General features: G+C 44.5%; 1 protein-coding gene across 1 annotated transcript; it reads right to left on the bottom strand.

Moving 5' to 3' along the window:
* Window positions 1-4,784: 4,784 nt before the first annotated feature.
* LOC148520013 (uncharacterized) lies at window positions 4,785-41,682 on the bottom strand. Its single transcript, XM_088475784.1, has 17 exons — window positions 41,513-41,682; window positions 36,857-37,035; window positions 34,720-34,925; window positions 32,648-32,785; window positions 30,254-30,437; window positions 28,925-29,015; window positions 26,882-26,980; window positions 26,615-26,705; window positions 25,370-25,570; window positions 16,482-16,617; window positions 14,003-14,093; window positions 11,148-11,242; window positions 9,696-9,850; window positions 8,657-8,840; window positions 6,853-6,965; window positions 5,600-5,693; window positions 4,785-5,175 (listed from the first exon to the last, which is right to left on the bottom strand). Exons 1-17 carry the CDS (start codon window positions 41,613-41,615, stop codon window positions 5,092-5,094), a joined length of 2,244 nt encoding a protein of 747 aa, XP_088331910.1. The 5' UTR covers window positions 41,616-41,682; the 3' UTR covers window positions 4,785-5,091.
* Between the last annotated feature and the right edge of the window lie 23,380 nt (window positions 41,683-65,062).

The raw sequence follows: 65,062 nt of genomic DNA, 5'->3' as shown, positions 1-65,062 counted from the left end.
TGACACATTTAATATTATAGGGATATCTACATGTATCAATTGTCTTGTTAATTATTATTCCATTTATTATTATTATTATTATTATTATTATTATTAATTTAATTTTAAGATTTTTAACTATTTTGCCATTTTGGTGCGCTACAACTGTATGGTTAACGTTATCTATGTGCAGGATTAGGAACTTGATCAACTCCTGTCTTGCACTAATTGCTATACTGTTAATGTGATTCAATATATATGTTATATCCTATGCATTGGTGGAATAAATTGCCTATTTTCTAGAATATACTTGTACACATCTATTTGCTATCGTCTATGTCCCAACATTATTATCAGAGCGCAGTGTTTTTATGTTTCTTCTTAGAAAATAGACCCCACAGCCTGTAAAAGGACAGGAGCTTATTGGTTGGTAGTTTATCTCCATTCACTTTATCTTTTCCCAAGGCTTAGTACATAGATCCCAAAAGTACCAACCAATCAGTTCCTGTCACTCTATAGCAGGGGTCTTCAACCTTTTACACAGTGTGGGCCACATTAAAAAATTCAACGAAGCCCAAGGGCCACTAAGGTATACGCCACACAGTAGCACAATCTTGATTTACCCAATTCACATTACACCACATAGTCCTGACCCTTATTCATGTATGACACACAGCAGTGCCCCTTTTATACAATGCCCACATTTGTGCCCCTTATACACAATGCCCACAGTAGTAGTGCCCCTTATACAATACCCACAGCAGTAATGCCCCTTACACATAATGCCCACAGCAGTAGTGCCTCTAATGCAATGCCCACTGTATTGGTGCTCCTTATGCAATGCCCCCAGCAGTGGTGCCCCTTATGCCGTGCCCTCAGTAGTGATAGTGCCCCATGTGCAGTGCCCCAATAGTGGTAGTGCCCCAGATATCGTACCCCAAGTAGTGGTAGTGCAGTGCCCCTTATGCAGTGCCCACAGTGGTAATGCCTCTTATTTAGTGCCCCAAGTAGTGGTAGAACCCCTTATTCAATGCTCCCAGTAGTGCTGCTCATTATGCAGTGCCCACAGTGGTAATGCCTCTTATGTAGTGCCACCGGTAGTGGCAGTACCCCTTATTCAGTGCCCCCAATAGTGCTGCCCCTTATGTAGAGCCCACAGTGGTAATGCCCCTTATGCAGTGTCCCCAGTAGTGGTAGTGCCCCTTATGTAGTGCCCCCAGGAGTGGTGCCCCTTATGCAGTGCCCCCTATGCAATGCCCCCATTAGTGGCTCCCCAGTATTAGTGCCCCCAGTAGCAATGCCCCCTGTACTAGTGTCCCTAATAGAAATACCCCTAGTAGTAGTGCCCCTAATAGTAATGCCCCCTAGTATTAGTGCCCCTAATAGTAATGCCCCCTAGTAGTAGTGCCCCAGTACTAGTGCCCCTAATAGAAATGCCCCCTAGTAGTAATGCCCCTAGTAGTAGTGCCCCTAATAGTAATGCCCCCTAGTAGTAGTGCCCCCAGTAGTGAAGCCGCTTACAAAAAAAATACTACTACTTACCTCAAACCCCGCTCCCACGTCTGCTGCATCCGGTCCGCCCGGCTGCTCTTCTGTCTGAACTATGGGAGAGACATCATGACGTCTCTCACATAGTGCACTGCACACACAGCGGGAGCCGGAGCTCAGGGTGAGCTACAGCCTCCGGCTGGCGGTGTGGTGCAGGTATGGAGCCGGTTGCCCTCTGGTAACAAAATCTCAGTGGGCGCTCAGCAAATGGAGCCTGTTGGCTGGCCACAGGGAACAGCTCCCCCAGTCGGTGGGCCACCCAACAGAGCTCCGCGGGACACGGGTTGAAGGCCCCTGCTCTATAGGCTGTGTTTGAAAAATGGCAGGAGCTGATTGGTTGGTACTTTATATTTCTCCATTTTATTTCTCTCCAAGTCTTAGTACATAGACCCCTTTATCTCTCTCCACTTTCTCTCTCTACAAAGCATTAACACATGTCCCCCTTGGAGAGAGATAACATGAAGTAATTGCCCAGAGCAACCAATCAGTACCTAACTGTATTTAGAAGCCTGTGCCACTGTAGATAAATGACAGAAGGTGATTGGTTGCTCTGCATCTCTCTCTCTCTCTCTCTTCCCCTGCCCCCCCTCCCCCCCTCCCTAGTGTTCTTATAACCTGGTCTAAAAGAAGCCGTGAATTTAAATTGTCAACAAAAACAGCCGAGCTGGCCTGTCCGGTAGTCAACATTTTGGCAGTGTCTAAATCAGTGAATTTCAACCTTTTTCAACCCGAGGCACACTACGCAAAATTGTAAAATTGCCAAGGCACACCATCTGGCGATGCGGGTGCGCAACCTATGAAAAAACACACTACATTGAATCCCACATAGAAAAACACACATTGCATTCCACATAAAAAAACACACTACATTGACATTCACAGGAATAAAACACACATACATTGGCCCCAGAGAAATAAAACACACATACATTGGCTTCCACAGTAATAAAACCCACATACATTGGCTTCCACAGTAGTAAAATCCACATACATTGGACCCCAGAGAAAAAAATAACATTGGCTGGCCCCCACAGAAACAAAAAAAACAACACATTGTTCCCCTCTGGAAAATCAATCACATTGACAGGCCACAAATAATAAATATAAACCACATTCAGCCAACAAAATAAAAAAAAATTGGCTGCCCGCACAGAAAAATATCAACCACATTGATAACCACATACCTACTTGTCAGTGCAGAGCTGTCAGCAGCGTGAGAATGTGCGGGCATGTGGGCGGACATGCAGACGGGAGAGCAGTCTGGCTGTCTTGCGGAGCGAGCATGACAGGCTGGCTGGCAACGCGGCGTGCGTGACCTGTGATATCACGCTGCCACATCTAGGCAGGTCACGGCCCGGGCGCACCTGAGTCTCCCAGAGGAGCTCAGCAGCAGCGCTGTCCAGTCCGCAGAACTGTAATGTGACCGGCGGATCTGACCACTGCTCCTGAGTACCCCGAGGCAAACCTCACAACCAGCCGCGGCACAGAGGTTTAAAAATGCTGGTCTTAATACTGCAGATGTTTGGTGATCTGCATACTACATAGAAATGAGTGCACCATCAAGCCAGCTACCACATTGTTCTAATGTCCAGTTGACAGCCAACAACTCTGTTAGCCACATAATAAGTCATCTCAGCAAATGCAAAGTTTCTAGAAAAGTATGTACATGGGTGCAGGGTTTTGATTATAAAATGATTAGAATAATACAAAGAAGATATTTATAACCTATATTATTCTGATCATTTTTATAGGAAAACTCACAAAAATTGCAGCACTCCCTGGAAATACTGGGAGAGACGAGAGATGAGGCAGTAAGAGCTCAGCCTCACCTCTGATAGCTCAGACACTGCCTGGAGCTGGGGGCTAGGCCACAACGCAGCCTTATAAAACAGAGAAAAAGAGCTAATGGAGGCATGCCTCACTGTGTGTGCCTTGAGCTCTGATGGACACCTGACGAACAAGTGACCAGTCCAGGAAGTACTCAGGCATCGGAGCTCAGCTGCAGCACTGAGGAGGAAAGGAAATTATAATATGCAGACAGAGGAAACACAAAGGAGATAAAGGTGAGGAGGGTCCGCTGCTAGGGGGAGATCTGTGGGTGTGTGGAGGAAATCTTTTGTACTAGGGGGGAATCTTCTGTGCTAGTGGGAGATATGTTTGAGGGGGGGGGTCTGTGCTACAGGGCATCTGTTTGGGGGGGGGATCTGCGCAAGTGGGGCAGGTTCATATATGTGTTGTGTGTAAATCTGGCTCTGATACTAGCCAGTGCCTCCCCATCCATTGACCTCAACACACTGCTCTGATAAACCTTACCTACGAGGCAGCATCCTCAATAATGAAAGGCAGGCTAGAATCTGAATGTTGAAGTAAAAAATGTATTACAGGTTGCGTCTCCCATATCCAGAATAATATGTCCCTCACAGAGCTGTAACTAGACTTTTTGGTGCCCTGTGCCAGAAAGAGCATTGGCGCCCCCTCATTTTTTAAAGGGACATAATGCACCCAAAAAAGGGCCATGGCTTCACAGGGAAGAGATAGGAGAGGCCAGGACATGCTGGGAATGAAATAAGAGGAAGCTACAAGCAAGAATTATAATAAACAGAAATTTGACAGGCCCAAACAGCGCCCCCTGACCTGTGGTGCCCTGTGCGATGGCACCGGCCACACTACCCTAGCTGCGGCCCTGGTCCCTCACCCGTCACACCCAGCTGTACTCTCCAGGGAACATAAGTGAGGTGGGGTTGATACAGAATATTTGCTTATTAAAATAAAACAGGACCTGTGTGAGCAGTTATAAATAGGCTTGCCATAATATGCCGTTAATCTGGTACACATATGAATTACACAGGTTCTCTGGCTGGCTAAATTCAAGCCTGGATTTCATCTGGTTTTAATCAGCCACAGAACCTGTGTAATTCATAGGTGTCTCGGATTAAAGGGATATTATGGCAAGCCTAGTTATATGGCCTTTTTAATTATAGAAATACTATGCATGTTTTTGTTTTTATGTATAATTTCTATTTTATTTTTAATATGGCATTTTGTTTTATGACTTACCTGAGAGTTTTCTTATTTCAATGTATGCATTATAAATTACAGTATATGAAACTAGATTATAGTAATGGTAGATGAAATAGTAATGAAAACACATTGATGTACAATGCTATACCAACACACATTCCTTTTATTAACATAAACATGTACACAAATAAAAATACTATACTTAAAAAAAGCAAAGTTTAGATTTATAATCCAGTGAAATGATTTTCTCAGAAAAGCTGAGATATTATTATTCTTTCATAATTGTAACCTCAAAAATGCATGTTGGTCAGTCCAGTTTGAGTCCATCCAGATGCGGCTCTTTAATGTTCTTCCAGGGTTCCTAGGCTTGTGATAATTGCATTGTTCCTATTGTATTTATGATTTGGTGCAATCCAGAGTAAAAGTGAATTCCAATCTTTATATGACCACTATTCTAACAGTAGAACTCCATTTCTTTTTACAGTGAACTACAAGATAGTTTATCTATAAGATATTATTATGGATTTATCATTTCCTTTATGGTTAATTTTTAGAATTGTGCTGGTTGTTTGTCTTGTAGTATGCCTTCCATATTCTCACTGTTCTGTCCCATGAAACTGATATATACTGCAAAGACAGAGGAATTAGTTAATACAGTTTATACTTGCTCACGTGCAGTGCTTACTTGCAGATACAACTGGATAAAGCCAGATCAGATGTACTAACAGGTTGAGTCTCCCATATCCAAAATGCTTGGGACCAGGGGTTTTCTGGATAACGGAATATTCTGTATTTTGGAATATTTGCATATCATAATGAAATATCTTGGGAATGGGACCCAAATCTAAACACAGAATGCATTTATGAGTTATATACACCTTATACACATATAATTTTATACAATATTTTAATACTTTGTGCCTTAGACAAAGTTTGTGTACATTGAACCATCAAAGATCAAAGGTTTCATTATCTCAGTCATGCCAAAATTATTCCGGATTTCGGAATATTGGATATGGGAGACTCAACCTGTATCACATTATCACTGTACCTGCTTCATCTCTGGAATATGGATAAGGGACCGGATCAGGTCTGTATGTCCCACGTTACACTGAACCTGAAGTAGAGAATCTGGATCATAAACCCTGGGAATTTACCAAATCAACACATATTAGTTAAAAAATAACATTGGCACTTGGCACAAGAAAAAAATAATAGATAGATAGATAGCTAGATAGATAGATATGCAGCATTTCCAGGAAACAGGTGAAATCATTGTCTAGTATTTAGATATCAAATAATTCCTATTTTTAATCCAAATTTGTAAACAAAAAAAGGTCATTACCATTGGTGACATTACCATTGGGCTTGTTGTAACTATCATTATGCAGCTCTGCAGCAATACATAATGATATCACCTGCAGCCAATGTTTTGTGTAAGGAGGAAGTGATACTGTATGTGCATACATGGCTAACATCCACACATGTGCATGTGATTTATCCCAGTGGAGATCCAGTAAACCCCATCTGGTTTGTTGGCCCTAATTGCCAGGTATGATATCCTGAGATAACATTAGTTTGCACCAAAAAGCTGCTTTTCACTGCCCTGAGAATTGACTCCATAGCGGAAAATGAGGTATCACAGGGGAAGTCAGTGTTTTCTCCATGGTTAACCTTTTAGTAACTTGTAGGAAGCCAGGGCAGAGTCTTTTCCTAGTGTTTTTGCTGAAGGTTTGGCTTTTCTCCTCTCTATGAACAAACCCCACAATGCTGTATGCCATGGGGCATATTTAATAATAAAATATAAATTGCGCACCATTAAATATCATTCCCAATAGCTGAATATCCCAACAACATGAAAGGATAATATGGTATTTACCAAGCGTCTCTTGCTGGGAGTCGGACACAGGCTCTGACAAGGGCCTGTCCCACCAAAGAGTTAGAAGATGCTATTCCTTTACTTCCGGGTACAGACCCAGCGAGACTAATGCACATGTGCGACCATCAGGCTGCCAATGTGCCAGCTGGCGGGGAGGGATCCAAACAAATATTGCAATACAGGATTCCATAGGCTACTATAGAATAACACCATCTGACGATAGCATTGGCTACTGGGCCAAGATCTAAAATGGCATGCCATTGGCTGCAAATTTAGTTGACCAAATATCATTTGTTCAGCATTGTCATAATAATTGTCCATAAAAATAAAGCTATGGCTTTGTAAACTTTTGAAATGTACTGTAGCTGTGTCGGCCTGTGACATACTAGGCATTCCTTACATTGGAAATCAAATGCCTCAATTACCTGACTGTGTCGTATACTCCTGCAGCAATGCAACCATTTATCTGGTCAATGCAAACACAAGTGGTCACTCCCTTAGTGTGCAGGATCTTCTCACACTGGGATCCATCCTCACTCTGCAGTCATAGGAAGAGATATTGTTTGTACATGTTTTAGAACAGAATGAAGCAGAGATCATGGAAATGATCATGGGTATGCAACGATGACAATGGGATTAATAATTAGTAATACAGTGTATGTGCTACGGGCTAAATTCATTAAATGGGGGGTCAATACATTATATCAGCCCTTTCTCATCCTGATTAGTGGCCAGGAGTGTTACCTCTAATGAGTTACTATGTACTAAGGAACATTAAATGTGCCATTACTTTAAGTCTAATACCACTATAAGCCTCTCTATAGTGGTCTGTGATACAATATATTGCTCGATATTGTCCAGTACCATAATATATACTGGACTGTAACATCATGTGCTGTCTTGTTTGGTTCATTGGAAAAATATATTGCTATATGATTTTATATGCATTAAGGGTAATTAATAGCAAACGGTGAGTACCTTATGGGTTATGGTTATGCAGATGTTTTATATATGAAATATTTGTTTTATCATTCTTCTTGGCTAGCAGCTGAATTATTGACGTAGGGTCTGATTTAGAGATGTACGCTATTCTGAAGTTTTCGCAGTTGAGCGATAATCGGTAATCTGCGCAGGCGTCTGAGTCGCATGGTGCTCAATATTACTGTAGTCGTTCACAACATCTATTTACTCAGAGTGTGATTGACAGTCAGGGAGCGTTTGCGGGAGATAACAGGAAGTAGCAGCAAAGAACGTAGGCGTATCGCGATTGTTACGGGGGCGTGTCACATTCTGCAATCCTGTATGCAAGAAAAATGTATTCGGCTTCTCAGCTCATATGGCCATTCTGCACTACTATACAGTTACTCAGAAGAACGATTATCGAATTATCCACGACCAATGCTGCGTCTTTGTACACATATACTTGGATTTGCAAAGCCGCAGGTGGGTGTTTCGGTACATTCTTTGGTGTCCATGAAATTTGCATATTTTTGCACATCAACGGGATTGCAGCTGCAATGCCATCAGCGTAGATCTCTGAATCAGGCCCATAATGTATTTTGCAGTGGATTTTTTCTCATTTCATTTTAGTAAAGTGATGTAACAGGATGGCAACTTACCACCAGTAGCAGATTGTTATGTCTGAGCAGTGTCTGTGTATCAAAGAGTTGTAAGGTTGATGGATGTTGAGCACTGACATTCAGTGGTGTAATTACAGTATTACCTTCGCAAAATATAAAGTGAGTTTGTGACGAGGTGATACAATAATTAAGTTGGGGATGTGTTTTTGCGAATGGGCGTGACTGTGTATAATATTTATCTTGTGGTGAGTGGTTTGCGGTTTCTAATACCCTAATGTGAGGACTTGCTTTGTCTTCTAATGAAGATGTAGACTCAGTTCTTCAGAGGACAGGAAAGAATGATTTCAGTTGATGATGAGACATTATAGATAGTATGTGGAGTGCAGCAAATAGCTTAAGTATTGGCCAAGGTCAGTGGTAGATTAATCCATCCCTCAATTCCTCTCCTCTTAATCCATAAAAAATGTTCATATATGTAACAAAATACTTTGAAATGGAACACAGATCCTATTGACAATTACCTATTATATTTAATATGACTATACTTTCTCACAAGCTTATTGGAACCTTTCTGTGCACTTTATTAGTAAATTGCTCATCATAAAATGGCAACCTTACGGTCAGGGTTTTTATCTGTTTGGTCAGTTACCCAGATACGAATGGTTCCATCTTCAGAGCCTGTGATCCACTTGTCCATCAGATGATGCCACACCACAGAAGTGACCTCCGCTTCATGTCCCTTTAGAATATTTACAAGGGTCATCTCAGAACTGACTGCTGCAAAATGGCGGATGTAAATGTTTCCATCACTGGAAGAGTAGGCAAACTCTTTCCTATAAACAACACAGTTTATAAAGTCATTAGAAGGGTTTATCCACCTTCCTTTCAAAAAGAAAACTCGCCATGTCCCTAATTAAAATTATGTACTGTACACGCCCTAGCAAATGCCTCTACCATTCCTAATATCCTCACAGCCAAGTGAGGAGGTGGTCAGGCATAAGATAGCAGAAAGACTGGCCATGTTTTTAAAGTACATAAACATCTCTATATTGCTAACAATATCAGCAGATTGTCCCAGTATCACTGTGTATGTGGCTCCAAAATATAAATGATGTCTAACTATGATCCAATCACATGTAATTGTATGATTTACTAGAATGTCCAAACATCTGGTCATTAGATACCCACAGTCATCCTGAGTGTGATCTTCTACCAACTGCATTATCAGATCCCCATTTCTATCTGGCCCAAAATACCCATATGACTGTTGTTCAGTTTGGCTTCCCACCAGTGGCATCACATGGGGGGTGTGGGCTGCACTGGGTAACACCATCTGAGCTGCTCTGCTAGTTTGGTGTTACCCCCTCGGATGGTATCACCGAGCAGCACTGCAGCGGTGATGGCTGACGCATGCCCAGCAGCTCCCAGAGTGTGACGAGAATGGGGGCTTGACATGCAGTCACCTCCCAAAACTACACACATCAGGAGGTGTGGCCTCACGGGCATGAAGCCATGCCCCCTTTGGCGTGCACGAGCAGTTATTAAGTGCTGCTCTGGGTGTCAGCACCCATAGTGACGCCACTTCTTCCCACATCTATGAATACATTGGAATCAGGAGGCCCAGGATCTAGACCGGCCAATGTGCACCCAGTATAAGCAGTAGTAATCCATCAAATAAATGAACCTACCTCTTTGGACAGTAACACATGTCCATTACAACTCCATCACAGGCTGTTTCTCTTTGATCACTCCATTGATCCACTTCAGGTCTGGAAAACGTCTCAATGAGGGAACATGTTTGTAAGTCCCATACACACAGTCTGCGGTCCCAACCACTGCTCAGCTACTGGAAATAGGGAACATACACTATCTGCTCACAATGACAATCCCTCACTATAAAAATATGCATTTGTTTCTCTAACATGGCAGTTCGCAACCTGAGGTACAAGTATCCCCAGTGGTACTTGCTGTGCAGTTCAGTGATATGCAAAACATGTCAGTAATGGCTGGGATGTGGGGGCAAAGAGCCTCCTACATGCGGGAACAGTAGGTCGGTTACTGCACCTAGCTAGTATAGGAGCCAACGCTATAGCCACCTCTTCCTCCCCGTTTTAAACGCTCAGCCCTTGGCCACCTCTTCTACTTGTTGAAAACCTTAATCATTTCCTTGTCAGCAATTACATAATTATCTGTCCCTCACTTAGAAGGCCCTCAGCCCCCAAATTACATTTACAGGATATATTAGCCAGGTGTCCTACTGTACATATGTCATCATTTTACCAGTTTCAAGTTGGTTCAAAATAATAAAGTTGGGAGAAAATCTAATAATTAAAGTTATAGAGCGCACAGATTTGGTAACCCTGCAATTGTTAAACAATAGCTTTTCAAATTAATAAAAATACATGTGAACTATAGCTTTATGGTCACTTTAATATTTTTCTTAAATTGTGATATGCAATAAATGTATGTGTACAGTATTACTTTTATATACACAGTAGCTGTGCCTAAATATTTTATGTAACTGCAATTATATTCATTACAAATATTTTCCTTTGCAAATTTAGGTGGTACAAATAAACAAATAAAATAGGGGGGGGGGGGGGGGTACAAATAAACAAAGGTGCTACCAGAGGGTACCTATGTGAAAAAAGGTTGGGAAACACTGTTGTAAGAAATACAGATTGCACTGCACGTCACTACTGACAGCTGACAAACCTACTACCTTGATGTGATCCAACTGCTTATCCTGGTCAGTTATAACAGTTAAGTGAATTACTCATTCAGGGTCACACCATGAGTCTCCTGTAATACCGTTCCTCCCCCATATCCCCATATCCTTTTAAGTCAGTAGTGTTGTAGATTGGAGGGTGGACAAACAAGAGGTTTATGGGTACAGGGAGGAATGATAGAAGGCTATATTACATAGGGGATACTGTATGTATCAAACCTTCAAAAGAGGACCTTCTAAAGAAACCCAGTGGTACATATCTTCTTGTTGCAATACGTGGCGACAAGAAATTATAATTATTGGGTCTAAATCCCGATAATTAATAAATAGGCCTCTAATTCTTGTAAGGAAAATGGTAAGGTGTTGTGGACACATAATTATTATCACTGATAGCTATGTAGAGTATACCCACCAAATATACTGTAGAGAAGCCACTTTCCTTTCCAACCACGGCCAGAGCAGTGACAGCTTTAAAATGACCAGCCAATACCTTCTTACAGGTGAAACCTGACCCGTGAAATAGGAAACACAATATGAAACAGTAGTATAAAAAAACACACAACAGAAAAGTATTGTTAAAACACCACAAGGGATGTTTTATGAAAGTCGAATGAATAAAACTGGAGTAATTAAAGAGTAATTGCAGAATTTTAAATACAAGATGATGCTCTTTTCCGATAATTTTATCTTTTATTGCAATTTTTCTTAATTTCACTTTTGTTTTGAAAGTGAAAATGTATTTTCAAATCTATTTCACTTTATTTTTCCATATAATATTAATAACATACAACCAAAATAACTTAAATGGCTACAGTTGCAGTGGTGCTCAAAAACAGGCTTTATAATAAGTGTACTTACACAGAATGGCATCAGTCAGGTCTATAATAAATAATATTGATCCCTGCTTCTACAGTATATTCAAATAATTTGACATCAGTGTTCTGATCAGCTTTAGTTTAGAGCTTACAAGTGCACAGAAAGCGCCTGATTCAGATGTGTACGTAAATGCGAGGCGTATCTGTCATGTTTTCGCACAGTGCTTACTCCAGAGCCAGCATACGCAAGTTCAGTGAGGCGTTTCAACGGAATAGCGGGTTTTGTAGATCTATGTGTACACATAATACGCCTGTGTTCCTATTTGCACCTATGAAAGGGCTGGTGCACGTGTGCACTGATAACGGTTATTAAACCAAGAATATAGGGGTGGTCTGTAGAGGTTCTTACAACTCTGCACACAGATAAATATATGCTTTAAGTCAGGGGCGTATTAAGAGAGGAGGGATTCGTGTGCATTCCCCTTCCGGGGCCCCCTCCTCTCTCCCCGGCGGCCGGCAGCAGACTGACGCAGCTGACTGGCGACCACAGCATCAGTAGACTCTGGGCATTAGTCTGTGCCCAGAGTCTACTGCGCATGCGCAGGTCGCCGGGAAAATGGCACAGCCGCCATTTTTTCTCTGCAGTTTCCTCACTGCACATGGGCAAAACACTGGCAAAATGGGCGTAGCGGCCATTTTCCAACGTTTTGTGCAGGGCTGAGACACCCAACGCGGGACCTCGGAAAGGTAAGTATTAGATATTATAGGTGCATGGTGTATGGTGTGGGCCCCCGCTGGATCCAGGGCCCCCTCTGTACCGCACACCTTGCGCCCAGTATAGATACGTCCCTGCTTTAAGTTACCTGCACATAATACAAGAGAAATTACGACTTTGCAAAGTGTCCGAGTGTACAAGTCATACTTACCTACTCTCCCGAAAGTTTGCGGTAGGCTCCTGTATTTTTGGGTAGCCCCCCGCACACATGGAAGAGTGTCCAGATCTCCAGCATCCCACCCACTCCCTAGGAAGTGGGCAGGATGGGGAGATAATTGCCGGGAATCGTGGCTCCGTATGGAGGGGGTGGGGCTAAATGATTTTAAAAATGCATAATTTAGCCCCTCCTCGCGGTCTCTCGAATAGCGGCAGTTGACTGTGACGGGGGCGGGACCTAATGACATAGGAGCCTGGACCTACCCCCGAAATGGCCAACTGTGTCCCCTCTCTGGGCTTCTCCTTGAGAGAAGATATAAAAAGTCAGCAAGTATGGTACAAGATTCACATTTACAGTTACGGTTGTCATATCAAAAATGTCAAACTTGAGATACATAATCTATATGCTGCCAGGCTGCACTACAAATAGTTTACATTTATTTTGCATGATTTCATTTGTATGGATAACATGATACATGCTAGCTAAGCACAGTGTATAATTGCCAGCAGAGCCGTAACTAGACTTTTTGGTGCCCTGTGCCAGAAAGAGCATTGGCGCCCCCCTCATTTTTCAAAGGGTCATAATGCACCCAAAACAGGGCCATGGCTTCATGGGGAAGGGCCAGGGAAGAGATAGGAGAGGCCAGGAGATGCTGGGGATTAAATAAGAGGAAGCTACAAGTGAGAATGATAATAAACAGCAACTTGACAGGCCCAAACAGCGCCCCCTGACCTGTGGTGCCCTGTGCGATGGCACCGGCCTCACTACCCTAGCTATGGCCCTGATTGCCAGTACTAATCCTGCCATGCATATACGTGTTTTATATGTGTGATGTTTCAAATGGCTAACCTGCAAACCTAAAGCTATTCTATTATATTAAATGTATGGATGTCAGCCTGACCTATTCATTTAGGAAATATGTGTTTACTGACAAACGTAATACTGAAAAGTTTTCCAGAATGGGCCTGTGCTGAATTCATGAAAAAAGTCTTGTTTATAACTGTGTGTTAATTGAGCCCAGATTAATTGGAAGACCAAATGTTATTGCGTTTGAGAGAAAAATAACGCTTGCCTGGAATATTTATATGTGAACACTAAACCGCATTTTAATGTAATTTCATGCATCGGGACCATTTTTTCTGACATTGTGATATTGGGCTAATTATTCAATATTAAAATGAAATGAGATACTGCAGCGTATATAGCCATCATTAGGCTCTTGGCTTGATGGAGATCAATATTTGACAGGACAAGTCTGTTGCAGAGAGTACGTTTAGAATTCAATATTAGTTATCTTTAGCTATTTTTTATTAAATTTAGTCGCACAATTTCTTAATCGACTTTATAAGTTAAAAAGTTAACATTCAATAGGCTAAAAAAGTGCAACAAATCATATATAATTTAATTAGTGTTCCTACAAAGTTGATTTCTGATTGGTTGATTTAGGTTACATTATATTATTGCTTATTATAGCATGGATTTAAAAGAGGCCCCAGTGTTTGGCATCATGCTGCTCTCACCTGCTAGATGCTTGTATAGTGTCCCATTTGTGTTTTGTGCCTTTAGTAGACTCTCTGCCACTGAAGTGCCAGGAAACAAAATGTCATATTGCTGCGTACATAAAAGATAAAACATTAGTGTACAGTAAAAGCAAAACTTCAAATAAACAAGGAAATTGGAAAACATATTGGGGCATATTCATCAAACGATAAATGGCTCGGTAACCATGCGGAAATGCTAGGTTACGCATATTTAAGTTACCGGGCCATCATTCATCAGGGGTCTGTTCAGATTCAGCTTTAGTTACAGGCATACAAGCAATCCACACATACAAATATAGCAACATAACAGAGAATGAGAAATATCTTTGAACAATAACAGATTTGTATACAGGAAAACATCTGTTCTAAGAGCTTGGGTACAGTTTATCATCTAACATAAAATACTGGTGAGTCTCCCTGAAATAGTAGCAATCTACCTGACTCCCTGGAGAGTCCAGCAATCTCCCTGATTGCACCTTACCCCCACTATGTAGCTGTTATATATAAAATAGGCCAGAGATGTATATACAATCAAATGGGATAATTAGTATCATTTCCCTGCATTGGTTATAAGGCACAGTGATCCCTATGGCTACATGCATTTTCATATAAGGTTTCTTGGGCCACCTATATGGAACCACTTAGTAAAACGCAATACATGAGCAAGCCCTGAAAAGTATCAGTGTGTCTTCATCAACAAATAGATCTTACTAACTGCTTTTAGGCGTGTTTATATTTGGCTGTAGGTCAGGTTTATGACACGCCTCTCAGATGTAGCAGTACACGCCCACTTTACTGCCGCACTCATAGGTGTTGCTTTCACAATCTCCCTGAAATGTTTTTTCAAAAGTAGGCAAGTGTGCTGTAGTGGGGTGAGGCAACTCTGGGATCACTGGGGGAGATGTGTTAAGTAGTGAAAAGAGTGGAGAAGTGGACCAGTGGAGAAGTTGCCCATAGCATCCAATCAGCTTCCACCTATTATTTTATAGAATTTACATGATAAATGCTTCCACGAATCTGATTGGTTGTTTTGGGCATTTTCTCCACTGGTCAACGTCTCCACTTTTTTCACTGCATGATACATATCCCCCACTGTCCCCGATCTTGTAATGAGATAATGAGAGACACTAAAAGAGGAATTTAATTAGGTGCAGGGTTTGCTGCACAGGGAATAGCTCTGGGTTTCACAATCAAATCTATTCAATCAATTCGCATTTTCCCTGCACGTTTTGGTGCTAACCCAAAAATTCTGAGCAAAGTACTGTAATCTATGGGTTTCCCCGCGCAGTCATATGCAGAGGCTGCATTTAATGCAGATTTGTCCTCGCAGCTGCTGAGGCTGAGGGTGTGTGGAAAAATCCAGCCTCTGGGGTCTAGTGTGCAGGGTTCCCGCAGCTAATTGAATAGGGCAGTGTGTTAATGGGGGGGTTACCTCATTATATTAAAGTCTCACATGACAAAAAAAAAGTCTTTCTCTAATGGATAAGTCAACCTTCTGGCTGGCAGTCTCCTAAACACACAATATTTTCTATGTTTAGCAACAATAACTGCCCCTGCAGCATATTCCACCCTCCGGAGTCCCACTGACTGACTGCATATCCTCCCTGCACACATACTGCGGTCACATCACAAATACTCTACTGTCCCTTTCCCCACTGATACTAACCTGCTCATTCTTTAGAGCACCACATGTGCCATATCTCCCAACATTTTACTTGCAGTAGTTATTTAACCATTGAGAAAGGGGCTTCCTATGGTTTACTCCTGACTTACAACGCATCCCAGCTAAACCAATCCTATTGCGGTTTTGATCGTCAATCGGCGGATCAGATCGGCGTTGGGGGATCGGGGAATTGTGGCACTGATGTATGAACTCGAGTAATGTTACAAGCCCAGAGCAATACCTGGCAGTCTGATGAGATAATATGAGGACAGGTTCTGTATGGTGTTGAACGATCAAACATTTCACAAGTATCCAGAGTAAATATCATACAAAGGACCTCACACTCTGGGGCTGATGCAGAGTTGGATGTACATCTGTTTGTGAACCGAATCCTGTCTTAATTCGCACTGCTCATGCTCCGAAAATGAGCACTGATTCAGAGTTGGGAATAGAGTAAGATAGAGCAAGTAACTCAGCATCTTGTCCCTCCGCCCCCTGCTCCACAATGCCATTAATCTCGGCATTGTGAAAAAGAGCAGAGCCATGATGATGCGATCGCGCTGTAACGTCCCCATGCTCCACCCCCAATCATGTGTCAGCTGGCGGGTCTCGCCCCCCTTTGACCGCGCCATGCCCCCCGCTGTGTAAACCCGAAAGGGAGCTAAATGTTGGCAAGCCTGGAGTACTTACGTAGGCAGAGGTGTGTGTGTGTGTGTTTTATGTGCCTCAGGTTTATTTCTACACATAGGAAAAAATTATTTTCCGAACACATGTAAATTTTGTGATAAATTATACCTCCATAAAATGCTTATCATCAGAGGTGGCACTATCATAAGGAAATAGACCTGAGACGTCATCAAACTCCCACAGGTAGATGTCCCCGCTCTCTGCCGCCATGACCAGGAGATCCAAATCATCTGTGAACAGAGACCTGCACAGATATTAATAAACCGCGGTTCAGCCATCAGGTATGCAGTAGCGCACGCAGGGGGGGTTTCTGAGTACCCAGAACCCCAACCCCCCGACAGACTGGAGTGCAGGCTCCATGTTCTTAAGCTCTGCCCCCTCATGGCAATATGGCGCGATTTAATTAGAATTAAGTCATTTGGTCCCGCTCCCTCCCAAGTGAACAGCGAATCGCAGCATTTTGCAGTGAGGGGGAGGGCCTAATTACATGGTTCCAGACTGTTAGGTCCTGTACCGATCAGATCTGCTGCAAGGTAAGTTTGTCTGTAACGTATATGTGACTTATGTGTGTGTATATATGTGTGTGTGTGCGTGTAAGGTATGTGTGACATATGTATGTTTGTGTATATATATGTGTGTATGTCTATATGCGTATGCATGTATGTGTATACTATTCTATTGAATATTACATGTGATTAATTTAGAAACATACAATAGTAAGTATAAAGTGCAACAAAATAATTGCCAATAAAATATGCAGATGGACTTCTTAAATAAAATCTAATTTTAATCTAAATACAATTAAGCCTAATATATACAAAATACAGTTTATTCCAGTAACTCTTGTCTCAAAACAGGATACATGCATTATTTCCTGGTGTGCTATTGTCTTCCTCATACATCTACATTAGGGATGGGCAATAAACAGCCCCTATATTCTGGGTTTGCACAGGATCTCTTTTTTGTAAAAGCTGAGGGCCTGATTCAGCTTTGGGAATAGAGTGAGAATTAGCACTTAACTGTGTACCTGGACAAACCATATTGCAATGCAAGGGGTGTAAATGCATAAAAAAATTTTGCATGTGGGGTAAATGCTGCTTTTCTATGTAGCCCACATGTACTGTGCAGCTTTATTATTACTCTACAATTTAGATGTCAGTTTGGACACCTCCCTCCCAAATCTAAATCTCTCTGCACATTTTAAATCTGCCCCACGTGCAGTGCAGCATGGTTTCACCAAGATGATTAGTTGAGTGGGGATGCAATCGGGAAGCCGGCTAACATTATACCGACAGCCGGCTTCCCGACTGTCATATCCCGGCGAGGGTGAAATGACCGGCGTCTAGATGTAGACGCCGCTCATTTCACCGACGCCGGGAGACCGGCGCCCGGCATCCCGATCAAAGGGATGCCGGGTGCCGCAAGCGGACAGCCACGTGAAGGGAGGGGGTTTAGGGCTCCCGGGGGGGACTTAGGGTTAGGAACCCCACCCGGGAGGTTAGGGTTAGGCTAGGGGGAGGGAGGGTTAGGGTTAGGCACCCCCGGGGGTAGGTTAGGGTTAGGCACCCCCCCGGGGGACTTAGGTTTAGGCAGCAGGGAAGGGGAGGGTTAGGTTTAGGCACTTAGAGGGGGGATTAGGGTTAGGCACTTGGGGGGGAGGTTAGGGTTAGGCACCCCTAAGGGAGGGTTAGGGTTAGGGAGGTAGGTTAGTTCATACTTACCTGGGGATGATCGGGATTTCCAGCGCTGTCGGGCTGCCGCTGCCGGGATCTGTTCCATTGTCGGCCTGACGCTGCCGGGAATCGAACTGCCGGCCAGGCGGCCGGCGATATTACGTACCGATTCCGTTGAGTGAGATATCTCACTCTATTTCCAACGCTGAATCGGGCCCTGAGTTTCTTGAGCACGGTCTGAAGAAAACTCTTTAGCCTTAAGGATTATGAGTTTAAAACCAGCTTAAATAAACTCTGGTGCTGAAAAAAAAAAAGTTCTGCCAATCTGACAATATTTCCAATGGTTTTCTTGCCTCAATTTTAACTGTAAGTTCATTACTAAATGTAAACTGACATAGCGCCTGATCTATAACTGTTTGCACATCTCATTAGTCATTATAATAGTGTTTACTCAAAGGGTCTTATTTATCAATCTTTTTTTTTTACTACAAAATGTGAAAAGGCTCTTTGAAAACATCCAGCTGAATACTTCCATACACTTTACTCATTTAGGGGCCTATTCATCATCCCCAATGGGCCCCTTACACATGCGGAAACGATAGATTCCACATATTTTAAGTAACGGGCCTATTTATTATTTGGGGCCCAATAAGGCTGCCTAATGTTCAGCAAACTCCGAAAACGTAATGTTTTTGGAGTTTGCCTGCAGGATCCAACGCCATCTTCAGATGGCAATGGTTCCCAGAGCCCCACTCCTTTCTATGGGAAGGAGGTCCGAGATTGCAAAGAGCAACCCAAAAGGATCCCTCCGCCACCTGCTCACTGTGAGACCGACGGCCATGCACATGCATGACCCAGGTTACGCATGCGTGGAAGGCCGGCACATCTCCCATAATTAACACTGCTACTTTAGCAGTGTTAGGGATCGAGGAGACAGCTGCTCTTCAGAGCAGTTGTCCCTGCACCTGAACAATACTGAATTGCTCAGGTAATTAAAAATACACCACTGTGCGTTGGATATTTAATCATAGAGGGCCGGATGAATAGGCCCCTTAAAATTATTGGAATATCTCATCACGTAAAATTAAATTCTATTTTTACAATCTTAATTGGGTGCATTGCTAAAACCAAGCAATACAGCCCTGGCCGGTGCTACATTTTCGGCCACAGCGGAACTGAGAAGTTATGCAAATGCTGCAGGTGGCATCTTCTGCAATGAGACTCCCACCTCCGGCTTCTCAAGGGAACATCAGACATCTGAGTAACGCTAAGATTACTCAGAATGTTCACCTCTAAGCTGCCGAGGACAGTGAATCTGTGTTGGAAGATCGGCTTCGGTACATCTCAAAAACTGCAGTGGCATGCCCGGTTTACTAAGGGGCTCCACTTCCCTGACCCCAAACGGCTCCAGTGTGTCAATCATACTGCAAGAAAGACCAGAGTGTGACCGGAGCCGTAATACCATCGCAGGACATGTGCACTGCAGCTCCGGCACATGCGCACATAATATAAATTAGTCAATTGCGACAAAAGTAGCATCCACCTCGGAATCTGCCCCAATGTTACAATGTTGTTTTTTTTTTTTGATGGACATCTGCACTTTTTCTAGTTCTAGTAATGACCCCTTATGACAAAAGATAGCAGAAGATTTCAACAATGTACAGCAGTAAAAAATGGTTAATATAAGTCTGACATATTAGCATTTCTCAGTATTTTATCACTTGAAACGGTCATTGCGTTAACCCTATCTGTGTCTTAGGGGCTGTGAGCATACGGGGTTCTCTCAATCACCCAGACACCGAGCAGATGAAACCAACGTGATGGTTTATTTTTCCACAGCACACAGAAATAGATAATATGTCAGGACAAGCAGTAAATCCAGTGAACGGGCAATAAACAGGTAGCAGTCCAGACAGAGGCAGTCCCAGTAGAGTATAATGTCCCAGAACAATTCCACAAAATAGCTAGAGACCCTCAGTCCCCACAGTAGAAACTATCACTGATCACACAGCAGTGAATAGTGTATGTCCACTCAATCGCTTCCAGGACCCCACACGTAGAAACTATCAGAGATCACACAGCAGTGATAGTCCCTGGGTACAATCAAGCATTTCCAGGACCCCATACAGTAGAAGCTAATCACAGAACACACAGCAATGAATAGCGTATAGGTCCTTGCAGAATTTCCAAAGTATAAATCCACAGAACTGGTGATGCGTTCCACTAGTACCATGGCAGAGCGAGGCCTCTTAGCCAAAGTCAGCGACTAACATGTGGAGTTGCCTTCGGTGACATGTTTTAAAATCTTCCAATTTCCCACGATATTGTGACCACCCAGGGGGGGGTTGCACCATCTCCTGATTGGTGTGGGTCCCTTATGCTGTCACTTTCTCCTACCTCCTCCGGATATTACTTCCCTGACGAACACCTGCTGGGATGGTTCCGTTCGGGCTACCAGATTCACGTGAGACACAAAACAGGCAAATGGAAGGAGGAGTAAATCCTGAGCGTCCCCTGGGGAGGTGGGAAGTAACTTAGAGGGTCTTTTGTTCTGGGAGGTGTCACCTTGCTCTAGTGGTTACAAATAACACAGACATATGGACCAGGCTAACATCAAGGCTTATCCAGTATTAAACATTACAATTACTTACATTATTACAGTACATAATATACATGCTAATGGCAATGTGTGTCCTGAGAATGATCACACATACACTAGGAGACGGATGGGGGACACAAAAGGACTAAAAAGTAAATTGATCCTCTGCAATGACTGAGATGCTGCCAGTAAATTTGTAACACACATCCCATGTCCTCACATTCCTCTCCCACTTTTTAGGCCTTGTTCCCCAGGGGGGGGGGATCCAGAACCACTACTGATTGGGCGAGGTGGGGTGCAGGGTAAAGCATCTTGTGGGTGAGTGTGCCACCAGTGTCCCACAGAGTAATGTAACATAAGAGCCAGGATGTAAGAAGCAGCCTAGTTAGACAATCCGCAAGTACAAAATTACAATATAACATGTCCCCTTTTTCCACCAGAGGATTTAGCAATTCTCCAAAGTCAGACGTTTGGTGTTCCCCCTTCACATTATCACACCCCTTTCCCCAAATCATACTAATCGGGCATCCTAACACCCTCACTTCTGGAACACAGGGGCAGTGGGTACCTTCCCCCTCACCACCTTGTACAAGTAACGGTTGCCCAGGGGAAGGCAAATATTGGGGCTCTGTACATGGCACTTCTGTGGCAGTGTCCATTCCTTCCTCCCCCAAACACCAAGTGGGGGGCTGACAACTTTCAGTGCAACATGTGGGCTCCTCACGGCTCGGGCCCCAGGATGAACCTTGTATATGGAACAATGCAGTTAGTGGCTGCAGGGGAGCCCCCAGGACAGGCTGGTCCTGTCCCAGCCCTCCCCCCTCAAAAGCCAGTCTCACCTGGAACTTCTTCTGGACTGTCCTCCTCCTTGGTAAATCCCTCTACTAGCCGGGTTGGCTGGATAACTGGTTGGGTACCACACCAGGTTTTAACCGCTGAACACTCCAAAATTATCTCCACAAATGCCTCATGTTCTGTGAGATGCAGGGGGCCGGGTTGTGCAGTGCCTTCTCCCTGGGGTGGTAGAAGGGGTTGCAAGCGCTGTCTCCTGACATCCACCTGGTCTGTATTTGCTGGAATCTTACTAAGGGCAGGCAAATCCCCTGGCACATAGTTACAGTCCACACCACTGTCCGAGTTATTACAGGGTGATAACAAATCCTCTTCTGATTTATGATCTGATGTTAGGTTAACAGTCTTTGCTACCCATGTTCCATTTAAATCACAGGGTACGTACCAACATTTTGCCTGCAATTCCTCAGTTTCCAAATAGGGGATCGGGTACAATCCTTCATATCCTTCAGGGGGAGTTAGGATAGCAGGACATACACAGGGCATTTTCTCCTCAGCCTCCCCCGATGAAATAAAAGAGTCTGCCATTGCCAGTTCATCATGATGGGCCTCTCCCAGCTGAGTATGCTGAACCGCCTGGACCACGATGCCATCTGCGACTGGTATACTTGTGGTTGGGAAGTGAGACAATACTCCCCCAACCTTGGTGATCTCCTCTCGGACACTGTCCTCATAGATCCCCTGGCAGCTGGTTAATAGGTCTCCATCTTCCACCTCAGCAAAAGGGAAGGTGTAGTGCGACTCCTCCTGGGGTGCCTGTATTATGGGCACTGCTTCCTTCACTTGGGCGCTAGCCTCTCCCAGTATAGTACACTGGGCAGCTGTGTCCTTTGGGAGTGGGAGAAGCTGTTGCAGGCGGTGCCTCTCTGCATCCACCCTGCAACACTGGTCCCGCCAGCCTGGGGTATCCAGGAGACCACGATCTGAGGCCTCTTCCTCTGCCACAACAAAGCACGACTCCAGACACTCCAGCTGTTCCCCCACACTCATCGGTGGGCTGTGATCGAGTATAAATGTCCGATAATCAGTGAACGCTTTGGTGGGGTCCCCCTCGTCCTGGAGTATACACTGAAGGATTTCCCTGCGCGTGCCGAATTGGCCAGGGATGCCCCGCAGCTGGCATTCTGCTACCAACTCCTCCATGCTCATTTCGTCCATAGGGCTTAGGGGCCCCCCTGACAATGACCCCGCTCCACTGGTAACAGTTAATTTTGGGGCAACCCCCTCGGTTGTCTGGCCGGGTTGCAGTAGTTCTATTTCGGATCTTTCCTCTGGGTCTGTCCAGGAGGACCACTTATCCTGGACCTGCCCTTCTGTCTTTGTACAGTGGCTTCCTTGTATCATTTGGGCCATTGTAGCCTTCACTTCCTCCGTGAATTCTTCAAACTCTGGTTCATCCAGCATCTTCCATGTGACTGCTTCACTTCTGCAGTGCATGAAAGCATCTCCCAGATAACACAATTTGTCTGTTAAGCTGGATACTCTCCACCCGCTAATCATCCTCCGAGCATCATTCCAGTATGCCCATATGTACTGCATCCTTATAATAAATAAAATATCCGGCTTCCTAGCCTGCCGACATACCGACGTACCTCCATCCACGAGCTTCACTGCCCTGGGAGACTTGAGGCACTGACTTTCTTTCCTTAGCACCATTTTACCTTTTACAGGACTGACGACCACTCAGTTGGCCTGATCCTCTCTTCTCTATTGTGAGTGACTTCACGCTTTCACTGCTCCTTGATTGATGTCTGAATGATCCCACTGTCGCTGCCGCCAAATGTGAGGATACGGGGTTCTCTCAATCACCCAGACACCGAGCAGATGAAACCAACGTGATGGTTTATTTTTTCACAGCACACAGAAATAGATATGTCAGGACAAGCAGTAAATCCAGTGAACGGGCAATAAACAGGTAGCAGTCCAGACAGAGGCAGTCCCAGTAGAGTATAATGTCCCAGCACAATTCCACAAAATAGCTAGAGACCCTCAGTCCCCACAGTAGAAACTATCACTGATCACACAGCAGTGATAGTCCCTGGGTACAATCAAGCATTTCCAGGACCCCATACAGTAGAAGCTAATCACAGAACACACAGCAATGAATAGCGTATAGGTCCTTGCAGAATTTCCAAAGTATAAATCCACAGAACTGGTGATGCGTCCCACTAGTACCATGGCAGAGCGAGGCCTCTTAGCCAAAGTCAGCGACTAACATGTGGAGTTGCCTTCGGTGACATGTTTTAAAATCTTCCAATTTCCCACGATATTGTGACCACCCAGGGGGGGTTGCACCATCTCCTGATTGGTGTGGGTCCCTTATGCTGTCACTTTCTCCTACCTCCTCCGGATATTACTTCCCTGACGAACACCTCCTGGGATGGTTCCGTTCGGGCTACCAGATTCACGTGAGACACAAAACAGGCAAATGGAAGGAGGAGTAAATCCTGAGCGTCCCCTGGGGAGGTGGGAAGTAACTTAGAGGGTCTTTTGTTCTGGGAGGTGTCACCTTGCTCTAGTGGTTACAAATAACACAGACATATGGACCAGGCTAACATCAAGGCTTATCCAGTATTAAACATTACAATTACTTACATTATTACAGTACATAATATACATGCTAATGGCAATGTGTGTCCTGAGAATGATCACACATACACTAGGAGACGGATGGGGGACACAAAAGGACTAAAAAGTAAATTGATCCTCTGCAATGACTGAGATGCTGCCAGTAAATTTGTAACACACATCCCATGTCCTCACAGGGGCATATCCAATTGGCCACGAGGTTTTGCTTGCAAAAAATGTGTGCTCCTGTTACCCACGGTCAGAGCCGGCCCTAGCTAATTTGGTGCCCTAGGCAAAATTTTTACTGGTGCCCCCTACACCTCCTGCGGCCATCTTGTCCTCCTGTAGCCAGAATGAGCTTCTGTACAGCAGCTCATTCCGACCTGGCTAAGCACTGCGCTGCCGATTGGATCAGAGCTCCGATCGCGGCAGTACCAGGGGGGAAACGGCAGACAGTGGGGGCCGCGCTGGGTGGAGGGGTGTCAGCGGCTGAGCCGTGGGATGCCCCTGAGCATTCCAGTCACCCTAGGCATTTGCTTATAATGCCTATGCCAAGGGACAGGCTCTGCCCATGGTATCCAATTGAAAAAAATTGGTTGCAGGGTTTTCAGTGGGCACAATCCCGCAGGAGGGGAGTTTTTTTTTTTACTTAGTCGGCAGCCCGCGGACGGCTGACGACTAGTGTAGTGTAGTTGTAGTGTGTGCGGGCAGCAGAGTAAGGTTAGGGTTAGTGTAGTGTAGTATGTGCCGGCAGCGGGAGCAGGGTTAGGGGTAGAGTAGTGTAGTGTAGTGTCCAGGGAACGGGTGCAGAGTAAGGTTAGGGTTAGTGTAGTGTAGTTGTAGTGTGTGCGGGCAGCAGAGTAAGGTTAGGGTTAGTGTAGTGTAGTTGTAGTGTGTGCGGGCAGCAGAGTAAGGTTAGGGTTAGTGTAGTGTAGTGTAGTATGTGCCGGCAGCGGGAGCAGGGTTAGGGGTAGAGTAGTGTAGTGTAGTGTGCAGGGAACGGGTGCAGAGTAAAGACGTGTAGAATGTGCTAAATTAGTCATTAGGGGGTTGTCCAAAGGGTTCCAGTGCAGTTGCAGACAATTTTTCCTTAAAATAAGGATTTTAAGAAAAATTGGACGTGCTCTGGAGGCGCTCAAAAAAACTTGAGCGCGCAATTAAAAATCAAAACCCTGCACCCAATTGAATAACAAAAATCTTACACCTGTGAGAAAAACCCTGCAGGTGGTAGAGTTTTGGAAAACACGCACCTAAAACTGTAATTGGCATCTGGCATCATAAGACAACAGAGATCTTACTCTTACTTTGTATAGCCACAGCATTTTGTCCGGATGCTACTTGTTCTCTGATTATTGAGTATTATGCCCTTTCTCAAGATCCCAGCAGTTCTAGGTCTTTGAAGCCTTGATTGGGGTCTCTTACTCTGGTCCCTCATTTGTTTCTGCTGCAGGCAGCGCAACCCTCTCCTCTCTGGTCTGGTGTCATCCATGTTGTATGATTCCTTGCTTTAAATAGACAGTTTCAATGTTAGACTCAAATCATATACAAAATATAATGTTTTCAGGGACTATAAGTGCTCCATTTATTATACAGTATATCATCTAAAATATAAATCACACATAGATATATTAAACATTTATGTAACAACATTCTTTGCTACTGTAAATAATTTTATGAGCGTTTATTGTTTATCCAATATTTATAGCATTTTTATATATATTTTTACAATTTACTGGAAGCCCAAGTTAGTATTGCTTATCTGTACCAATGATATTTTCTTTGTAATTTGCTATGCTAAATTATTTTCTTATTGCTGCAATAACCAGTGATAGAATAGTTATTGCCACATAATTGTTAAATAGTGTGATAAACTATCTACACATGTCATGTAATGGGGAACGTGGACCAAGTTGCAGCCTGTAAGAGCTAACCAACTTCCTCTGTTGGTCGAAATGTAACAAAAATATTTAGTGCTACTGGCGCATACTTGTAGAGGATCGGAGAAGTATAGAGAAGTAAAATAGGGAGATGAATAAATAGAAAAAAGATGGAGTCCACTGTATGTAGTACAATGTGTTTAATGACAATGTAAAATTGATAATATAAAAGAAAAGGCAACACTAGTCTTTACACAAGATAATGTGTAAAATCTACACCAAAAGAATCACATGTAGTACTTAAGATGCAAATCGCTACATTTATTTATTTATTTTATTTATTAACAGTTTCTTATATAGCGCAGCATATTCCGTTGCGCTTTACAATTGGAAACATTGATAGAACAAAACAGGGTAATAACAGACAGACATAGAGGTAAGAGGGCCCTGCTTGCAAGCTTACAATCTATAGGGAAATAGGCATTGATACACAAGGATAGGTGCTATATATTGCAATTTGGTCCGGCCAGAATGCTACATCCAACATTTGCATCTTAAGTACTACATGTGATTCTTTCGGTGTAGATTTTACACATTATAAGTGAAAATCAGTATATATATATATATATAAAAAAATATATATTTTCACTGAACATTTCCACAGAATTATACCTGTAAGTAAAGGTGGACAAATCATTTCTTTTCCACTTGTCCAAAATGCCACTGCTGTCACCAGTGAAAAGTAAGAGCAATTTCTTTGCAGCTGAAAAATAATTTATAAACAATGTATAAAAATAAAGTGGAACGACCTATGGCACAAATACTGATGTAGAACTATAAATCATAGCATAAGCATACTTTTAATTGTATGCAGCCACGGAGCCACAGGATGTCTACACCTGATTCAAATAGTCTGGATTGGAACTGATGCCCACTTACTGTATGAGAGACACTCCACGGGGTGCTTAGTGTGCAATACAGTAACGCAAGCCATCTTCTGATACTTCCACACAATCGCCTGATTGCTCTTTGTGGATCCTTAAAATAGCAAAAATAGTTTATAATCTCCAGCGTTCTTCTTCTATACTTACTTATTTATTTTTGTTTATTTGTCGAGGTAAATGATAAGACCTTCTGTCATCTTTTTGAGCTCAAACATGTCTAATGGGACCCAAAGATCTGCAATGTATTGCCCCAATTCCTTGTTCCGCTGATGCTGGGAATCAGGGAAATTCAACATGTTGGAAATCCTCGATTCACTGTTCCTGATCATAAAATGATTGGGATCGTCGAGTTGGAGATTTTTTAGCATGCTGTTTTTCCCTGATCCACCGATGGATCAATTTCGTCTGACTACAGTTTTTGATCGCCAATTGGTGGATCGGATCAGCATCAGCAGAAAGGGGAATTGGGCCGTAGATGTATGGCCTACATAAGCCTACTGTCACTAGCACTACAACAGATACGCTATGGCACACAGATAGGCCTATTATTAGATGTGCATCTATACTGATTCCTATATCATGTGTTCTTCATTCAGTGATTTGTGCATTGACCATTGCAGTGATATTCAGCTTTGCATTTATCCACCAATACAATAGGCTCAACTTTACCACTTTGTCTACTTAAGTAGCAATGTTGCTGCCGGGGATGTGCTGTTCCAGTATGGCACATTATGGCCATTGCATTGAAGTCTGTTGTCTCCCTAATGGGTAAATCGGTGTATGCACTCTCGCATTACGTGCATGGAAAAAATATTTGACAGTTGTGCGTATTTTGCAGTTCGCCTGCCCCCTATCTGTATGCTCTGTTTGATACTAGTCATCATTATCATCTGTACACACTTGCACCAGCCTATACTAGGTGCAAAGATATGCCTAGAACTAGGCTTATTTATGCTTACGTCCATCTCTACTATGGCCGGCAGTTGGACCAAAACACATACAATGAACGTTAGCTACATGAGAACAACCCATTACAGCCCAGTTACCTCTCTTCACTCATATATGCAACTGAAAAGTGTTTGACTCTGCATTGTCCATAGCTGCATGCACACAGTACAGGATCATGCCAAGTACCAAAACACGCAAGATACACTCTGCAAACATACATATGTTCAACTCAGCATCAACCTCATAACACTTACATGTTATGCGTGCACATGGATAACTACCATATAAACTGACACCCCAAACATATATTTGTATATATACATATCCCTTGCAATCATTAATAATACAGTATAAAGAGAAGATTTGCAAATTGATGTTTTCTGATGGAAAAAAGGTTCTAGTCTATTTACTTGTGAGTTGGAGACCTGTTTTCTCCTGTTTAATAATATTGAAGTATGAGCTATCACATCTCCTTTTTCCTGCAGTATCATTTTATATGTAGCACTAGGCAGTTCCAAAAAAGCTTTTGAATCCAAAGTTCTATAGAAAAACTGATCCAAATAAAGAAAACTTCAACCATAATTAAAACCTTGAATGAAGTGACATATATATTCCCAGTCTGGTGGGTCATGCCATACCTCTAATAATGGTACAAGCAGTACCGGAGAGGCTTCTTCTGAAACTGCTAGCATCAGTGCCATGGTCTGTCACCTGTAAGCTTCCCAAACTACTAGAGGTGTTGTTGAAGCCCCTCTAACTAGCTTCCTATTCATCTAAATGGGAAGTTCAATGGCGAGGGAGCTTAACAACACCCTTAGCTGTTTGGGGAGCTTAGAGGAGCATGACACAGCGAAGGAACATTGACACTGCTGGTAGGACTGTATGAATAGCCTGTCTTGAGTTCTTCTTAGGAGGATATGAGGCATCACGAAACATGCCAGGGCACAGAGGCACATACATGTAAATTATATTTTCTACTTATCTAATTTTTCTTTAATTTGTGCTGTTAGTTGGGGAATGTGAATATCTCCCAAATGAATAAAAGTGAATGTAATGCACTTGTGTCAGTCCTGGTTATTTACTAGCTCACCGATCACGTGACTTGTGTCAGGGAGACATATCAGTTGTTTTATTTGGGGACTGTCCTCTTGGCTTTGGAAAGTATCAACAAAGTCAGAAATCTGTGAGAAAAAACACATTGATACATAATGAAGTAATTAACTAACATTAAATTAATTAATTGAATTACTAACATTTACTTATAAAGAGCCAGCTTTACAGCCATACAAACAGACAAACATTAACTTAAATATTATGAAAGCTGATACTTACCTACAACTTAATACCAAGCATATAAATCAGGGGTCAGGGAACTTTTTTATCTTTTACCCCAAAATATATTTAGATACGCCGACGTTACCCCCTTGATTTGAAAGGAAGTAAATCATATAGTAGTGCCCCCATATAATGCCCCTGTAGTAGTGCCCCGATATAGTGCCCCTGTAGTAGTGCCCCCATATAATGCCCCTGTAGTGCCGCTTGTACAAAAAAAACACTTACCTTAATCCCCGATCCTGCATCCGCCGCGGTCCTGTCCGCCCGGCTGCTCCTCGGAACTTTGGGAGAGACGTCATGACGTTGCAGGACAGCCGGGCATGCATATGAATCATTCTATATTATAGAATGATTCATATGCATGCCCGGCTGTCCGTCCATTACCCCCAGGAATTTCATTTTTACCCCATGTGGGGTAATTTACCCCTGCTCCCTGACCACTGATATAAATTAAAATGTTTTAAAAATAAATATAATAACTGTGTATTTTGAATATATTAAAAACTTCAAACAATTTGAATATGTTCCAGTGCTTCTTAAAAGTTATTTTATCTTAGCTAAAATACCTCTCTTCCACCCACTAGATCTCACCCTTGTCTTGGTCACTAATGGTCGTTCTCAAAAGAAGGATGGCCAAAACGGGGGAAGTGGAGGATCTAGACTCTGGAACACAACAGCTACAGATGTGTCCACATACAAATCACGCCAAATAACACATTTGGTTCGCCATGGACTTCAAAACTTGCTGTAGCTGCGCCATGTGTTCCCCAGAGACTTCAAAAAATGCATTTTATTTGCATAACTTATGCGACAGAAGTACAATACAAGGGTACACTTACTACTGGCATATAATGTCTTCTGTGTGTGACAAAGTCGCTAATCTGGGTGAAAAAGGCAAAAGACAGATTTCTGATACTGGAGACTGCACCATGCCTTGCGCCGTGTATTTAGTCCTATTCAGTTAATATACTAACAGTATCTAACATTTTCTGTCATTTATTGAGGACCTGGGGTAATCACTCTACTTCATTTTTTTTGTTATAGCGATATTTGGCAAAAAGGAAACAGGAAAAAGGAAACTTACAACATCTCCAGATCGCGGATCCAGAACTAGTGGTTGGTTATTACCACTCGTAATCCACACTGTTTTCACTGATGCCACATAACACATCCCAGTGATTTCACCAGTGAACTGTCGGAGCCTCTGGATTAGCTGCCCATCCTGGGACCAAACACCAACCGTTCGATCAAAGGATCCTGTCAAAAACCTGACATAATTTAAAAGGCTTTAAGCAGATTTGCTGGATTGATTTACACATATTGGATAGAGGTTGACATATGAGCTCTAAATACATACTTATTGACTCTGTGGTTAAATGCAATTGGGATATATGTGTATATCCTATTTTATTTATATTGTCCGCTAGGATCTATTTATTGGTCATCATTTTTATGATTATTGAAAAATTTTAATGTTAATGCTTAGTATAATAAATTACATTTAACTAATTTATGTGTTTGTTGGCGTTAACTTTAAACGCGCACCCAGTGTTATTATAATTCTATATTGATGAGTTTCAAGGTACATACTAGTAGAAATGATGATGCTTGGAGGAATAGAATAAACTTACAGTATTAAAGATGCGCCATTTGTAGATATCACATTTTGTTTTCAAATTTAAATAAACATGGTTAATTTCCAGAATATACAGCATAACCGGGGCCTATTTTATATTAAACATTGCTTACATCTCCCAACTAGATTGTTGCAACCCTCAGCTAAATCATCAACCCATCTCTAATACGGCACCACTTTATTTAATTCTGATTGCAGCTGCTAGATTCATTACTTATTGTTTTATCAATGCTGTGACCATTTGGCTATCATTGCACTGGCTGCATATGTTCTCCAGAATTCTATTTATAATTTATATTCTTAAGGTGGCCACACACATGGCGATCTGCACACGATCAGCCGATGTGTACGATTTGTGTATGATTTTCCTTGAAACTCTCCCCGGCAGCTCTGCACACGATCTAAACACGATCTGCACACAATTTGGTGTTCAATCTTCAAACGATCTCTCCTGCATCCAGACTTTCACAGTGCATCGTGTCCTAGATTGTCATATCTGCCCTACTGCACGGGAGATCTGAAGATGCGATGTGCGACCAGCAGGGCCGCGCATTGCATCGTGATCGTGAGTGGGGACTCATGATTTACTCAGGATTTGGCCATATTTGACACGATCTGTCATTCCAATGTGTCGGAATCGGCCAGATCGGGTAAAAAATCGCCATGTGTGTGGCCAGCATTACCTTCAGTCCTCAATAATCCTGAACCTGCCCATATATATGTTTCCATATCTCTCCCTACAAAAACCTATGTATTTTTTCTTCCTTCATTATCACCTTCATTTACAGTCTCAAAGACGTTATCATGCAGTAGCTATGCTCTTACATGCTCTTCCTTCCTCAGATTGTTCCTTAACCTTTAACACATTAAACATCACCTGAATACACCCATGTACGGAAATTGTAAATATTTCTTGGTACTCTTTTCTAATCTAACTGTAACCTCGCTCCCTGCCTATTCCCCCAGCACTATGCCTACACATCTTTGCTCTATTCCACAATCTCTTACAATCCAGCTGTGTCAACTGCTCCCAAAGTACACTACTGATATTTATATATTGCTATCAGTGTATGTATAAAACCCAACAACCCAATGTGGATATATATTTAGTCAATATTTGGGGTTGAAGAGAAATAGAGCATGTTGCATTGGTAAATACAAGCATGGTTTGGATGGCTTTAGGGGCCAGAAGCAGATGATACTTATCACCGGAGCAATTCAGCATTGCTCTGGTGCAGGGATAGCTGCTCCAAAAAGCAGCTGTCCCTATGGTTATTAATACTGCTACAGTAGCAGCGTTACTTAGCAGTCCCTGTTGCTGGCTTCTGCACATGGTACAAACATAAAGCTTGCGTTTATGACACAGAAATGTAACTAGGCATTCCCTTACTCACCCATCTAGGGAGATCACATATAGGAGCCACAAGGATGTCACTGACTTTTTACTGCTTGAGGAAACCGCTAGGAGACGTGAAATGCATTCAGTTTTACCTATCAGCGAGAAACATTTTATCTTATTCTTAGGTTTTATTTTATGTTTTGTCTATATTATTTTATGCCTATATGTTATTTTTTGTCTAGATTATTTTATGCCTATGTTATTTTTGATGCTGTATGATTTTTTAGAAACTTTATACCTAGCTGCATACTGATGACTGTCTGTTACAGTGAAAACTACATAGACATATTCAACTTCAGTTTCGTGGGTGAGGATAAATGCATATGGATATAAAATTATGATTACTTTCTGAAGCTCAGGAACTGATGTGTACCAGGAACAGTCTTTTTTTTATATATTTTAACTCAAACCTGTGTATGACTTTTTCCTAATGGTGCTCTTACCTTGTGCTCTCGCGCTCCCGAACAAGGAGAAGGTGAGTGATTCCTGCGTCGTGGGCATGTGAGTTACAGTGCACAGCTCTGAGGCAGGTTTTTTCTGGGGTCTGGTAGGTGTCAAATATCAAAAACTTTCTGTCATACCTGAATGAGAGAGAAAGTAAAGTCTTAAACATAGAAATAGCAAACCTAACAACTAAATTTACATGATAAAAAGCAAATATACTATTTAAAAATCCAGTATTTGGATCTTTAAAATTTGCGGGAGGCATTGCTTTCAGGAGAATGCAAAACATTCAGTTATTCTCTACAGTGCTCTTTTTCTATGAAAACATGTGGCGGTACTCACCAAGTTACATGTTGATACAAGATTTTTAGTAGCTTCCAGGAGGAAATGTATCAAGTCTTGAAAAGAGATAAAGTGAAAAAGCTGCCTAAAGTAACCAATCAGCTTCTGTCACTTATCACTGAACTAGTGTATTTGTGTGCCTCATAAGTTTTATGCTCAGCAGGAGTCTGCAGAAGTGATAATGAAGTCAGAAACCAGGAGAAACAGCCAAAGCCTAAATCACCTGTAAGGCAACAGAAAACTATTGTGTTTAATAATGATCTAACAATAATAATATAAATAGAGGAACACTGTAATGTATTACATACCCAGAAGCTATCCCTCTGGTATTTGTCCCACCTCAAGCTTATTATAGAGGGATGACTGACTGAGAATAAAGGCATCATGGCACGATCCAGGATAGCAAACTACAACACTCCTTATTTTTTGTTTCACATCACACACCACCTGCACATTTGTAGAAAAAGCATGGTGCCTATTAAGGTATATTACTGACCTAGTCTTAGGTGGTCTCAATCCAGTGTGTGTGCAGTCTTTTTATCTCCCAGGAAAACTGGCATGCCTGCAAGACTATAAATAACTACCCTGATTTCGTGTCCAGTGACTAAGGCTGGGGAAGCAGATAAGTGGAGATGAGGGTCTTCAGGGCTGTCAATAACTGGGTTAGATAGCAGAAGAAAATGGCTTGAGAATTGTCTACTACTGTACCTGTGACTGACTGGAATGACCCAGTTGAAAAAGAATGCAGAGCAGACAGCAGCTTGTGCAGGCCTGATAAGGCACCTGGCAGTGCAGTGTCTGACTCAAGCTGAAATTTGACATGGTCATACAGGTTCATTTAGTTGTTACGATTGAGGCCGAACATCTGCATGACCTCGCCATGAAGGCCTTCTGCCGTATTTCCTACAGTCACATTGCTGCAGGTGATTTTGGGGTCTATGTACTAAGCCTTGGAGAGAGACAAGGTACCAACCAATCAGCTCCTAACTGTCACTTTACAGGCTGTGTTTGAAAAGTGACAGTTTTCTCCAACGCTTAGTACATATACCTGTTAGTCCTTTTTTATTTGAATCATGATTAAGGCCGAATAGATTGGAGGCCTTTTCAGATACAATCCTGCCACTAGTAGTCGATTTTATTCTACTGTTGTCTTGTGAATTTTCTGCGGTTTCTATTGGTTTTAGTAACACGGTGCTCAGTAATTCCGGAATTTTTATTGCTGTCTACAGAAAGTATTTGATGTTTGCTTCGGTGGTCTAACGCCATCTAAAGTCACCTTTTTTCATGCAATTTTCCATCGAAAATTGATGGAAAATTGCAGAAACCATACAGAAACAATGCTTACTAAATTTACCCCAAGACATGATACATCTTTCTCATGCAGTGTTATTGAGACATTTTAAAATATGTGGAGAACAGCTTCAATAGAATGAGAGCACGTGTATTTATAAAATGTTTGTCAAGCTACAATAGTAGTAATAAATTTAGCTGGACATACAAATTGACTGTTCGCCTTAATGTATACTTGTTGGGCGCTTACAATGGAGGTAGCCATTTTATGGACTGAACCAGAACTCATCCTTTCAGTTTAGTAGTGAAGTCAATAGTTCCTAGTGAATTAATAGGCTTGGGTTTTCATGAATATTGAATCAGACTATCAACTAGGTACATACTCTGTAAGTGAAAAGTGTACATTAAAGATTTTTCTAGAAGTAAATTTTTTACAGACCCAACAGTGTAGATCTGGCTGTCTAGGGACATGACACATGACACAATGTCGGTATGTTGATGATCAGAAAAGCTCTTGCTCAGATTGATCACATGTCCGCAGGTTTTCTCCTCATCCAGAGGGTATACAGAAATGTGCTTCTTGAACCCACACACCAACAGATGGCGTCGGAGATTTATTGCAATACTGAAGACAGGGCTTCCCAGCTGAAGGTCAGAAAGAAAATAAACATGTTATCTACCAACATGACAAAATTACCTTGTACAAGATTGTGGTTTTAATTTTCACTCTATGGGGTAAATTTACTAAAGTGAGAGTTTTTAGAAGTGGAGATGTTGCCCATAGCAACCAATCAGATTCTACTTAACATTTCACTAGCACCTTCTAGAAGATAATAGCTAGAATATGATTGGTTGCTATGGGCAACATCTCCACTTCTCAAAAATTCTCACTTTAGTAAATTTACCCCCGTGTGCGCTCAATATAGAAATGAGGCATCCATAAGAATCATTGGGGGAGATGTATTATAGCGGCGCCTAACGTGCCGCTATATCGCTTCCTGCTTCACCTCTTTACCGAGGCGAAGCAGGAAGCACTAACGATGAGATGTATAAACATCTCATCGGCCGGAGCTGGCGAGTGTTAACTCCCCCCTTCGGCGGTCCCCGCTAGAGACCACAGTGCACCAGCCTAGTGCTGATGCGCTGTGTCTCAGTCCCGGCCGGCTCCACTGATCGACAGCTGCAGCGGATGGAAAGGTCAGACGATCTGACTGTTCATACATAGCCCAGGCTATCGGCGCTGCTATCTAGTAGCGCCCCTGTCATTTACCGCCAAACCCCCTGATCACACATCGGAAAGAAGCGGTATCAGCACACATAAACGTGCGCTGACACCGCTTTGGCGGTTCATACATCTCCCCCATTGATCCCAATGGCAAAAGACACTATAAGAGATGGAATTGCTTTGAGGATTTCAGAGCTTGATATAGTGATTGAATTGCTAAACTGCAATGCGCATGTGTCAAGATACATTCCTGTAGTCGCTTGCAGCGACTTTTTACTTGCAGTGTGATTGACAGTCAGGGAGGGTATGTGGAACGTAACACGCATGGTAAAGAATGTAGGCATGTTGCAAACATTTTTGGGGCGTGTCACAAACTGTGACTGCGATCCCGTACTTAGTGAAAATGGCTCCGGTTTCTCAGTTCCAATGGCCTTTCTCAGCAGCCATGGAATTACTCAGAGCTGCAATAATCGAATGAACTGCGACCGATTCTGCGTCTTTGTATACAGACACTTGGAGAGGCAAAGCTGCATGTGGGCGACTCAATACAAATGCCGGCGGCTGTGACATACTTTCGCACAGCTGCTGCGTACACATGTACGCTAATGCCACTGTTGCTGCATATTGCTGAATCAGGCCCTCAACACAGTTATTTATCAACTGTAAATGAAATATATATATAGCGTATAGCACCGTGTACTCATACAAATATACACATGTTGGTAAAACTGTTCATAGTTTTAAAAGTAGATTTGGGGTTTATAAAGGAATTTTCACTAAAAGATGAATCAGGAAAAATACTTGTGACAAGAGGGTGGTACTTAGCATCATCAATAAAGGCTGGAAGCCCCTCTCTTGGATAGTCAGGACATAGACTCAATGATTTTATAGTGCCCATGTATTTCTACTGAGTATTGTTGTGCGACTATGCCATTGTTCCCCACAAGAGTTAAATGTCATCATCCATGTGTAACAGTGTTTTGTTAAAGTTTGCACAGTAATAAGTTTGGGGCCCTGTCATTTTAATCAACATTATGAAACCATGAGAGTCACAGATGCCTCCACAGAGCTCATCACCATCAAACAGAACTGTTGTAAATGGAACAGTAATATAGTAGGGTGCATGAATATCAAATTGGATTGAAAATATTCTGGGAAAAAGAAATGCAGTCATTCATTTAGTTATAGCTTTTACTTTTACACCTTGAACTTTGCAACTTTATTCCCCCGTCAGCTTACTAATTGGAATTAAGAGAGAGGTTCTCAGCTTCTTATGTAAGAACACTTGTAAATGCATGCACATAAGTCCTCAAGAAATATAATTATATTATGGAGAAATATTCTTATTTACCTTGATCTTATCTAATACCACTGCTCCAGAAGTCCAAGCAATAAGAGTACCATCATTCGAAGATGAGAAAACAAGCTTTGTCTCTGACCAATACAAGAGATTTGTGACCATTCCTAAGTGTTCAGTTGCTGACTGAGACAGATGCCCAGTGTCCAGGTCCCACCATTTTATCACGCCATCTAGAAATTCGGAATCAAGAATGCTAAATTCAACCGAGTTGTATTATTCAACTAAATGCAATATTAAGGGCTTGATCCATTTAGGTGAAGGTTACGGCGCGAGAAAGTGCGTCTGTATGCTGCACTTACGGTACTGCCGGACTCGCACATTTTTGTTCACAGCCCCATAGGACTGCGTACAAAATGTGTGAGTCTAGGGTGAGATGGGGCTATGAGGAGAGCAAATTGCCGTGATTTTGCCGGCGTTTCTAAGCCATTGCAATGGCAATTTGCCCCCTTTGCACCTAATTGGATTGAGCCCTAAATTGTCAGTAGCAAAAAATATTGGGCCTGATACAGAGCTGAATGCTATTCCGATGTTCCCGAAGTTGAGCAATTATAGGTGGTCTGTGAAATGCGCATGCGCTGCAAATGAATTGCGATCACGCACGCTGTGAGGATTCACTCGCAATTGATTGACAGGAATAGACCATTATGTGGGTGGTTACGGGGGGTTCCTGCGAAAATGCAGGTGTGTCAGGGCCATTTCCTAACAGTGTACTAGCCAGCGTCTGCGATCGCGCATGCAGAGACGAACCTCCAGCGTCTCAATTACCACAGCTATTCTGAGTGACCATAGACTTACTCGAGCTGTTGATGTTTTGAAGATCTGCGTACAATGCTGCATATGAGTACGCAGTTGTGGCCATCTACAGGGGCTTCAGTGGATGTCTCAATACACAATCTGCCATCTGTGGCATTAGCATATATTAGCTACTGCAATCCGTGAGAGTATGCAGTTGCGTATGCATTACCGTCCATCTCTGAATCGGTCTCATTGCCAGGCACTATGCCATCAATGGTAGAGAACCATTGGATCTCCAGCATCGATGGCAAAGCCATCAGCCATTGGTGGTTAACTATCGATTGTTGTTATCCATCAATGGACGGTGGCCATTCCTAGGATGACTTGGAAAGCAACACAAAGCCAGTTATATCTGTATAGTATATTTACTGTTTTCACAGATTCCTTTGTATTTTGCTAAAGTCTCTGGTGCTGTTTAAGCTGTACTAACAGGTAACAAGGCTAATACAATGGCTGGCACAGTCCATAGTTACAGTATGTAAGTCCTGCAAAATCTAACCATAATTTTATTCATGTTTAATCTAAACAAAGATGAACAAAGGTGTAATTTAGACCACTGTCATTGTAGTATGCCCTTCTATCTCTGCACAACCTGATTTCCTTTTTCCCCTATTTTTTTTGACACGTGTTAGCTGTATTTAATGCAGTGATAAAACCTCAAATCACTTAAATACAGGGAAAGTGGCTGGGTGTAATAGCTCTTAGGTGTTGGGTAAAGGGGGTGGCAGACATTAAAATGTAGAAAAATTAAGATTGATGAGGTATAATTTCATTTTATATAATGCTGCATTTATCAATACAATTATCTTGTATTTGTTTCAAAAAAACATCTTATTAATATTGGGCCTGATTCAGAGATGTACGCTAACCCGATGATTTTCTACTCTACGTGTGTGCAGAACCTATTCTGCACATGTGCAGAGAGGGTCTTGCGATACTGCACGGAGTCCCCTCAAGTCTCTGCCAGATTGGCAGGCAGAAGCGTTTGGGGGGCTGTGTGGGGGCGACCTGCATTCTCAGAAACGGGGGAGTGTCGCCCCTGTTTTCTGGGATTGCTGAGACCAGCGTCCCTCCTGCCTCAGGAGCCGCCAGGACCTGGTCAGGCTGCTGTAAGCTTCAGTTACTGCAGCCTCACCAAAGGGACAACAATCGCGACCGATGGTGCCACTGTTCCGATGGTGATCCCAGGCTGCAACCTTGGTTGCAGTGCTGGGATCACACAGATGCAGCAAGGAGGTGTCTGTTTCCTAAAGACACCCACCTCCTGCTGCATTTCCATTTGAGGCAGACAGAATTGCACAGCTGCTTGTATGCGGCTCTGCAATTCCATCCATCTCTGAATCAGGTCTATTGTGCTGTTGGAGACCCTGCTACATCCACTAAACAACTCACAGTTTGTGCCTCCATTTTTCTCCTCACATATTCATTAATAAATCCGGAGTCCCTCCGAAAACTCAGATTTCTTATCACTGAAAATTTTTTCAATACAGAATATTCTTGCCTTGAATTTATTCAACTACAGTCGCTGGCACACTGGATCCGAAATGAGGACATACCAGTGATCAGGACAAAGTAAAGTGATTGCATATGAGAACGGACTCCTGCATAGCGAATGCACAGGCACGGTCATCAGACCACACATGTGCTTATTGCCAATACTGTCAATTATTTCAAGCTTAGTACATTTTTTTATATATATATAGCAGCCCCCATGGAACTCTTGTGATTGAAAATGGAGGGACCACATTAGATGTCTCCTATTTCTACTGCAGTCAACCCTTCATATATCATTTGTCTCCCTGCACTGCCTACCAGCTGTCTCCCCTATTCCTCATAGTCCCTGTTCTCCTAGTGCCTCTCGCCCCCCTGTGTCTCCCGGCACTGCCCAGCAGCTGTCTCCCCTCCTCCTCACAGTCCCTGTCCTGACCCCCATGGGTCTCCCTGCACTGCCCGGCAGCTGTCTCCTCTCCTCCTCACAGTCCCTGTCCTTATAGTGCCTCTGACCCCCTTGTGTCTCCCTGCACTGCCCGACAGCTGTCTCCCCTCTTCCTCACTGTCCCTGTCCTTATAGTGCCTCTGACCCCCTTGTGTCTCCCTGCACTGCCCGACAGCTGTCTCCCCTCTTCCTCACTGTCCCTATCCTTATAGTGCCTCTGACCTCCTTGGGTCTCCCTGCACTGCCCGGCAGCTGTCTCCCCTCCTCCGCACAGTCCCTATCCTTATAGTGCCTCTAACCCCTTGTGTCTCCCTGCACTGCCCAGCAGCTGTTTTCCCTCTTCCTCACAGTCCCTGTCCTTATAGTGCCTCTGACCCCCTTGGGTCTCCCTGCACTGCCCGGCAGCTGTCTCCCCTCCTCCTCACAGTCCCTGTCCTTATAGTGCCTCTGACCCCCTTGGGTCTCCCTGCACTGCCCGGCAGCTGTCTCCCCTCCTCCTCACAGTCCCTGTCCTTATAGTGCCTCTGACCCCCTTGGGTCTCCCTGCACTGCCCGGCAGCTGTTTCCCCTCCTCCTCACAGTCCCTGTCCTTATAGTGCCTCTGACCCCCTTGTGTCTCCCTGCACTGCCCGGCAGCTGTCTCCCCTCCTCCTCACAGTCCCTGTCCTTATAGTGCCTCTGACCCCCTTGTGTCTCCCTGCACTGCCCGGCAGCTGTTTCCCCTCCTCCTCACAGTTCCTATCCTTATAGTGCCTCTGACCCCCTTGGGTCTCCCTGTACTGCCCGGCAGTTGTCTCCCCTCCTCCTCACAGTCCCTATCCTTATAGTGCCTCTGACCCCCTTGGGTCTCCCTGCACTGCCCGGCAGTTGTCTCCCCTCCTCCTCACAGTCCCTGTCCTTATAGTGCCTCTGACCCCCTTGTGTCTCCCTGCACTGCCCGGCAGTTGTCTCCCCTCCTCCTCACAGTCCCTATCCTTATAGTGCCTCTGACCCCCTTGTGTCTCCCTGCACTGCCCGGCAGTTGTCTCCCCTCCTCCTCACAGTCCCTATCCTTATAGTGCCTCTGACCCCCTTGTGTCTCCCTGCACTGCCGGCAGCTGTTTCCCCTCTTCCTCACCGTCCCTGTCCTTATACTGCCTCTAACCCCCTTGGGTCTCCCTGCACTGCCCGGCAGCTGTCTCCCCTCTTTTTCACAGTCCCTGTCCTCATAGTGCCTCTGACCCCCTTGTGTCTCCCTGCACTGCCCGGCAGCTGTCTCCACTTCTCCTCACAGTCCCTGTCCTTATAGTGCCTCTCACCCCCTAGGGTCTCCCTGCACTGCCCAGCCAGTTGTCTCCCCTTTTCCTCACAGTCCCTGTCCTCATAGTGCCTCTCACCCTCCTGTGTCTCCCTGTTGTTTTATTTTCCACTGTTTATTATATTCCTCTCTTCACGTTGGGCATACCCCTTTCAGATTAAAATGTCTGTGAGACCGACAGACCAATTATCTGACACGCTGACAACATCCAATATCATTGCCATACACTGTCAGATGCTTTCAGCCTTTCAGATAGTTGAAGTCAGACCACCAATTCAGACACCTGTCAGAATCCCGGCACCAGTATCTCCAACGGTTTGGGGTGCGGGGAGTGAGAGGTTAGGTTTAGGCACCAGGGGTGGAGGTTTGGTTCAGGCACCGTGGAGGGAGGATTGGGATAGGAAGAGGGGGAGGGTTAGGATATCTATCGACAGGTGTCGGTATTCTAACCCTTTTGGAATGATGGCGTCAGGATTTTGACTGCCGGGATCCCGAGCCCTGGTATCCAATACCAATCCCCTATTAATTTGATGATTGTGGGTTCGCATTAATGCTGTTATAGTTTGGCTCCCAACATATTCAGATGCTTCATATAATTACACAGTTAAGGATGTCAGACCTTCAAACCCTGTGAGGAATTCCCGTCTTGCTGAGTGGAATCCAAGAGCTGTTATAGATCTCTGGTGACATTCTCGGACACTGAGATGTTTCTGCATTGCCATGGTGCTATCCCTGCGTGGCTAACATAGGAAATATTTGCTCTGGAATGCCTCAGCATTGGTTCACATTCCTCTGAGTGCTAAATTAGCAAATGACAAAGAGTTCAACTTCAGTCATTGTATAAATATATTAAGAAAACAAGATAAGAAACTTACAATTTTAGCATTCATGCTAAATGTACTATTGCAATTTCTTCTGTTTTTGGGAACAAAAATAATGAATATTCTTTTAATCTAATTAATACATTTATATGTTTTATATTTATAAAATATTTAGAGACCTGTTTAAAAATTGTACCTTATCACATCTGGAACTATGATGTAATAGCCAAATGAGCTGAAATGTTGGGAAGCATGCAATAAGTGAATATACTCTTTAGCGAGATCCCACCATACATTACAAAAATGAGAGAACAGTGTACACTATACCGTTATTTATCTTTTCCTCTAGATGCCTGTGTGATACCCCACTTATCTCTTCCATTTGACTTGCTGTGGATACTGTAGATGTGGAGGATCAATGGCTTCAAAGCATACTTTAACACAAACAAAAATCCGGAGAATACCACTCTGCGCTCACCCAAGATATAGAATTTACTTATCTTCAATATGAAGTCCTGATCTTGGGACCTCAAATCCTTTTTATAATGGACACTTTATATGATAGGTGTGGGATGTATGTTCCAATGTTGATGAATATGTGGGAACATAAAACATAGAAAACAATCTAGTGCAGACGTATAAGAATTCACTTGAGTACACAATAATTCACATATAGGGGTGTATATGATCTACCCCAAATTAATACATATATAGTCCATTCAGGTATATGCTCTCCATATGTCCATATTAAAATGGAAAAAAAGGCACATTTAAAAACCAAAGAGACAAAATTTCCAAAAAAATAAAAGTGTTTTAATTGGATATATCCAAATGAAGGAGTTCCAAATAACTTTAAAAATACAACAATGCTTCACAGCTGAAATATCCACAAAAGGTGAAGATGGCTTCCTACCAGAATACAGTGGTTTTTTGTGCGTATAAGAGTGATCTCACTGCCCGCAGTAATGCACCCAAATCTTCGATGGAAATGGCACCGTCCTCCTCTGGTCTGGTCAGGATAGCTGTTCAACACCAATACCGCCAACGCGTTTCGATCAGTACTCTGATCTTCCTCAAGCCTTGACCAGACCAGAGGAGGACGGTGCCATTTCCATCGAAGCTGTGGGCGGGAAGTGTGGTAGCTTGGGACCCAGAGTACGTATAAGAGAGCTTTGGAGCGGCAGTTGGGGACTCTGAGGTGAGCAGTGAGAGGGTGGTGACTGGCGGTGGAGGTCCCTCGGCAAGCAGTGCGACAGTACAGGAGTCCTGAGAGAGCTTTGGATATCAGAAGGAAAGGTAATCTTATAACACCCACAAAATGTACAAAGTATCTTTAGACCCTTGTCGGGATCTCGTGCCAGGATTATCATGTCAACATGACAAGTTACTGTGGACCTAGTTACTGGTATTTTCATCACCATTTAGACTGCATACTCTGTATATCTGTTATTCAAAATTACAAAGAGAGGGAGACAGGTTTACATCAACCAGCCAGCTACAATAACCAAGCAAATAACTAGCTGCCTAATACCCAGTTAAACTGATAACTCAGAACCTGATTCAGAGATGTACGCAAACAGGATGGTTAGCATACATCTCTGATGGATCTGCGTAGATGCAGGACTCGCTGCGGAATTTGGGGGGCGGAGCAGGGGTGGCGACGAGATCCACGCTCCAAAACGGGGGAGTGTTGTCCCTATTTTGGAGGCGTGCCGAGCCCAGGGTCTGAATAGTCAGTTGCAGACTTCCTGGACCTGACTGTCCAGTTCCGTCGGCCAGACTGAGTCTCAGCTTACGCAGCCTGGCCATGATGGTCACGATGGCGATCAGAGGAAACGTCTACGGACGCTGAATTGGATTGCAGATTCATGCAGGAGGTGTCTATTTCCTACAGACACCTCTTGCTGCATTTGCATTCAGTTGGATGGTTTTGCACAGCCGTCCATCTCTGAATCAGGCCCTAAGTGTACTTGTAAATCAGAATTACAAAAAAAAAGAGATAGATATCACCTCATTAACCAAGCAATTAGTGCTCTAATAATTTGAATAGACCAATGCTCAGTGAGTACAACAGACATTACATTTAAACTTTAAATAACAATTTACATTGATATAAACGTAAAGAAATAACCAGTGCTCGAAGTGTGCCGGTATGCAACGGTATGATATACCGGCACTTCCTTCAAGCACTGAGTTTTTTTTATTATTATTATTTCAGGTGTCACTTTAGCACTGGTTTCTCAGGCAGCCAATCAGCGGCTGGCAGCGGGAGGCTGCTGATTGGCCACCCGACATGCTGCAAGAAGCTCTACAGAGGAGCCGGGCTGAGACGAGCAGGAACCGAGGGGCAGAGTGATGCTGCGGCTGTGTTACATGCTCTGCCTAAGCTGCTCCGTTTATGCCGGCTGTTCAGTGGCTTCAGCACAGAGCCGCAAGCCATGGCCAGTCTCTCAGTACCCAGACTCTGGCTGCACGCTGACGATGTGAAATACAGTACTGTACTTCACATCGTCAGCGTGCAGCCAGAGTCTGATGGCAGCCTGCTGCTTGGCTGTCATTCAGGGCCTGATTCAGAGCCGGACGCTATTTGCGCTCGCTCATCCAGAAAAAGGGGCTGGCTATTTAAATTGACCGTTCGCTCTTTGCGGTCTGTTGATGCCTCTATATCTGAATGAGCGAACAAAACATGCGGACGTTTATTTGTAAAAAATGCCCCCTGGCCGCTCGCATCATACGTCATCTCCGCTATTTATTAGATTAATCGAGTACATCGAAAGGCGAATTAACTGCTCGCTATGCTTGTGGTTGCATTTTCCTACCGCAATCATGCGAGCAGTTCTGGCTAAAAGACACCCAACTGACGTGATCGATGACGCTGCTTTGTTAATTATGCACACCCTTAAAACGCCCGTTTTGACCTTTTGGCACGCCTGCGTTCGGATCTCCACTCCCCGTTTTCAAGCACCTTCCCCTGTTACCACCCACAAACGCCTCATCCTGTCACTCAAATTAGCAGGCATTCGCTATTTTGCGAGCACACGATTTTCGGCCGCACTGACTGGTTCGCGCATACGTACTAAAACCCATACGCATGCGCAGATGTGCGAACATCGCTCGGAGCGAACGAGCGGCCGCTTACGAGCGGCTCTAAATCAGGCCCTCAGTTTGACAGCACAAAAAGTGTGCTGCCAAACTGAATGACAGCCAAGCAGCAGGCTGAGCCTCTTCAACGGCAGTGCCCCCGGGCCCAAGCCACTTCCCTCTGATGAACCAATTTTTTTTCTTGTACTGGAGCTGCCCCACCCCTCCGTCATTTGACTCTGCCCCTTTTCAAACAGCCGCGATTCAGGCCAGTGACCTGGTCCAACTGGTCCTCTTCCCCTCCCCACCTGACCTAGCTCTCTTCCCCACCTGACCTGGCTCTCTTCCCCACCTGACCTGTTTTTTCCCCTCCCCGCCTGACCTGGCTCTCTTTCCCACCTGACCTGGCTGTCCTCCCATACCCACCTGACCTGGCTCTCCTCCCCTACCCACCTGACCTGGCTCTCCTCCCCTCCCTACCTGACCTGGCTCTCCTCCCCTCCCTACCTGACCTGGCTCTCCTCCCCTCCCTTCCTGACCTGGCTCTCCTCCCCTCCCTACCTGACCTGGCTCTCCTCCCCTCCCTACCTGACCTGGCTGTCCTCCCCTCCCTACCTGACCTGGCTCTCCTCCCCTACCCACCTGACCTGGCTCTCCTCCCCTACCCACCTGACCTGGCTCTCCTCCCCTCCCTACCTGACCTGGCTCTCCTCCCCTCCCTACCTGACCTGGCTCTCCTCCCCTCCCTACCTGACCTGGCTCTCCTCCCCTCCCTTCCTGACCTGGCTCTCCTCCCCTCCCTACCTGACCTGGCTCTCCTCCCCTCCCTACCTGACCTGGCTCTCCTCCCCTACCCACCTGACCTGGCTTTCCTCCCCTCCCTTCCTGACCTGGCTCTCCTCCCCTCCCTACCTGACCTGGCTCTCCTCCCCTCCCTACCCGACCTGGCTCTCCTCCCCTACCCACCTGACCTGGCTCTCCTCCCCTCCCTACCTGACCTGGCTCTCCTCCCCTCCCTACCTGACCTGGCTCTCCTCCCCTCCCTTCCTGACCTGGCTCTCCTCCCCTCCCTACCTGACCTGGCTCTCCTCCCCTCCCTACCTGACCTGGCTCTCCTCCCCTCCCTACCTGACCTGGCTCTCCTCCCCTACCCACCTGACCTGGCTCTCCTCCCCTCCCTTCCTGACCTGGCTCTCCTCCCCTCCCTACCTGACCTGGCTCTCCTCCCCTCCCTACCTGACCTGGCTCTCCTCCCCTCCCTACCTGACCTGGCTCTCCTCCCCTACCCACCTGACCTGGCTCTCCTCCCCTTCCTTCCTGACCTGGCTATCTGAACAAAGGCAGTCTCCAGTGCCGATGGCATCCAGCCAAAGAGGAGAAATTGAAAAGGAGTGGAGAAAACAGAAGAAGAAAATAGTTGCAGAAAAAAAGGTAAGTATTTTATTTTAAATGTATATAATATATCTATTTAATAAGGTAATATGTATATGTGTATTAATTTAATAAATAGTATATTTAATATTTTAAATGAAATATTAAATATAGTATTTATTATTATTGATGCGGTAATATTCCCAACTGTGGGGATTCCTGCGGTCAGAATGTTGTCGCTGGAATGCCGACACTTATCAGAATACCGGAGGGAAGTACTGGGGTTAGGAGGAAAGTTAGGGGTAGGCACTAAGGGGAGGTTTAGGCTGCAAGGGGGAAGGGTGATAGATTTGGTTTAGGCACTGGGGGGGTTAGGTGTAGGCTGCGGGGAGGGAGGGATAGGGGCATGGCCAGCACAAGGTAATCAGCTGGCCCTGCGCTGCAGGAAAGGTGCAGCCTGGAGAAGTGCCGCCACTGCCTACTCCATTTCCCAGGTGCCCACTGAAGCGCCAGCTGGAGGCTGGAGCTCACTCCTGAGCTCCGGCTTCCGCAGTGGGTGAAGGGAGACACGTCATGACATCTCTCCCATATTGCCCAGCACGAAGACGGAGTAGTTAGACAGTGGTGGATGCAGGAGCTGGGCTTCAGGTAAGTATAGTATTGTGTTGTGTGTGTGTGTTTGTGACTTTATGTGTAAGGGGCACTACTACTTGGGGCACTGAGTAAGGGGCACTACTACTGGGGGTACTGCGTAAGAGGCACTAATACTGGGGGCACTGATTAAGGGGCTCTAATACTTGGGGGCACTGCATGAGGGGTTCTACTACAGTGGGAATTTCATAGGGGGCGCTATTACTATAGGGAGCATTGCAAAAGGGACACTATTACTACAGGGTGCATTGCAAAAGGGGCACTATTACTACAGGAGGGCTTTGCTAAAGGCACCACTACTACTTTGGGCATTGCAAAAGGGGCATTACTAATGTGGGCATTGCATAAGGGGCACTACTATGGGCATTGTGTATAAGGGGCAGTTCTGTGTGTCATAACGGGAATAAGGGACAATACTATGTTGTTTAATGTGAATCAGAGGCACTATGTGTGATGTAATATGAATTAGATTGTGCTACTGCGTGGTTTAATATGAATTGGGGATACCGTTGTGTGATCATGCCCCCTTTTTGTGAGACCACGCCCCTTTGTGAACTGAGCGCCTACGGTGAACACTGTCCCTTTGTAGAAAACTGGAAGGAAGGGCGTAAATTTAATAGTTTGCAGGAGGGCGCCAAACACCCTAACACCGGCCCTGACAGTACAGCTTAGGTGAGGCTGCTCTCTGTACTGTACTGTAGCAATGTGTGAGTGTATGGGGGGAGAGGGACGGCCTTTAGATATAAGACACGCAGCAAGATGTTCAATAGTTCTCATAAACGGGGATCATTACCCCTGTGGGAGACTACCCTGATTTATCCCCTGCTCAACTGCACCTGTCCTGAAACACAATGTAAATGTGACCTCCTTAGAAAGCAAGTGTGAGTGAGCTATGATTCTGCAGCAGAGCAGGAACCACAAGTCCCAGCACTCCCAGCCGACTTCCTTATTCCATGACATGCATGGATTGTACTTAGGGAGGAATGCTCCCAGAGTGACAAGAAACAAGTGGCGTGTCATGTTGACACGCCAGTTTAGAGTGGCCACGCCCATTGTGATGCCCATTTTTTGACGTGCCTTCGGCGCGCACTCATTTTTGTTCTGACCACTTCCAAATATTCCATACCCCCCACTTCAAAATTCCCACTTCGACCACTGGAAATAACTATTTTCTTAAATTTTATCCTGTTTCCTTATTGTGAGCACATTTGACACAGTTTCTACTGGAGATATTAGCACTTTAAAATCATATGACCCAGGTCAAAAATAACACCTTGCAAATAAATGCAGCAACATCAACTGCATTGGCTAAATACATTATACCTGTAAAAATTCTCAGGACTTTCCAAACACAAACACAAACTTTTCCCTCTTGGAACATGTCCTTATTGTAATGTTTAGGATGTTTCATATACATTTCTTCAGCTAATTCTGCATATAAAGCTGAGACAAAGTCTAATTGGTACAGCAGTAAATCCTGCATGGCAAATATGGCAATGACTAAACATAAAGCACTGTACCTTTCAACAGGTGAGAAGATTTCCCTGTAGTCGATCCCAGTTTTTTGTGTATATCCTTTAGCGACAAGATGGGCTTTGTAACGAGTAATAGTTCTGTATTTAGCTTATTACAAAATAAACACTTGTTCTTGAGTGTCTTGCGGTGACCAGGCCTGTTAACAAGAGTCCATGTATCATTATCCAATCATGTATTTTGTGGATCACAGAAAGCAATATTTGTGATCTCCTCATAACATATATAAGGGTTTTTTTCTATTGCTTCTCACAGAATTCCTGCTTTGTGATTGGATATCTACAATGGCAGTCTCTAACTCAGACATGTCTCCAACTGTTGGCGTATCCAGTGTAATAAACTTGTGCTGCGGTACTGTCCCAGCTTTACACTAGGTGGCGCTGTCTCATAGAACACCCCGTCCCTGGATTTTGTAAGCTTTTTGTTTGTATTGTCCCATACTCATTTACTTTTTTGGCAGTACCCAAGCATGGTACTCAACTGACTTGGGGTCCAGCTTACATCTCTTCGATTTAGAAATGTGTGATTATGCTCTGCTCCCAAAGACTCAGAGATGATTGACACTTGGCTTTCTTCCAGACAATGGGCCTGATTCAGACCCACTCGCGAGCGGCTGTCCGCTCGCAAGTGGGTCGATGTTATGGACTGAGCATGCGCACGACGGAGGGAGCTCCGTTGTGCGCATGCGCCAGACGCGACGAGCGAAGGAAAGTCCTTCGCTCGTTGTGTCCGATCAAAGGGGGCGTGCTGTCAATGTTGATTGACAGCACGCCCCCTTTGGTGGGCATGCCGGGGGCGTGCCTCCCTGACGGGGGCGTTCCCACGGGAACGTCTCCCGTCAGAAGCCAGCCCACTGACATCACTAGTGATGTCAGAGGGAGTGATTTGGGCTCTGATAGAGCCAAAATCACTCCGGAGCTTGCGGTTGAAAACCTCAACCGCAGGCTCCGGCTCGCAAATTCGATGGTCGCGATGGTCTCGACCATCGCGACCATCACAATGCACGCTCGTATAGCCTGTGGGTGGTGACCCACAGCTATACGAGCGTCCAGGAGGACGCTCCATGAAAATGGAGCCCGGCCCTCATTCAGAGCGTGCGCTCTGCTCAGAGCGTACGGCTCTGAATGAGGGCCAATGTCTCTAGCAGTGTTTAGCCTTTCACAGCTACTGCAGGTACACTGTTTTTCATATATATTTTGTTTTGAAGTAAACTCATGAGTAGACTCACAATTACATCCAGGGTCCGAACTATGGGAGACAATGGAGGCGCCTGCTGCCGGCAGGCCCGCCAAGAGCCGTGGTTGGCCCAGGTAACAGGGGGCATGGCCTACTTCCTCCTCAAAAAAATAAAAAATAAAAAAAAGGTTTGCAGCGCCGCTTCCACTGGGGAGGGGGGCGCTCTGAGCCCCCTCAGCCCTGCTCAAAGCCAGGGGGGGCGCGATCAGTGTGATCGCTCCCCCCACAGGCATAGGAGACTGCTGTGGCTGCTGCTCAGCAGCCACGAGCAGTATCCCACTGCAGCTAATCACACACTGTGTGCTGGGCTGCTGTGAGGGAAGGGGGGTGGCGCCAGACCCGGGCCCCCACCAGGCCCCTCAGGAAGCCCGGGCCCGGGTAATCTGTACCCGCTCCCCCCGCTGGGCTCCAGCTCTGAAGGGGCACTTCCTCCATTGTCCACATCATATTTATCCTACTAAGGGCTGTAACTATGGCCCTCATTCAGAGCCGTTCGCTATTTGCGGTCGTTCGTTTAAAAACAAGGGGTGGCTATTCAAATGATCCGTACGCACATTGCTGTCTGTTCACACCTCTAAGTCTGAACGAGCGTGCAAAACATACGCTCGTTTATTTCTTAAAAACGCCCCCTGGCCGCTCGCATCCTACGTCATGTCCGCTATTTATTAGATTAATCGAGTACATCGACCAGCGTATGAACTGCTCGCTATTCTTGTGGTTGGTGTTTGCTACCACAAATTTGCGTGCAGTTCTGGCTATAAAATAACCCAGTGACGTGGTCAATGACGCTGCTGTTTTAAATATACACACCCATAAAACGCCCGTTTTGACCTTTAAGCACGCCTGCGTTCGGATCTCCACTCCCCATTTTCAAGCACCTTCCCCTGTTACCACCCACATACACCTCATTCTGTCACTCAAAATAGCAGGCACTCGCTATATAGCGTACAAAGGATTTTCGGCCGCACTGACTGGTTCGCGCATGCGTACTAAAACGCGTACGCATGCGCAGATGTGCAAACATCGCTCGGAACGAGCGTACTGCCGCTAACGAGCGGCTCTGAATGAGGGCCTATGTTCCCGGAGTGTACCGTCATGACCGCCCAATACATGGCACCCCATCCAGGTCCCTGAGAAGCCACTATACACTAGTGGAGAGCTCCATATCAGACCATCAGCTGCCGCCTACAGCCTGTCTGCATGCAAACTGCTACATTACAGTGTCAGCTGCTATGACGGGGAGGGGGTGGACACACCAAATTATAACTTGCCTCCGGGCATCTGGGATGAACTTACGCCACTGGTGTAACGTGTATAAGAGGTTGGGGGTACTAATTTGTGATGTAATGTGAATAACAAACACTATTGTGCGTTGTAATGTGAATAACGTAATGTGAATTGATACATTTGTGTGGCCATGTCACTTCGCCGTGAGCCCACGGCACTATCCCGGTGTAAAATATAGGGAGATGGGGGGACCAATGCTCCTTCTGGCAAAGGGCACCAAAATGCCTAGTTACTGCTCTGGAAGTACATTTGGGGACCATCCATTTCAGAAACACATTGTGTAATAGTGGGGCTTCTTACTAAAGAGCAGAAGTTAAACTAATAGTAGCCTCGTGTACTAATAAATTGTTATATAGCTCAAGCATCCCATCAAGAAGCAATCAAACATTTTGATGCAAAGAAAACTGTAGGCGTCAATTGTATAAAAATTATATGCTCTTTGGATGATTTACTGTCTGGTACAGAGTTGCCAACCATTGAAAATACTTTTTACAGCCATTTTTGTAAAAAAAAGCTACTGAGTTACATTTTTGTTAATGAAACATTATTATTATTATTATTGTTATTATTCTGTTACAAAACTCGTTCACAGGTACAATCACTTACAATCCTAATATATCCTTAAAAACATTCTTTCTACACTTCTGTGTCTATTATTATCGCAAGATATGATTTTTACTGACTAATAGGGGTATAATTACTAAAGTGCGAGTTTTTAGAATTGGAGATGTTGCCCATAGCAACCAATCAGATTTCGCTATTATTTTCTAGAAGGTTTTAGATAAATGATAAGTAGAATCTGATTGGTTGCTATGGGCAACATCTCCAATAAAAACTCTTTAGTAAATATACCCCATAGTGTTTTCTTACTTATAATTATAACTAACAGTGGGCCTAATTCACTACCCTCCAACGGCAGCACTCCTTACACACTGACAACGGCAGCACCTCTCACACACTGACATCGGCAGCATACCTCACACACTGACATCGGCAGCATACATCACACACTGATATCGGCAACACCCCTCACACACTGACACTGGCAACACCCCTCACACACTAACACCGACAGCACCCCTCACACACTGACATCGGCAGCATACCTCACACACTGATACCAGTAGCACACCTCACTCACACACAGGGGGAACACTGGGAGGGGGTCACACACACACACACACACACACACACACACACACACACTGACAGGACCCGTCACACTCACGCTGCTGGAGAAGACGGAGGCAGAGGTCTTCATCTGGGTAAGCAGAGGCTGAAGACAGAGCTGCGGAAGGTGAGTATAATTGACTAATTAAGCTAATTGGAAACTTCCAGTTACTTAATCAGATATTAGGGGGGGTGTCCAAAGGGTCCTTAATCAAGTCCCGACAATGGGCTTGATTCACTACCAATTGCGAACGCAATGGCGATTACGCATGCAGTTCAACTGCGGTAGTATGCTAATCCATTGCGATCTCTATGCTGCCGCAGCACAAGGACGCCCACTTTACCTTGCACACATCCGTAATATTTAGCAAGACTGCGAAACCATCGGTACAGTCGAGTCTCACGCATACAGGTCAGACCTTACTCAGAAATTGCTAACTTCAGCGCACGCTATGAGTCCTCCAGCTGCGTAAGACATCGCAGTGGATAATTTATGCACGCACCTGCAACGGCGTTCAAACACACTTGCACGTCTGCATTTTGCCGACCACCCCGCCGTCACCACCCACAAACGGTACTTCCTGTCAATCACACTGCGACGGGTCTGCGTAGTCACTGCGATCACAGTCCCAATCGCAGTGGCCGGGTCGCGCACACGCACTGTGATCATACACACACGCAGCACGCAACAATTGGCCGATTGCATGCGTATTAGCAGTTGTGATCCAAACTGAATCAGGCCCAGTATGCCTTATTTTTGCACTGACTCTGGGTCTCATTCAGACCCGCTCGCGAGCGCAGGACGCTCGCAAGCGGGTCGATGGTACCCAAATGCGCATGCGCACGATGGAGGCTGCTCCGTTGTGTGCATGCGCGAGACCCGGCGAGCGACGGGGAAGCCGTCGCTTGGGGTCTCGCACCAAAGGGGGCGTGCTGTCGATGGTGAGTGACAGCACGCCCCCTTTGGTGGGCGTGCCGGTGCCTGGCTGCCCAAACGGAGGCGTTCCCATGGGAACGCCTACCGTCTGGGTCCGGCCCCACTGACATCACTAGTGATGTCAGTGGGAGTGATTTTGGCTCTGATAGAGCCAAAATCACTCCAGGGCTTGCGGCAACGAGACCCTACTGTAGGGTCTCGTCGCAAGCCCGATGGTCGTGATGGTCCTGACCATCGTGACCATCATCATGGACACTCGCATAAGCTGTGGGTGGTAATCCACAGCTATGCGAGCGTCCAGGAGGACGCACCAAAAAAAAACAAAAAACGCCCTGATTCAGAGCGGGCGCTCGTTCAGAGCATCCGGCTCTGAATCAGGCCCACTGTTCTGAAGGTGGTAACCCTAGTCTGTTACTTTGTTTACTAAACTATATCATTTCTAAAGTGACTAAAGTGTATGAACGGCACTTATCCACACCCTTCATCATAAGCACCCCAGTCCCCCTTCAGCACACATTACACTGCTACATCATCAGGGGCAGAAATCTGCTGTGCACACCACCTGAAAGTCATGGAACTACAACAAATGTCATTACCTGTATCAGAAATACTGTAGTGCGGACTCTGTGTCCCTCAGTTATCCAGGCATCATGCTGCAGTAACATGTAATTGGGACATTTGTGTTACTTCCTGTTGCTGTCACTATGGGAACCACTTTCCACACAATTGTCTGCTTTTCTAAAAAAACTGACTGCTTCAGTCCTCTGCCCAGTCATGTCTACACTAGAAAACTGATCACCATTCTTGTTTGTTTTGTAGTTATTTGTTTTGTCAAATTCTAATTATTGGCAGAGATAAGAAAACCATTAGTATATTACTCAAATACAAACACTAAGAACACACCATTTAGCATACAATGTAAAATAACTGCATCCAGATTTCCAATGTTTAATAAAATATTAACTGCAATACAATTTTTATAACATATATTATATATGATACATAGATATATGATATTATTAGGGGTGTGCACCGGCCACTTTTCGTGTTTTGTGTTTTGGTTTTGGATCTGGATCTTTCTTCGTGTTTTGGATCTGGATTGGTTTTGCCAAAACCACCCTTCCGTGTTTTGGGTTTTGGATCTGTATTTTTTTGAAAAAAAGCATAAAAACAGCTAAAATCACAGAATTTGTAGGTTTTTCTGCTCCTATGCTATTATTAACCTCAATAACCTTAATTTCCACTCATTTCCAGTCTATTCTGAACACCTCACACCTCACAATAGTGTTTTTATGTCCAAAAGGTTGCACCGAGGTAGCTGGATGACTATGCTAAGCGACACGAGTGGGCGGCACAAACACGTGACCCATCTAGGCGTGATACTGCAGTGGCAGACAGGATTGCAGTTTGAAGAACTAGGCCCCAAACTGTACATAATGCAAAGAAAAAAAAGAGGTGCAAGATGGAATTGTCCTTGGGCCCTCCCACCCACCCTTATGTTGTATAAACAGGACATGCACACTTTAACAAAGCAATCATTTCAGCGCCATGGTCTGCCACACAACTGTGGCTGAAATGATTGGTTCGTTTGGGCCCCCACAAAACAAGCTGGCAATTAATGTGTCCCTGCACAAACTGGCTCTACGGAGGCAAGATGTCATCCTCATCCTCCTCATCCACCGATTCCTCACCCTCTTCAGTGTGTACATCCTCATCCTCACAAAGTATTAACTCGTCCCCACTTGAATCCACCACCACAGGTCCCTCTGTACGTTCTGGAGGCTGGTCTCCCTGGAAGAGCTGATAATTCATTTTGATGAACATCATCTTCTCCACATTCTGTGGAAGCAACCTCCTACGCCTTTCGCTGACAAGGTTCCCGGCTGCACTAAACACTCTTTCGGAGTACACACTGGAGGGGGGGCAACTCAGGTAAAATAGAGCCAGTTTGTACAGGGGCCTCCAAATTGCCTCTTTTTCCTGCCAGTACAGGTATGGACTGTCTGACATGCCTACTTGGATGCTGTCACCGATGTAATCCTCCACCATTCTGTCAATGGTGACAGTATCATATGCAGTGACAGTAGACATGTCAGAAATTGTTGCCAGGTCCTTCAGTCCGGACCAGATGTCCAAACTTGGTCCTGCCTGCCCTGCATCACCGCCAGCGGGTTGCTTAGGATACCTAAGTTTTTTCCTGGCAGCCCCAGTTGCGGGAGAAAATGAAGAAGGAGCTGTTGACGTGTCACGTTCCGCTTCAGCTGACAGTGTGTTCACCAGCAGGTCTTTGCTCCTCTGCAGGCTTGTGTCGGCCGGAAAGAGAGACACCACATAGGCTTAAACCTAGGATCGAGCACGGTGGCCAAAATGTAGTGGTCTGATTTCAACAGATTGACCAACCTGGAATCCTGGCAAAGCGAATGAAGGGCTTCATCCACAAGTCCCACATGCCGAGCGGAATCGCTCCGTCTTAGCTCCTCCTTCACTTTCTCCAGCTGCTTCTGCAAAAGCCTGATGAGGGGAATGACCTGACTCAAGCTGGCAGTGTCTGAACTGACTTCACGTGTGGCAAGTTCGAAGGGCTGGAGAACCTTGCACAACACGGAAATCATTCTCCACTGTGCTTGAGTCAGGTGCATACCCCCTCCTTTGCCTATGTCATAGGTGGATGTATAGGCTTGAATGGCCTTTTGTTGCTCCTCCATCCTCTGAAGCATATAGAGGGTTGAGTTCCACCGCGTCACAACCTCTTGCTTCAGGTGATGGCGGGGCAGGTTCAAGAGTGTTTGCTGGCGCTCCAGTCTTCGGCACGCAGTCGCTGAATGGCGAAAGTGGCCTGAAATTTTTCGGCCCACCCAAAGCGTCTCCTGCACGCCCCTGTCGCTTTTCAGAAAATTCTGCACCACCAAGTTTATTGTGTGAGCAAAACATGGGACGTGCTGGAATTTGCACAGATGTAATGCCCGCACAATATTGGTGGCGTTGTCAGATATCACAAATCCCCAGGAGAGTCTAAGTGGGGTAAGCCACTGGGCGATGATTTCCCTCAGTTTCTCTAAGAGGTTGTCGGCGGTGTGCCTCTTACTGAAACCGGTGATACACAGCGTAGCCTGCCTTGGAACGAGCTGGCGTTTCTGAGATGCTGCGACTGGTGACGCTGCTGCTGTTGCTGCGTAAGGTGATACATCTACCCAGTGGGCTGTCACAGTCATATAGTCCTTAGTCTGCCCTGTTCCACTTGTCCACATGTCCGTGGTTAAGTGGACATTGGGTACAACGGCATTTTTCAGGACACTGAGGACACTTTTTCTGACGTTTCTGTACAGTCTCGGTATCGCCTGCCTAGTGAAGTGGAATCTAGATGGGATTTGGAACCGGGGACACACTACCTCCAGCAATTGTCTAAATCCCACTGCACTAATGGCGGATACCGGACGCACGTCTAACACCAACATAGCAGTCAAGGCCTCAGTTATACGTTTTGCTTCAGGATGACTGCTGTCGTACTTCATCCTCCTCGCTAAGGACTGTTGGAGGGTCAATTGTTTAGTAAAAGTAGTGGTGTTCCTACTTCCTCTCTGGGATGATGAACGACTCCCAGCAGCAGCAACAGCAGCAGCCGCAGCAGGAGGCGTAGCAATGCAGGATCCTCCGGAGGAATCCCGGATAGAAGAGTCAGTCATGCCAGTGACATGGCCTGCAGGACTACTTCCGATCCTGACTAAGGAGGAAATTGACGAGGAGGGAGTTGACGGTGTGGTTTGCAGGCGCTTGGATACAACAGGACAACGGGATTTAGGTGTCCCTGGACTGCTTACGGTCTTAGCCAAAGTTTCTGAACTTGACAGTAACTTTTTATGAACGCGCTGCAGGTGCCGTATAAGGGAGGATGTTCCTAGGTGGTTGACGTCCCTACCTCTACTTATTTCACCTTTACATATGGTACATATGGCAAGACAGTTGTTGTCCAGATTTGGATAGAAATATTGCCAGACCAAAGAGGTGGAATGTTTGGTCTTCTGCCCAGGCATGACCGTGATGGGCTTTTTCATCCCACGGACAACAACTGTCTCCCCCGGAGCCTGATTTAAACAAACCACATCACCATCAGAATCCTCCTCGCCAACTTCCTCCTCAGCGCCAGCTACACCAGTATCCTCATCCTGTTGTACTTCAACAGTGACATCTTCAATTTGCATATCAGCAAGTGGACTGTGGGTGCTCCTTTCAGCACTTGCAGGGGGCGTGCAAATGGTGGAAAGAGCCACCTCTTCCCGTCCAGTGCTGGGAAGGTCAGGCATCGCAACCACCACCACACTTGGACTCTCCTTGGGGATTTGTGATATCTTCTTAGAAAGCACAGTTCTTCGCTGTGCTTTTGCCAGCTTAACTCTTTTGATTTTTTTAGTGGGAGGAGGGCTTCCATCGTCATGTGAAGCTGAACCACTAGTCATGAACATACTAGGGATCGACCTTAGCCGTTCCTTGCCACTCCGTGTCGTAAATGGCATATTGGCAAGTTTACGTTTCTCTTCAGCTGATTTAAATGTTTTTTTCAAGGTCATTTTCCTGAACTTTGTCATTTGGGATTGTATGTGCCCTCTATTATGACATTGGGCATCGGCCTTGGCAGACGACGTTGATGGCATGTTATCGTCTATGTCATGACTAGTGGCAGCAGCTTCAGCACTAGGAGGAAGTGGTTCTTGATCTTTCTCTATTTTATTTTTATCGGAGAAAGTTTGGTCCTCCATTTATGTTATATCGATTTGATATATACGTGCGGCTAAACACAGAAAATACTTTTTTATTTTTGCTGGAGAGTAGTGCACTTTGTGGGTTACACCAGCCTTTAAGAAATGAGCCAGCTGGCTCTTTACTTATGGGACACAGACGCACGCTTGGCGCTGCTCCTTTGTTGATGCACGTGCGGCTACTGCGCACACAATTCACAAACACAGAAAATATATATTTTTTTGGTTTGGACTGGAGTGTACTTTGGGGGTTACAGCACCCTTTAACGGTCAAGCCAGCCGGCCCTTTACTTATGACACAGGCGCACGCTTGGCACTACTTTGTTGATGCACGTGCGGCTACTGCGCACACAATTCACAAACACAGAAAATATATATTTTTTTGGTTTGGACTGGAGTGTACTTTGGGGGTTACAGCACCCTTTAACGGTCAAGCCAGCCGGCCCTTTACTTATGACACAGGCGCACGCTTGGCACTACTTTGTTGATGCACGTGCTGCTACTGCGCATACAATTCACAAACACAGAAAATCATTTTTTTTTGGTTTGGACTGGAGTGTACTTTGGGGGTTACAGCACCCTTTAACGGTCAAGCCAGCCGGCCCTTTACTTGTGACACAGGCGCACGCTTGGCACTACTTTGTTGATGCATGTGCGGCTACTGCGCACACAATTCACAAACACAGAAAATTATTTTTTTTTTGGTTTGGACTGGAGTGTACTTTGGGGGTTACAGCACCTTTTAACGGTCAAGCCAGCCGGCCCTTTACTTATGACACAGGCGCACGCTTGGCACTACTTTGTTGATGCACGTGCGGCTACTGCGCACACAATTCACAAACACAGAAAATATATATTTTTTTGGTTTGGACTGGAGTGTACTTTGGGGGTTACAGCACCCTTTAACGGTCAAGCCAGCCGGCCCTTTACTTGTGACACAGGCGCACGCTTGGCACTACTTTGTTGATGCACGTGCGGCTACTGCGCACACAATTCACAAACACAGAGAATAATTTTATTTTTTTTTTGGACTGGAGTGTACTTTGGGGGTTACAGCACCCTTTAACGGTCAAGCCAGCCGGCCCTTTACTTATGACACAGGCGCACGCTTGGCACTACTTTGTTGATGCACGCGCGGCTACTGCGCACACAATTCACAAGCACACAAAAAATATTATTTTTTTAGCACTTGGGGGGAGCACCCCTGATGGACAGAGCACCCCCTGGACAACACTACAGCACCCCTTTAGGACTGGGACACTGCACGGGACTTTGGAGTGGACACAGCCCCTATGGAGAACTGACTGCACAACACAGTCCAGCCAGCCCCTATGGACTTTGAAGTAGTGGACACAGCCCCTATTAACAACAGCAGCACAGCACAACATAGCCAGCCCCTATGGACTTTGAAGTAGTGGACAACAGCAGCACAGCGCAGCACAGCACAGCACAACACTACTCTTCACTACACTACACTACACTACACAGCCCAGCCAGCCCTAACTCCCACCCTCCCTCTTCACTGTCCACAGCCGAGTGAGAAAATGGCGCCGACGCGGGTACCTTATATAGGTTCCAAAACCCGCGAGACTCGGAAGGCGGGATGATGACGTTTTGCCTCGATTTCAGATCCGAGTCAGGCGGGAAAAGTCGAGCCTGACTCGGATCTGCCTCGGATCGGGGGGGCTCGGGGGGGTTCGGATTTCAGAAATCCGAACCCGCTCACCCCTAGATATTATATATGACTTTTTAATATTCTGTGGCAGTGACTTGGTAGCTTAGGAGGTGGATATGCTTACCTGAAGCTCCTGGAAAATAGAACTTATAACTTGTTAAATTCTGCATAACTCACCAATTGCTGGCTACATATTATCCTACCCTCCAACATGATCTGTTCCATTAGGTACAAAACACTCTGCTCCTGGACTTCTCACCTAATAAATGATTGCTGTCACCCGTGTTGAACTAGGTAATAGATGAGACAGGTGTTTCACCACAGGTGGCTGCAAGTATAAATTAGGTGGGAAGTCCAAGAGCAGAGCATTTTGTACCGGGTGGAAGGGGTCATGTTGGAGGGTCTGTATTATCCTTAGAGCACCCCAAGCAGGGGTGTATTAAGAATGAAATTGGCCCTTGCCCAATCACCCGCCCCACCCACCCAGATGAAATGTGCCTCCCTTGCGGTGTGCCTGCTCCCTAGGCTTCTCATGGGGCACCATCTTTCCAGTAATAAATTCAGAAAGATGGATCATGCGCAGAAGAAGGCAAAGACCTTGGCACTGTGCCAGAGTCTTAGCTAGCTCCTGTGCGGCGCCATCTTAATAAATATGTAATTAATAAGTCAGCGCCTAGAGAAGCCAAGGGAGTCGGCGCATAGTAGGCACAGAGGTCAGTGCTGGGTGCATTCATGATAGATACGCCACTGACTTCAAGTGTGTTTCAGCACAAGCTTTGAAGGCCTCAACATGATTGTGGTACAATGCAGTGGCTTGAGCCACCTTAACTGCATCACCAGCTTGCACTCCACTGTGAGTCATTCTTTGGTCACTGGGACCTGCAGACTGCTGCAGCCTAGTTCCAGCTGTTTCCTAGTCCAGTGGTTCCCAAACATTTTTGAATTACAGAGCCCTAGTGAATCAGCAATGTTTTCACGACACCCCTAAGCCAAAAGTTTGTTATTGAGAAATTCAGAAATTTTTAGTGAAGTAAATTGTGCTTCAGAATATAATCACAAGGAATCTCCCAGCGCATAACCTTCAAACTCAGTGTGTAAATATCTCGTAATGACTGGAGTAACAAAAACTGTATATATACGATATAAAATTTTACATTTATTAAGAATTATAAATAATACAGACATTGTGATGTCTGATCACTATGACTATACATATAAAAACCTAATACTAGTATACAACATGTAAATAGATGTAAAATAAGATAGAAGGTACAGACTCAAAAAATTAAAGATCTAAAAATAAAATCAAAAAGTTAAAAATTACATAAATGTATGGAATAAATAAATCCAAATAATGAACCAGAAATCCAGAAAATAATAATAATACAATTTTTTAGGATAAAATGTTATGTAAAGGTATAATTTAGGTTAAATTCCTCTCTGTAAAAGACATTGGCTCTCATTCAGAGCCGTTCGCTATTTGCGGTCGTTCGTTTAAAAACAAGGGGTGGCTATTCAAATGATCCGTACGCACATTGCAGTCTGTTCACACCTCTAAGTCTGAACGAACGAGCAAAACATACGCTCGTTTATTTGTTAAAAACGCCCCCTGGCCGCTCGCACCATACGTCATGTCCGCTATTTATTAGATTAATCGAGTACATCGACCAGCGTATGAACTGCTCGCTATTCTTGTGGTTGGTGTTTGCTACCACAAATTTGCGAGCAGTTCTGGCTCTAAAATAACCCAGTGACGTGGTCATTGACGCTGCTGTTTTAAATATACACACCCATAAAACGCCCGTTTTGACCTTTAAGCACGCCTGCGTTTGGATCTCCACTCCCCATTTTCAAGCACCTTCCCCTGTTACCACCCACATACGCCTCATTCTGTCACTCAAAATAGCAGGCACTTGCTATATAGCGTACAAACGATTTTCGGCCGCACTGACTGGTTCGCGCATGCGTACTAAAAAGCGTACGCATGCGCAGATGTGCAAACATCGCTCGGAACGAGCGTACTGCCGCTAACGAGCGGCTCTGAATGAGGGCCATAATCCAAGGGGAAATATAATCCTGTTCGAGATACCAATGCTTCCAGCTTCAAATCCAAAGAAAAAGAAAGTCATAACAGATCACTGGGTAGCATTAAAAGATTTGGGGCAATCTCATTTGTGAAGGAAAATTCTCCCTCTGTCCTGGCACCATATGTTTTGAAATATGAAGCTAGCTCATATAAGGCAGGATTATATTTCCCCTTGGATTATGGATCTCATTCAGAGCCGGTCGTAGCGGCCTCACGGTCGTACGACCAACGACCTCAAAATCCGATCGTACGGCAGGGCGATCGTAAACAAAGTGACGCCCATTCGTTAGCACTGCACCTCCTCTAGCTACCAACTGATCTGAACGAATGATCGAGTCAAACGTAGTCCGGCGCTGTCAGTCGCTATAGGCTAATTATGTTCTGATGTTTAGGAACGTATGTGCTGTTTTGATGGTCACGTGTCATGTTTACATGGATTATCGATCAGCTTGTTATTAGCTTGTTGCCAATTATCTAATTAAGTATTTAACTCTTGCTGTTCTTTCAAACGAGTTTTTTAACATGTGTCAATAAACTTTATTGTTCATTTCGTGTTTGTTTTCTCCGTTCTTATTTTTTAACACAATCTGAAAAACAAAGCAAGGTATATTAACTTTGAATGTCCGTTTGCTAATTGTGTTAACTTTATAAATGCATTTGCATTTTGCGTTAGGATCATTTGCACTCTTATGTTTGCAATTGCACACTGCGTGTTGTAGCCAATCAAATGTGACCTTATTTTGGGGGACACATGATTAAAGGATTGGCCAATAGTGGTGTTTTTGATGAAAGTGTAAATATTTTAGCCAATCATATTTTTTATACCCCATGTATATTTCATGTTTTTTGTAAAAACGCCCATTGCCATCATGAGAGCCGCAGCATTTACCAGGCGCGAGCTCCTTGTCCTGGTCAGCATTATGGACAGGCGGATCACCCAGGCTGAGCCGCCCATTTCCAATCGGGCAAAAAGGGCCGCCTATGCGGAGGTAAGGGGAGCCCTCCGATCAGCAGGATTTCGGAGAAATATAGCTCAATTAGAGCGTCGCTGGTCGGACCTGGGCCGCCGGACGCCAGCGCTCCTCAAGAATTTGCGTTTACAAATACGCAGATGTAAGTATGCGTTTGTTTATAAGTATTAATTAGTGGACTGTTTAAAATGTATGTTGCTTTGCCAATTATTATAGTCAATGTTCCAAAACCCTCCTGTATGTTGTCCCTATTGTACAGAATGTGTACTTATATTGTGTATCCGAATTTCTAAACTATGTTTGTGTTTTTATGTTTACATTTTAGGAGCTCAGCGGAGACAGAGAAGGGCACGGCGTCTACAAAGAGCAAATTTGAACCTGCAGCCCTCACCTGCATCTCAAGCCAGCCCTCCCTCCACACCACCATACTCCCCCAGTAACCCTCCCTCCCTGTTCCAATCCTCCCCAAGTCGGCCTCCCTCCCCTGCCCACTCATCCCAAATGTCCCAAATCTACCCTCCCTGTGATCTTGCCGCCTCCATTTCCCCTTCCACCATTCCCCCCACTCCCGAATATTCACCCTCCCCGGAAACTTCGCCGGCACCATCTGGTGCTGTGTCTGATCACTCTCAGGGTACGTTTTTTAAAAAATTTTTTTATGGGGGTGTTGTTGTTAGCCATGTTTTTTTTACATTTTTTGAAATAAATGCTGGATGTGGTTTAACATCATTGCGCAGTAATGCTGTTTTTCAGACTTACAACATTATGTTTATTGTCTGGCCCTTTTTTGGTTTTGTTGTCGTCCCAAATTTTTTTTTATTTTTATGTAATACATTTTTTGTAGTTTGAGGAACTAATGATTAAATTTGGTTTAGTATTTTACAATGTCCAAAAACCTGGCACCAAACTTGCCAAGGTGCTAGGAACCAGACTACCCTTGTTGATGTTGTGTACACTGTGTTTAAAATTTACTAATGTACTTAGGCAAAGTGATGTTTTTTCTAGGCCCTAAAAATTTTTTTGATTTTGCTTTATCAACAACATTCTAGAAGTGAATACGTGCATTGTGTTTTAAGGATATGGCCATCATGACTTAAGAATACACCTCCCATTATTTGTAACATCATCATAGTGGTTTTTGGATTATGCCACATAGTTAGGGTTTTACATTTTTGGAGCAACAGAAAACTAGAAACCTATTAATAAAGTTGTGTGTCTGCTACTTTCAAACACACTGTAACATCAGTGTGTTTAAACACTTTTTTGTACATTGAATAATGTGTAATGATCAAATCTTTCTAAATGTAATGAAGTTTTTATTATGCATTTTTTTTAATTTTTCACCAGATCTAACCCACATCCTGAGGGATATCCGGGAGGAGCTGCGCGAAACATCTGCCTACTTATTGCAGGCCTACATCTGCCTACAAAGAATCGTGGGGCGTTTGGAGGCTTTGTAGTTTTTTTTTTTTCTATTTTGGTTTCATTTTTCTGACATATTAAAAAAATAAAAATAAAGTTGTGTTCTTTCCAACATTTGTCCTCTTTTTGGCAACACATTAAAGGGTGTAATTCTGCATGTGAAAAATTTGGGGAACAAAGGTGGGTGCCTTTCCATAGTGTAAGAATTTAAATCATGTATTAGTAAACCTTAATAAAATTTGCAGTAATGTTGTTTATCTTACAATTATGGTTTTGCATAAGTTATACAACTCAAAATGGCTTACAAATTTTTACATAAAAAAATGTAAAATTTAGCATCATTAAAAACATTTTTTACATTACAAACATGTTGCCAACAGGCTTTTAATGGTAAAATTAAAAACATTACAGATTCACACATAACAAATGTCCTCATGGTTTGGGCAAATTAAACATCTGGCTTAGTCAAACATAAACAAGTATAGTAAAATTAAAAAAAATTATGCAAAGTAAAACATAACATTTACTAAATCAAAAGGCAAGTTAACTAAACATGTTGGGGAATATCCGTGCAAAATGTGTTAGTAGTCCAAAAACATACAGGGTATTGCCAATGTGTTCCATTTTTTAATCCATGTTTTTGAAAGTGTTGTGATTTTGTTGTTTGGAAAAGAAAACAAAAGAAAAAGGGACACATTAGAATACATTTTGCAAATTTGTATTTTCTTTACCAAAAAAAGTTAATGTGCATACCTAAAAAAATGAGAAACAACCTCATCGCGTCTGGCCCCCCCGACAGCATCACAACACCTTCCTCCGGGGGGCCCTCCTCTGGCAAGGCCTCCTCTGGCTGCATGGGTACTCGACTCCTTATTGCAATGTTGTGGAAAATCCCACACAGGACAACAATGCGAGAAACCATATCCGGCGAGTACATGAGTGCACCACCAGAGTGATGGAGACACCAGAACCGGCCCTTTAAAAGGCCGATACAGTGCTCCACCACCTGCCTGGTGGCAGTAAACGCGGCATTATAGTGAGTTTGTGGCCCTGGTGTGGGAGTCAAATAAGGAGTCAGCAGCCAGGGCATGCAAGGATATCCACTGTCACCTGATGGAAATGGGACAACAAAAGATATAAATTTACTATAAGAACCTGTTTACACTATTACTAG

The sequence above is a fragment of the Taudactylus pleione genome, unplaced genomic scaffold (genome assembly GCF_031769625.1).
Source record: "Taudactylus pleione unplaced genomic scaffold, aTauple2 ptg000178l, whole genome shotgun sequence".
Lineage (NCBI taxonomy): Eukaryota > Metazoa > Chordata > Amphibia > Anura > Myobatrachidae > Taudactylus > Taudactylus pleione.
Note: the sequence above shows the minus strand (reverse complement) of the source record. Positions and strands in the feature narration are given on the sequence as shown.

Bases quoted from the DNA above. Each gene is read 5' to 3' on its own strand.
- LOC148520013 (XM_088475784.1), bottom strand. From the start codon at position 41,615: ATGGCAATGCAGAAACATCTCAGTGTCCGAGAATGTCACCAGAGATCT. The intron at 29,016-30,253 runs GTAAGTTTCCTT...TTTTTCTCACAG, and splicing joins ATCCGCGATCTGGAGATGTT to ATTTCTGACTTTGTTGATAC. The intron at 14,094-16,481 runs GTATAATTTATC...TTATGTACGCAG, and splicing joins ATGATAAGCATTTTATGGAG to CAATATGACATTTTGTTTCC.